Below are 71,690 nucleotides of genomic sequence, written 5' to 3'. Positions count from 1 at the left end.
TATTTATTAGGTTCTAATTTTAAGTATTTCTTTAAATTCTTCGAAGTATAGAGCGTGTTCTCTAATCGTAGCATTCTCCCTTAGTAGCGAGGGTAGTAGTATAAGTTCGTTCTCGTCTTCCGTTTCTCTAGGTATTTCTTATTCTTTAGAGCTTATATCGTCGATACTTCGTTATTCCTCTTTAAGTTATTATCCGAGTTTCGTAAGTATAAGGGCTGCGTCTATATCTTCTTTTTATAGTTAGCGCGTCGGTTAAAGCTATTTCTATAGGAAGGGTTCTAGTTTCCTCTTCCTTATTTCTTTTCTTAGCGTCGCGTATACTATCTATCGTCGATTCGTACTACTATAGCGATATAGTTTAAGAGGCCGTTAGGTCGATCTTCCTTATAGAGTTCGTCCTTAACTTCTTCCCTAAGTCTATCGTAGAATCGCGATATAAGGGGTTCGTCGTCCTATTTAAGTTTTAAGGTAACTTAACGGAATTTAGTAGTATAGTCCGATACTAAGGTCCTTTATCGGAGTTCTCGAAGTTTCTATTCGGCTTCTTATTCTTCGTCGGTTATTCCGAATACCTTAGTAATAGCTTCTTTAAATCCTTAGAAACTAGTAAAGACTTCGTCTATTTCGCTATTTCGTTATACTAGTTAGTTATTAAGATAGTCCCTTATAATAGGTCTAAACTAAGCGAGTACCGTTCTAGATAAATAATTTCCTACGTAGAGTACCTTTTTAACTAGGTTCGAAAGTTTTATCGGGTAGAACTAGTAGTAGGCCTTAAGTTAGGTAAGAAAGTCTTAAAGAGTGCTATAAGTACCGTCGAATAGTCCTAGCTGCTTTAGTTTAACTACTTCTCTAAGGTCCTTAACTTATCCGTTGCCTCCTCCGTTCCTAAGTAACTATACCTTATATCGAAGGGTAATAATCTCGCGCATTATATCCTAAGGCGATATAGTAGCTCTAGAGTTAGTTAATCTAGCTTACTATATAGGTATATTAATAGTTACGATATTGCTTAGAGTAACGCGGTATTACACTAAATAAGAGCTTTTAACGTATAACGACCGGTGTTATTCCTAAGGGATAAACCTATTAAGGGGTTTATATTAGCAGATATAATAGGGCGTGGTCTAAGCAATAATAAGTATATTACGTTAGTAATAAGTCGGAGGTCGTAGACCGTAGACTATAACTAGGTGATTAGAATTAGAGATAGAATCGTAATAAAGATCTATATTAAAAGCTAGAGAGCTATCTATCTAAAGGAGTAAAAGTAGGTAGCTATATATACCCGTAGAGACTATCTTTAGATTATAGGCCTAGCTATAATCCCTAATATTAGATTGTATAGAGCGTAGTAATCCTACTAATCCTAGATTACTTAGATCTCTGCGATCCCCTCGATCCTATATCTATTAGATAGTCGTGCCGACTATTTATCCGTTAGACCATATTACGTGCTTAACGCGGTCGACCGTTAGCGGCCTAGTAGCCGTAGTCGTAATAAATACTAGGTCGAACCGATTAAGCTTACTTACCTTACTTATAAAGAATCGGATTATAAGTGCCTCGAAGTCTAATAAGCACTAAAGGAAGTTAGGTTTATAACTAATATAATTAGCGTAACGTAACTAGCTTAAGGACTATCTAATTAATAAACTCTAGAGGTAATAAGACTAGAGAAAGACGAATTTATTATATAGGAAGTAGTACTCTCGATAAGATACTAAGAGATAACTCTAAAGGACCTTATAGCGATTCCTATAATATATATAAATACGGTCCTTATACCTTTCCGCTCGCTTAAGTATATATAAGACCTACCCTATATTTAAGTATAGCTTAGTAGCTAGAAAGCTAAAGTTCTAAGCGCTTTAATCGATACTAGGTCTAAAGGAAACCTTATTACTAAAAGATACGTAAATATATATAGGCTTAAAATCCTACTAATAAGAGTATTAATAACGGTATATACTAGGTCCCTTATAGATATAGTTAGGGAGGTAGAGACTAATCTTTATTTAGGCACGGCCTAGATACTAATCCGTCTTTATATTACGCTGGATAGAGTCTTAGTCCCCTTTATCCTAGGCATACTATTTATTAGAGCCGCGCGTATATTATTTAATTATTCCTTAAGGAACGAGGATATATAGGTTAAATATTAGATCGGTACTATCTAGGTAGTTACACTAGCGGTAGGAGCTATTAAATAGGAGCTTCTAGATAAGGTTAATATAGTAAAATCCTTTTAGGCTACGACCTTAATAGTTAATAAAAACGTATATAAAAGACTAAAGCTCGAGGAGGCTATATAGGAAATAGCTACCTAGCTCCTAAGAAATTTTTTTTAGGCTTTAGTAATAGAAGTTAAAGAAGATAACCTAAGAGCTACTTAATAATTATAAAGAGAAACCCTTACGGATACTTAAACGGCCGAGATTCTCTTACCGGGAGGTAAGATCCTTAGTTATAGAGGGGGTGCTAACTAAGTCCTTAACCTAGCCTACGCTAGCGTAAACAAGCCCTTAATAGTACTAATATAATAGTAATTAATTATAGATAAAGGAGATAAGGCGATTCTAGCTATTAGATCTAAGATAGTAGAAGAGATTATTAAAGTTATAGTTATAGAGGCTATAGGAGAATTTAAGAAAAATATTATTAAAGCTAGAAAGAAGTTCTAAAAGATCTAGAAGGTTAAAGTTAAGATAGGGAGGAGACGACCTATTAAATTATATAATCTAAGAGTTAATACTCTCTTTAAAAGAAAAGTAGATAAGATTAACCTTATTAATAATACTCTATTAAATAGCTCGACGCTAAAAGGGGACCTTAACTAAAAAAAGACTAAATAGAATACCGTTAAAGATAAGATATAGCTTAGACCCTACCTAGAATACTTAATAGGAAAATTTTTAAGTATATAGAAAGGAAAGCGGCTAATATAAGAAAGACTTAAAGCAATCTATAAATAATTTAAGGGCTTTTTTATAGAGGTAGAAATCCGGATCTTTAATAGTATTCTATTTAATAGGGAAGTAGCGTTATCCTAGGACTTTATAGAAAGAGGTAGAGTCGACCTAGCTATAGCCCTACTATAGGTTATTAAGATAATAAAATATAAGGTATAGTAAGTAGCCTTAATCCCGATCTTAAAAGCAATAGAGTAGAAAGTTATTAATATCCTTAAAATTAAACTAAAAATAGGAGTCCTTAAAAAAAGGCATAGGCCCTATAAGAACCCTTTTTTCCTAGTAGTAAAGAAAGATAGAGGACTACGCTTAATTAATTCCGCTATACGTATAAATACTATTATAATAAGAGATATAAACCTACCGCCGAATATAGATAAGTTTAGCGACTACTTCTTAATATATAAGATCCTTTCCCTTCTAGACCTTTTTTTAGGCTATAATTAGATCCCTCTTAATATTAAAAGCCGTAACTTAACGATATTCGCGATACCTATTAGCCTTTTACGTATATATATACTCCCTTAAAGGGCTACGAACTTAGTTAGCTAATTTATAAGGATAATATAAAGAATCCTATAAGACCTTATACTAAATATCTATAGGAATTTCCTCGATAATATAGGTATTAAGGGGCCCGATACGACGTATAATAATAAAGAGGTAGCGCTAAGAGTAAGGAGATTTATCTTCGAATACCTTATTAACCTCGATAAAGTCTTAGTTAACGTTAAACTCTCTAGTTATATAATTATAGGGGCTAAATTAAAATTCTACTAGTAAGTAACCGAAGTTATTAGTTATATCTATAGAATAAATAGAAGGTGCCCCGCGGAAGCTAAAGTTATTAAAATTAAGGAATAGATAAGATGCCTTAATATAATATATATTAGAGCTTTCCTTAGTATTATAGGATACTATCGAATCTAAATTAGATAGTTTACTATCTTAGTAAAACCCCTTATAGACCTACTAAAAAAAGAAGTCTATTAGGAATAAGGAGACGAATAAATAAAAGCGATAGCTACCCTTAAGGAAGCTATTACTAATCTAGTCTTTTTAGTATCTCTTAACGTCGGCCTAGGAAGAGGAGATATTATTCTAATATATAATGCTAGCTTGCTTAGCTAGGGGGCAGTCTTAATATAAATCATCGATAGAAAGAGGCGCCCTATAAGGTTCGAAAGTAAAATATAGTTACTAGTAGAAACTAAATATAATACGATAAAGAGGGAGTATAGGGCTATATTAAGTGCGCTTAAGAGACTAAGAATATACCTATACGGCGTATATTTTATCTTAGAAACTAATATATAGGTCTTAGTTAATTAATTAAAAGGTGCCCTTAAAGACGTCCTTAGAGCTATAGTAACTTACTAGATAAGCTATATTTTCCTCTTTAACTTTACTATACGATATATTAAAGGTAAGAAGAATAGCGTAGCCGACGGACTCTTAAGAAAGCCTAAAGGACCTTCTAATATATTAGATAGGGAAATAGAAAGCGATATTAAAGAATTTATAGACTTTTACTTAAACGTAGTATAAGGGACTAAGCTATAAGGGGACTACTTAAAGGAATCGAGGATAATTATAGACTTCCTTTAAACGTTAAAACGGCCGGAGGGCCTTTCTAAATAAGACTATAGGAAGCTATATCTAAAGAGTCTAAATTTCTACGTTAAAGATTAAAAGCTTTAGCGACTCCCTAGGAAGAAAGAAAGGGGGCCTATACTAGTTATAGACGACTTAAAAGAACGGAAAAGGATTATCGTAAAGTACTACGCGTAAATAGGATATAAAGGACGATAAGTTATATATATATTTATAAAGGATAGGTATTAGTAGGCTAGCCTTTAGAACGATATTTACGGCGTAATCTCTTCCTATAAAGAATACTAATACTTTACGACTAAGAGACCCTAGGAAGTTATAACCGCGACCGCGCCTAGCTACCCTATAAGTAAGATTTACTTCGATAGCTAGTATATACTATCTAATTATAGGTATTTATACCTTATAAAAGTATAAGACGACCTTATTAAATAGGTAGAAGTAACCCTAGTTAAAGAAATTACTATAGGAGCTATAACTAAATTTATACTCTTTATTATTTATAGGTATAGTATAATACTATACGCTATAATCGATAGAGGGCCTAAAATAAAAAAAGACTTTAAGTATATCCTAGAGGATATAAGCGTTAAAGTTATTTAAACTTCGGTATATAATCTAAAAGTAAACGTAGTAGTAGAATAAGGGCACTAAAGGTTAATAATAGCGCTTATAAAAATAGCGGAGAAAAAGGGTAAGTAGATTAGATACCTTAACTAAGTAATCCTTATAGACCGAATAGTAGTTAGAGAGTCTTATAGAATATTAGCTTTCTACCTACTATATAGATAGGAACTAGTACTACCTCTTAAGGTAGAATACCTAACTTAGCGACTAATCGACTAAGATAAAGTAAAGATAAAAGAAGAATTATTTAAAGTATAAGTACGAGTTTTAGAAAGGAAAGAGAAAGATATAGAAGAAGCTAAGAAAAGAGTAATAAGATATCGGAATCGATTAGTAAAGAGGACGGATAAAGCTAATAAGTATATAATAAGGAAAGAAAGCCTATAACTTAAAGACCTCGTCTTACTATTCGATATAAGACGATTAAATAATCTAGGGAGGTAAGCTAAGTATTAGATAAGGTAGAACGGTCCCTTTTAAGTAGTATTACGCTCGGAGTAGTCTAGGGCGTATAGGATTAAGACTTTAGATAGAATTATACTCGATAAGATAATCTTAGGAGAGTATCTAAAGAAGTTTAAAAAAGGATAAGGAAGGTTAGTAGTGCTCTACTAAGGATAACTAGTTGCTCTAGGATAAGATTACTCTCGATAAGAGGAGGAAGGAAGAAATAATAGATAAAGTAAATAATTTACTACTCCTACTAAGTAGAGAAGCCTTAGATTAAATAGTACTATAGTCGCGACGACTCCTTAATAAACCTTAGAAGGATTAAAGCTAGGAAGAGGAAGAAGAGCGACTATAGATACCTAAGAAAGGCCTAAGGTATACGATCGAGGTTTAGCTACTATAACATAGTAAAGTAAAAAAGGATCTTTATATAGGAGCCTTAAAAACGCTAATTTAACGAGAAAAGGAGGAGGTAAAAAGGAGCTAGGGAGGAAAAGGCAGTAAAGATAAAAATCTATAACTATCGTAAGAAGTATACTAGAACCTAACTAGTAACTAAGGCACCGTCTAACTATCTAATCGAAGGATAACTATAGTAGCTAAGATATTTATAAGCGCCCTACCTACTACCTTATCGTTTTAAATTTTCTACTTAAGGCTCCCTAAGTAGATAAAGATAGTATTTCCTACCCTTCCCTAATAATAACCTACCCTCTACTACCTTAAAGAAGATAAATAGAGATATAATTAAATAATAAAGTAAGAAAACGAATATTCTTACTACTTACCTCCTTTAAAAATAAGAGTTTTTACTTTATAGATAAGGACGTCTATTCTTTATTATAAAAGGGGAGACCCGCCGTAGCGAAAATAAATGCGCCTATAAGATAAATTTTAATATATTTTCGACTTACTAGATTAAATATATATAACCTTAAGAGAAAAACTTTTACCGCTAAAGATAGCGACTAGATAAGGCTACCTACTCTTAGTAAACCTATTATAGACTACTATAAAGCGAACTTAAAGACTATCTAATTATTACTTAAGAAAGAGCTCGTTAAACCTATATAATCTCTTTCTAGGTAAAACGAGCGTAAGGTTAATTTCCTCCCTTTCCTCTAAATCCTTAGTAGGACTAAAGAGATTAAGGATATTATAAAGAAGATAAGGAGCGGTCTTATTACTAATATACTCGTCGTAAAATTTATTAGTCTTAAGGTCGGTATAGAAATTATAACCGTATATATAGTTAGCGAATCTATTAAGGTCGTAAGTAGCCCTATAGTATCTAGGGAAGTACCGCTATTTATAAACGGGCGCTTTAGTCGAATCCTAAACGTAGTTAGCGTAAGAACCGCTAGTAGTGCCTAAAAGAGAGATATACTTATAAAAAGGAAATATAACGTACTTATAAGCAGAAGTTATAGTTATCTAATAAGTTTAAATATACCTTTAATAAAAGTAAGGATTATAAGTTCTATATAAAGTAATTAAGACTACTTAAGAGTATTCTTACCGCCTTAAACTAAGCTAAGAAAAGAAGTATCTACGCGGATAAGCGATTTCTATAGGGATATAGGTTACTAGCCGACGTTTATAATAAAGGGTATAAAAGACGATTTAATTATACCGACCTAGCGTGCTCTCGAGAAAGTAGGAGAGAGGGGAGCGACCGCGCGCTTTAATCCTAACGATATTAAGAGCTTTTAACGGAACCTATAACTAAAAGGCGATTTCTATATAAATTAGAAACCCTTAGTAACCGATATTATTTCTACTATAAACCTAGGTCTTAAAGTAACTATAGATCTATAGAAGAAAATAGTTAGAACGAGCTAAGCGAGATTAGATAAGTTAGATAGTCGTTACTTAAAAGTACTCTATATAAAGAGGAAAGACCTTAGTATAATAATTTTAAGTAAGAAGAGTAGTAGTAATAAGGGAAGGTCGTAAAAGAGTAGTTAAAAAGAGGTTAACGATATCTAGTAGCTCTTTAGTTTTAAGTTTAGTAGTCTTATAAGATATAATAAAGAAGAAGAGGCAGCTATAAAAGGAGAAGATAAGAGGTAGCGGTCTAAAGAAATAAAGAAGATAAAGGAGAGAAGAGGAAGAAGAGGAATAGAAAGAGTAAAGAGGAGAAGAAAAAGGCAGGGATTAAATAGCTCCTTAATCGATAACCGGTAAAAGAAGCTATTTAAGCGTAACCCTTAAATACGCTTAAGACTTTACTACTATAAAGGCCGGCTAAAGTAACTAATAACTACGCGCTTTAACGACTATTTATTCCTCTCGTTATACCCTCCTTCTTCCTTCCTTCTTCTTCCTTCTATATATATATATATATATATATATACTCTATACGCTTCCCTACTTATAATAATCCCCTCTATTAATATAACTCTTATATATATATATAATACCCTCTTAGCCTCTTAGCGTTATAACTTAAAACTACTTACCTTAACTATTTAATCTTAGCTTCTCTCTTTCTTTCGCTTACTCTACCCTTTCCTAAGATATAGCGGCGAACCTAAATAGCATCCTAGGCCTAGCTATAGACCTCCCTAAGAATGCCGCTATCTTCTTTAGCGTATTACTATTTAAGAGTAGGAGCTTTATTTTACTTACTTACTACGGCGAAGTTAAAGTAAAAGGCGGCGAAGGGCGCTTCTACGCTAAAGATAAAGAAAGGTTTATAGACTAAGACTAATAAGACGTTTATAAGTAAAAGTAACCTCCTTAGTATATCTATAGAGATCGTTAGCACCTAATACTAACGGGCCCTATTAGGCGGCGGGATATTACCCTTAAAGACGCTCGGATAATATATAAGGGCGTTAAAAAGATAAACGGATTTACTAGGAATAAGGCCCGCTAGGAAGAGTATATTATCGATATATATAACTTTCTCTATAAAGCTATCGATAAACGATAGGCTATAAGCTTTAGCCTTAGCGCGATAATTAAAATCTTAATAAGAGGTATTAAGAACGTAGTATGCCCCTTACCTTACCCGCTATCGGTTTATACCGACTACTAAGGGGAACCTATCGAAGATATAGAAGATAGATATAAGAAGTACTATAAATACCTAAATAATAAGGAGTATCTAATTAAGTTTACTACTCCTACCTTCGACCTTAGTTACTTTACGTATAAACGAAGGTATATAACTAGAGTTATTAACTTTTCGGTAGGTATAAATAAAGGGGGACTCTACTAAGGGGCGTTCTTCTAAGACTATAGAGAAGGAAACTTAGTCGTTTTTAATACTTAGAAAGAGGGATAATATACTAGACTCTATATATTCCTATAAGTATAGTAGTAGTTTCTTTATATCCTCTAAGTTCCTTATAACTTTACTTATACGCTAGTCCCTTATACCGCCTAGTAAGAAGGGTAGGAATATAGCTACTTAGCCTTAATAATAATCTAATACTAGGTTAGAGGTATAGTCGGGCTATACCTTAAGATAATTAAATAGCGATGCCTAAAAGTTAAAGTAATTTTAGAGTAAAGGTATAGGGTAATATAAGAAGCCCTATAGATAGACGAGATCTTATACTAAGACTAGTATTTCTTTAAGCTAGATAAGAGGATAAGTATAAAAGGCTATATTAATAGGCTAATATATAGAATCTAAGCTATTACGGCGAACGAGCTTAATTATATATAAGCGATATTATAGGGCGGTAGAGTTTCCTAGTAGTTTAATAGCGGGGTTAGATAACTATAAAGGATACTATTTAATTAAGGTCTAACGACTTTTAGCGGAGTCTTTCTTACGAGGATTCTTAGGAGCGAGCGGATTTACCGATATAACTATATTATCTTAGGAGACTAGGAAGAATAAGACTTCTAGGAAGTCCTAAAGGTAGTTAACCTCTTAGATAGGCCTACTAGATAGAGACTACCGCTTTAAAGAGATATAGAACTAGCTTATATAGCAAGGAAAGCGAGAAAGGAGCTATTTACGCTAGCTGCCCTTATAAAGTAACCTAACCTAATTGCTTAAGCTATATATAGTTTCTTTACGAAACTTCTCCTTAAAAAGACCCTTAACTATTTAATTACGCCGACGGGAATCGAGAATAGGCCTAGTCCTTTATTATCTTAAGCGTTAACCGAATTAAGCTCCTTATCTAAACTAAGTAGCCTTTCCCTAAGTAACCTCGAGATAGGATCCCTACCTTAGAGCCTATAAAGAAGAGAGCTAAGCGCCCCTACTAGTCCTTTTATCTACGTAGAAACAACGCTTTTATTCTCCCCCTTTAATATATAGCTAATTAGGCCTACTCCTCGCCTACTACTAACGGCTCCTTTAAACGTATAAAGGAGCAAAAGACTTATAACTATACCCCCGCCAATAACTTAATAAGGAGCTAGTAAGGAAGAAAGGTAGATAGCCCGGCTACTAACTTACCCTAGGACCCTAAAATTACTAGGCGCTCGGTTAATTACCCTAAGGCTAAAGACTCTAGTAACGCCTATAGCACGCCCCGTTACTCCTTAGAAATAAAGTATAGTAATAGCCTCTCTAGCTATAGTCCCTATAAGGTTTATACTAGGTTTTAAACCCTCCTAGGTTAAAGGAGTTAAAAACCTAGGAATATATTAAAACTACCGCTAGGATATTAACGACTATAATTCTATATATTTATATGGGACTGCTAGTAACGCGATAACGATTAGCCTATAAGACTTTATAGCTTATTTAATCTAGCCGTACCTAAAGCTATAGACTAGTAAAGACACTAACTACCTCGTTTCCTTAATGCCCCTAGGAATAATAAGCGCGAATACTTAGGAGCGTATACGGGGGGTAGTAGATAATTATCTAAAGAAGGAAGTATACGAGTAAAGATAGGAAAGAGCTAAACGAGTAGCTTATAGGTAAAGGGAGGAATAAAGGACGCGAAGGGAAAGGATTATAGTAAAGGAGAAAAGTTCCGTTAACGGTTTATTTACTTACTTATATACTTAGGGAAGAGAGCCTTGCCTATTATTATCGCGCCCTTTCCGTTAGTATCTTAGGTCGGAAAGTCGCTAGGAAGGAGTTTAACGGGTAAGATTATACCCTTATAGATATTAGCCCGTTAAAGGGATAAGACCCCTAGCCCCCCCCCCCCCCCTCTATCTTTCTTCCTAGTATACTTAAAGGCGTTATAAAGACCTCGATTATTTAATTAAGTATCTTCCTTAATTATAGTTAATTCGAATTTTTATTTTTCCCCTTTAAAGTAGATACCGCTAGTTACGCGACTCTAGTAGAAATAAAGAGGCATAGAGTAAAGAAATCTCTAAGACTTATATTTATAACCCTAAAGCCCTTAGAGCTATATATAGGCTAAATAATTAGATAATTACGTAGTTAATTACTCTATTAATCCTTAGCTACGTGCTACGCGTGCTTTAGGTATATACCCTCGTCCCCATTAAACTATCTAAGGAATTATCCGTAAAGGATAAATCGCTTAAATAAAGGAAGATTTCGGTAGCTTATTTCCTTCCCTGCCCTCTTAGGCGTAGACTATATAATCTTATTAAATAGAGATAAAGGATAGCTCTATCTACTGCTTCTTAATACCTAGGGCTAGGATTCTAGTTATACCTAGCTAGCTAGGAGACCGTAAAAGAGATATCCGGTCTAGTAGAAATAGCTAAAAAAAGCAAGGAGCCTACCTTCTATTAATATTAGTATTTCTCTTACTCCCTAGCTTAAAAGGACGGATTAGGTAAAAGCTCTTCGTTTAATATAGGTATAGAGGGAAGCTTCTTATTAAGGGAATTAAGGAGGAATTTATAAGCGACCTTATTAATATAGGCGTCTTAGGTAAGCTAGATAGTCTATTAGGACCTATTCTAAAGGATTTATATCCCTAGGAACTACTTTAGCTCCCTTAGCCTAGTTATCTTATACCTTTATTATAGGCCTTATATAGCCTCCTTAGTAGTAGCTTCTTTATTATTTAGGTAAGCTTAGATAATATTATCGACGTAGAAAAAGACTATAATTTTACCCTTCTATATTATATATAGTTCCTAAGGGACTTTCGTAAAGCCTAAGGCTTTAAAGGAACCTATTAAATGCTATTACTAAAGAAGGGGTAATCTTTATAGTCCGTATAAAGCTTTCTTAAGCTATAGAACCTTTCCTAGCTATTAGAAGCTTAGTAGAAGACGTATATAGATAGCTTCTTCTTCCTTAAGTAGGTAGTTAATAAAGGCGTTAACTATATCTATTTAATCGAGCTCGAGATCGAACTCTACTACTATAGCTATAAGGGTCTAAAAAGACATCCCTACTAAGGTAGTTACCTTAGTAAGTAGATCCCCTTTTTCCTATTAATTCCTATAGATAACTAGCTAGGCTTTATACTTTTAAAGGAAGCTATATTTATTAGTCTTATAGATAAAGACCTACTTATAGCTAAGGACCTATTTTCCTCTTACCTTTTCCTTAAGGACCTCTTTAAAAGACCCTATTTCTTTATATAAGGCTAGGTGGTCTTTCTAGGCCTAGAAAAACTAGTCTCTAAAAGGGTGTTTTTCTAGCTGCTTTTAGTTTACTAGTAGGTCTAAGAGGTCTCTTTTATATACCTTCCTTGCTAATAGCTATAGCTTAAAGAGCCGGCCTACTATAAACGCTCTATAGGAACCGTCTTTTATTAGTATTAGGTAGAAGTCGGAAAAACGATCGAAATAAGGGAGAAATTAGTCTTCTTTAATATCGGGCCTTATACCTTCTTTTGCTTCTCGAAGTAAGGATAAAAAGGCAGCTAGGTAATCCTTTAAGAGAAGTGCCTTTCCTACCCCCTTAAGGGTTAAGATAGGAAGACTAACTAAAAAAGCTGCTTTTAGATCTTCTTCTTACGTAAGAGGAGGCGTAGGTAGGTAAGCGTATTCTAGCTCTACCGCTTTCCTATAGTCTCCTTCTTTATCTAGATTATCTAATCTAGTAGCTTCCTCTTCTTTAAAGTTAGCGTTATCCTCGACTACTTTAACGTTAGTTTCTTTTTCTATTTCCTTATCTAGGACCTCTTCTTAAGACTATTAGGAAGGGGGGATTTAAATCTTTTAAATTAGCTAACGTTATAAGAGTAAGAGGGGCTATTAATCCCTCTTTCCGTCGAAGAAGCTAGATTTATCGAAAATTATATTCTTAGTCGAAATAACCTTTCGTAAAAGAAGAATCTAGATCTAGAAGATATTCGTAGAATTATAACTAACGAGGTAACTAATAAAGGCTCTAAGATTAAGCTTTCTTTTCTTCTTCCTTTTTAGCTATATATTAGTAGTTATTACGTATGCCTTATAGCTATAGGTATAAAGGTAGGCTAGCGAGGCCCTCTTCTTTATAAAGAGCTTAAGGGGGGATTTCTAGTCTATTCCTTAGGTAGTCCCTCTAAGGTCCTTAGGGTCCTAAGGGGTTCGGTTCTAAAGGTAATAAGCGGTCTTAATAACTTCCCTTTAAAGGTTATAGGGAAGCCTCGTAGTAAGTCTTATTATATAGGCCCTTTCTATTATAGCACCCCTTAATCTTTCTGCCCCTCCGTTCTAGGCCTAGGTATTCGGTGCTAACGGGAGGGGTAAAATGCCCCTTTTTTAAAGCTAATTTAAGATATCCTTCGTAAATAGCTCTCTATTAGACCGTATCTTCTTTACCTCGTAGCTAAAGTAGGATTTTATTTAGTTAACGAAGTCCTAGAAGGCAAACTAGTTATATTTACTTAAGTAGGTCTATAAGAAATAGGGGAAAACCATCCCTAAAAAAGCGTCTATAAAAAACATTACCCTAATAAAGCTTTCTTAATCCTTAGAGACGTCGGTCTAATCGACCTAAATTTCCTTATACGGCTAGTCCGGCTATAAAGGCGTTCGTCTAGAAATTTATCTCCTAGTCTTCCCTTAGCCGTAGTATTCGTATTTAACGGTCTTTAGTCCCCTTATTCGTACGCCCTACTATTAGCCTAGCTTATATAAGGCTAGGGGGCCCGGGTAACTAAGTCGTGCGTGCTAAAAAAGACCGTCTCCTTAGGCTACCGGGAGAGGGTCCTTTATAGTAGACCTATTCCTCCTAGTAGGGAAAGCTAACTTCTTAAGAGATTCCTTCTTAAGGATAGGTCGGAATTCGAGAATAAATTAACCGAATTTTTCCTCGATAAGCTTAATAGTCTAATTCTTCTAGACTAGCCTCGTAGGCTTAGACCTCGTATCCTAGAAGATTCCTTCCTCTTAAAGAAGGCGGAAGGAAATTAAGCTTATTAAAAATCGAGGGTAAAAAGCTACCCTTTTTCGTCGAAGAATTCGTATAGATCCGTTAGGTAATTTTATCGTAAAATTCACCCTTCTATATCCCTCTATCCGTACGGTTAATTCCCCGGTAATAAGGTATTCCCTCTATGCCTTTTTAAAAGACTAGAATCGTAAGAGTATATTATATATATCGAGGGAAGTACCGGAGTCGAGGATAGCTAACTTTCGTAAGGGATAATTAGAGGGCTTTAACGGTTAGTCTTAGCCTTATTAATCTATAAGGAAGACGAAGGCCGGATTTACTATCCTAACGATTTTTCCTTAAATTTATAGTAGCGGCTTTATTAGTTACTATTTCTTAGTAACCTAAATCTCGTCTATCTTCTTCTATAACGAAGGGTCCTCCTTAAGAGACTATTATACTATTTCTTATAGCCTTTTTAAAGGGTTAACTCCTTTAGGTTAGTTTTCCTCGAAGACCTACTAGTAGTCTTCTAGCCGATAGGGCTTTTTATATACTTAGTAGGTAGGTCGATTCCTCCTTATATATTATTTCTTCGAGGAATCCTCGTCCTAGTCTAGAAGGTCTACTTAAAAACCCCCCCTTTTTACCCCTTATTACTAATTTTAACGAAGAGGTTCGATTTCGACTAGTTCCTTAATTTTTCGACTAACGGACTAAAAGGTCTATTAAGGGACTAGTCGGGCCGGTCTATCTAACGGGACCGGGCCCGGAGCAGAAGGCGGAGCCGGGGCCGGGGCTAGGGCAGCCGTTAAAGACGGTATTAATACTCTTAAGGGAGGAGGAGCTAAAGGAGCAACAGCCGTAGTAGCAGCAGCAGCAGCGGGGGCCGTAGTAATAGGGGCTGCAGCAGTATAAGGGCAGTAGGTCGAGCCGTCTAGGTCGAGTGCTAGCTACGAAGGAATAAGACTACTTACTATTATACTCTAGTAGCCTCTTTATTTAGTTCCCGGCTAGCTTCTCGAAAGATAGTCGAGTAACCGTTACTAATAGGCTTTATTAGTAGAGATATATCCTATAGCTACTAGCCGGAAAGAGCTTTTATAAGGAAGTATTAGTTAGCTTCCTTAAGGATTTCTTTTTATTTAGCTAGCTATAAAGAAGCTAGTAAGTTCTTAGTAGAAAAGGCTCCTAAGTAGGCCGTATAGGTCTTCTTAATACGGTTAGTTATATAGCCCCTCGAGGGAGCTATTAAGGTCTTAAGCTTTAAAAGCTACTACCTAGGAGTCTCTTCCTCTTAAAGAGAGATTAGTTTTACGGTACTAACGGATTCCGTTATCGCTATACGTATAGTAGTTAGTAGCTTTATCTCGTAGAGGTATTCCTTTCGGTAACTCTTATAGTCGCCTAAGGTAGTAGAAAAAGCTCTTTACTATACGGAGGTTAGCTCGGAGAAGAGGGAAGCTCCCTCTATAAATTCCGTTACCCTAGGATAAAGAGGGGGCTCGAGAGGGTCCTACTTATTAAAGAAGACTAAATTATAAATAGTTCTATCTATACGAGCCCGTAGCTCCTTTACCTACTTATCTTAATCTTAGGGCTCTATAAGAATCGTCCTATAGACCGTAGGGGCGGTAAAGGAGTCGTTTTTCGATATCGTTATAAGAGAGAGGGTAGAAAAGTTAGGTAAAAATCGGCTTTTCTAGTAAGAGGGGTAAAAAGGAACTATAAGGGATATAAGAAAGGTACCTTTTATAGTAGCCGGAAGGTATAGGAATTCTATTCCTCCCAGGCTTATAACTCTCGTAAAGAGAGATATAAGAAGTATATAAAAATATATAAAGGTAAAATTAAAAGTAAGGGGTTAAATAGGTAGGGTAGAGAGATTTAATTCTTATAGGGGTAGTAATTATAGTAGGGGAATAATTATTTTTATTGCCTTAATTCTCGTTCTTTCTTCTATCTAACGCCCTTCTTTATACCTATCTAGCGTCTTAATTAATAAAGAAAATCCTACTTAAAGAAGCTACTAATATTCTTTTAACTACTAAGCGTTTTACCGGTTTTCCCCCTCCTTTCTAGCCGTTGCCGGTATATCTATCTTATCTCTCGCTACCTCTATAGGAAGCTATTACTACTTCTACTTCCCCTTATACCCCTACCCTCCTTTCTATACCTCTTTTTAGCTCCTTCTTCTTTCTTTTAAACTAGGTGTTTTTAGCTTCCTTAGTCCCTCTTACTAAGGGATATCTCCGAGAACTATAAAATTAGGCTATACTTCGCGATAAAAATCCCTATAGATTCCTTTAAAAATATAAAAATAAGGTAAGGGTATATATAATAGCGCTTAATCCTAAGCTAATCCTATTACTAGATAAAGATAAAGATAAAGGGATTTTATAAGAAGAATAAGCCGAAATCCTACTAGCTTATTATTAGTTTAAAGATATATTCTTAGCTAGTAAATCTAACTTATTATTAGCTAAAAAGGGAATAAATTACTTTATTAATTTAATCCTTAATATAAAACCCCTTTATAGACTAATTTACCTTTTATTATAAAGGAAACTCTAAGTATTACGTAACTAAATCTAGAATATAATAAAAAGGAAAATAATCTAAGAGTTAAAGAGCTTAGCTAGGGCGCTTATCCTTTTTATTTTAAAGAAGGATAGTACCTTATAGCTATATATAAACTACTAAGGACTTAACTAAGTTATATAAAAGAATTAGTACCTTTTACCCTTTATTTTAGAGATTATTAACTATTATTAAGGAGCTAAGTATTTTTCTAAGATTAATATATAGAATATATATTAATATATTTAAATTTAAGAAGGAGATAAATAAAAGACCGCTTTTAAACGTATTATAGATATTTTAAATACCTAGTAATAATACCCTTTAAACTTACTAATATACTAGCTATATTTTAAAGTTATATCTATTAAGCGCTTAAAGGGCTTATAAATATAATCTATATAGTTTACCTTAATAATATCTTTATATACTCTAAGATAAGAAAAGAATATACTAAATTCTTAGAATAAGTAATAAAAAGGCTAAGGGCTATAAAGCTTTATATAAAACTATTAAAATATATCTTCTATTAATAGTTAGTTAAGTTTCTTAGGTTTATTTTATCTTTTAATAAGGTATCGATAGACCTTTAATAGGTAAAAGTAATAGCTTAATAGCCTAAACCTATAACCTATTATAATATTTAGGTTTTCCTTAAGTTTTATAATTTTTACTAATAATTTATATATAAGTACTTAGGAGTTATAGCGCCCTTATATAATAGCCGGTATTATTCTTAAGGGATAAACCTATTAAGGGGTTTATATTAGTAGATATAATAGGGTATAGTCTAAGTAATAATAAGTATATTATATTAGTAATAAGTTAGAGGTCGTAGACTATAAACTATAACTAAGTAATTAAAATTAAAGATAGAATTATAATAAAGATCTATATTAAAAGCTAGAAAGCTATTTATTTAAAGGAGTAAAAGTAGGTAGCTATATATACCTATAGAGACTATCCTTAGATTATAGTCCTAGCTATAATCCCCTTTATAGCTTACTATAGCTTACTTATAAGCTATACTTCTAAGTAGTAATCTATTTATATAAGGCTTACTTAGCTTATATATACTCTAGGTAAGCTAAGCCTAAGTAACTTCTTATCTTAATTATTATTTTAAGCCGCCTTATTATATAAACTTAGCCGGCTCTCTTATAGCCCGCTAACTATAGTCGTAATATAATATCTCCCTTCCTTTTAGTCTTATTTATAAGACCTACTACTACCTTAGCCGCTATATATAAATATACCCTTATCGCGCGTATATATATTCCCTATTTATCCTTTCTATCCCTTAGGATATACTACTAATAATATATTTAGTCGCGTATTAAAGGATCGTTCTTATAAGACTCTTAAGCGTATTTATTTAGCTAAGTCTATTAATCGTTTTAGTTTTAATATTATACTATATTCTTTTTATTTATTACGTAGCTTCCGCTATAAAATACTAGAGAAATCTTCTAAGTATACTAAATATATATAGCGGGGTCGTTCCTACGATATATTAAGTATAGCGATTAGCTCTTATAAGTAACTTTATTATCTTACCTATTATTTATAGCTAATATATTTCCTAGTATCTTAAATAAATCTAGAGTCCGATCGATTAAATAAAGAAGAAGAAATTACTAAGGAGCGAATATTAAAAGCTTAAGCTAACCTAAATAAAGCCTTAGCTTATTTAGCGCGGCTTTACTATTAAAAGCGCTAGCTAAAGATAAAGGGTACTAAGATAGTCCGTTAAGGCCTTTATTTTTTAGATAACCTTAATAAAGCTAAGCGCTAAGAATCTAAAGTAGTAGTCGATATTTAGTTTATAGGTAGATTTAATATAATTAATTAAAATACTATTAGTTTATTAAGCGATTTTACGATACCTAAGGTAGATTTTACTAGTAGAACTATTAAAGTAAAGAACTATAGTAGGTTAAGTACTTAAGTAGTTCCTAAGTATTTTCTTTTAGTCTATATCCCTTTTACTTAATAAGGTATTCCTATTACTAACCTTATTTTCTTATATTTAGTATTTATTTAGCTTTATATTCCTAATTATTATTAACTTTAATTTTATCCTATAGTTTAGCGTTTTATAGTACTAGTTCTAATAATAAGATATAAAATATTAGGTATATCTATATTATTATTAGTAGCGAAAGTTTATAGTTAACTTTTAAAATAGCTTTCTTAACCTTAAATAATTTAAGTTTCTTAAAATCTAATTTATTACTTAGTCGTTTTATTTTAATATTTTATTATATAAGGTAGACTATATCTCCCTCTTAAAAGATTAGTCCCTATAATCTTTTCCGATTATAATAAGTAGATATTTATTCTTTAATAAATTAAAGTTCTTATTATATTTCTTTATATAATTTTTATAGCTAATCTACTTATAGTATCGCTCGTTCCGCTTATAGTCCTTATTAGGTAACCTTAAATACTTCTAGGTTATATCTATAATTAGTATATACTAGTAAGAGCTTCGTTATTTCTATAACTAAGCTATTATAAGCTAGTTATACTATTAATAGCTATTTAACTTAATCTTTTTATTTATAGCTAATATAGTATCGTAAATATTATTTAAGCATTTAGTTAAGTCGTTTTATTTATCTATCTATTTATAGGTTGTAAGCTATACTAAGCTTATATTTCGTCCTTAATTATACTATAAGAGCTTACTAGAACTTAGCTATAAATATACTTTCTCTATTAAAGATAATCTTATTTAGTAGTCTATAATTACTAATAATTATTTATAGGAATATATATACTAGCTCTTTTATATTACTTACTTCTTTATATAGTAAAAAGTATCTATACTTTATTAATCTATTAATAATAACGAATATACTATTATACTTAACGTTAGTTATAGGTTCTTTTAATAGTAGTAGCTTTATAATATAATTAAAAGCTATTAAATCCTATAGTTTCTTTAGTACTAGTAGCGGTTATAATTCTTTATATAGTTTATATCGTTTAGCTTTACTTTATATATAAAGTTTATATTCTTTAATAACTTATTATACTACTTCTTTAAGTTATAGGAAGTTATATTATTATTTAATCTATTTTATTATTTTTTAGATTCCTTAGTATCTATATATTAAATATTTATATATATCTTATATAACTTTATCTTATAATTCTAATAGTATCTAGATTTTATTTTTATATATTAAAACTTCTAAATATTCTATATTATATCCGTTTAATACTTTATATTCTTTTATATATTTTAGGATCTTTTAATATATTAAGTTATTAGGTTATACTTTAAATATTATATTTAGCTATTATTATTAATAGTTCCTATTTTTATTAATTTCTAAGAGCTATCCTTTTATTATAGGTACTCTTATATTATAGTTACTTTAATAATTAAGGGTATTAGCTCGACTATTTTCTATTCCTTTTCTATAGATTATTTTATAGTTAAATTCTAATAAATATTCGGCCTAGTAGATTTATTATCCGTTTAACTATTATATAGTTATAAAGTATAAGATGTTTTTATAATCTATATAAACCTTAACTTTATACTTACTATTAAGAAAGTAGTATTAAAATTCCTTAAAAGCTTAAATAATTATAATAAATTCTTTATTATAGATAAGGTAATTAAGTTCTATACTATATAGCTTCTTTAAATAGAATATAATCGGTTATAGTCTTCCTTTATTATCTTTTTATCTAATTTATACTCTTAAAGTAAAGTCTAATATATTAGTTTTAAGTTTAATTTATTATTTTAAATTAAAGGTAGTTAAGACTAGTTCTTATATAATTATAGTTTTAATATATTCGAAAGCTTTATTAGCTTTATCGTTATATATAAACTCTTTTTCCTTTTTTATTAAGTTATATAGTAGTACTATAATCTTTTTAAAATCTTTAATAAATTATTAATAGTAATTTATAAATCCTAGGAAACTTTATATATTCTTAACGTTCTTTAACGTTAGCTATTCTTTAACTAAGTTAATCTTATCTTATTATACTTATATCTCTCTTAATAAGATTATATATCTAAGGAAGTCTACTTCTTATATATAAAACTTACTTTTCTTTAGTTTAACTAATAACTTTATATTTTAAAGTATATAAAGTACCTTATAAACGTATTCCTTATATTCTTCTAAGGTATCTAAAAAGGTTAAGATATTATCTAAGTATACTACTATAAAGATATCTAAGTATTTATATAGGATATTATTAATTATCTATTAAAAGGTAGCTAGTATATTTATAAGTCTAAATAGTATTACTAGATATTTAAATAGTCTAAATTTTATTTTAAAGGCTATTACCTATTTATATCCCTTTTTTATATATATTACGTTATAGGCGCCTTTAAGATTAAGGGCTATAAACTATTTTTTACTATATAGTCGATCTTATAGTTTTAATATAAGTAGTAATAGTATTTAGTTTTTTATTATAATATCGTTTAAGTATCTATAGTTAATAACTAGTTATAGCTTACTATTTTTCTTTAAAATAAATATAACTAAGTAGCTTATTTTAGATATTAACGTTTATATATATCCCTTTTATAGATTCTTATTAAGGTAGTTATATAGTATTTATAGTTACTTTTCGTTTAGGTTATAGATCTTATAGAACGTTAGCGTTATTCTATCTTTAAAATAAATTTCGTAGTCTTATTAGCTATATTTAAGTAACCCTATCTTAAGATCTTCCTTAAAGAGTTTATTATATTTTTAGTATTTCTAAGAGATATTCTTTATTTTATTTTATAAGCTTTATTCTTTCTCTTAATAGTTAGTTTCTTTTAACTTAAGCTCTTTATTAATTTATTTAAGGTCTTTCCTTAAAGTAATAATAACTCTTTAAATCTTTATATTATATCCTTTATTTTATTTATATTAAATACTAAGTTATATAGCTATATTAGTTAGTATATAGGTCTTATTAATTAATTATATTATATTTATTAGTTCGGTTACTATTTTCGTTTATATCGCTAAAGCTTATAATAATTTACTTAAATAGGTATCCTTTTTATCTTATTTAATAGCTAAATTATTATAAAATTTTACTTTCTTTTAAATCTATTAGTTCTAGAAACTTATATCTTTATTTTAATATAGCTAGCTAGTTTTCTAGTTAATTAATAGGTTACTCTCTTATAACTATAAAAGTCTTAATATAAGGTTATATCCTTTAATATCTATAATATTAAAGTTAACTTATTTATTATAGCCTTAAATATTAATATTAAGGTAATTAATCTTTATATTAATAATTCTATTATTATAGTTAAAGGCCTCTCCTTTAATATTTATAAGTTTATATAGATCTTTCTTATATCTTTATATAAGTTAGTAATAATTAATAACTCTAAGTAAAATATAATTACTTATTATACTATAGTCTAAAAGTATATATATATAATATCCCGCGATTTAGATATTTAATACTATTTAGTTACTATAGCTTACCGTTACTATATATAGGGTCCTTAGATCTTATCATATCGTACTAGTCTATAGCCCTTTTATAGATAGTATACCTTATTTTTTACTTAGTCTTTATTTATTTTATTTAAGTATTCTTCTTTAATTTATTATTAATATTTTTTCTTTATATTTTTATTATATAGTATTATATTAAGGCTTAAAAGATTAATTTCTTATAGCTAATTAAAGATTTCTTATTTCTTAATACTATATTATTTATATTATATTACTTTATAGTTAATTATATACTATACTTTATAATTCTATTTATTTTTATACTAAAGGTTAAGTTTTTATTTAGCGTCTTTTTATTTTTTATATAGTATTTCTATATCGATTTTTCCTTAGTTAAATATAGCTTATAACTTTTATATATATTACTAATAATATTTTAGTATACTATTATACTATTTATATTATACTTATACCTTTTTATATTTATAAACTTTATAGTTTAAGTATATATATTTATTATAATCTTCTTTATTATATTTAACTTATTATATAAGCCTTTAAAAGATTAATAGTTTAAATACCTTAAAGTAAGTAGCGCTATACTATTCTTTTATTTTAGCGTATTTATAGATTTTATATATCTTTAAAAGATATCTTATTAATAAACTATAATTATTACGGTAGTTAAGTAGCGTACTATAATTAGGTTCTAATAATATAACTTAGTTATTTAGGTAGTATTAATCGATTTTCTAGTAGTTTAGTTTTATACTTAAGTAGGGTTTTAAAAGTACTTATCCTTTAAACCTAACTAAGAAAGTATTATATTATACCTTTATTTAAAAGAATATTATATAATCTAGGTAAATATATAATATTTATAAAATATACTTATAGTATATATAAGTAAGTAGTATTTATAGATTATCTTTAAATTCTCCTTATAGTTACTATTTTTATTATAGAGCTATAAAGGTATTAACTATAGCGATAGCTATAATATAAACTCCTTTATATAGTACTAGTTAATACTAAATTAATATAGCTTATTAGTTTTCTATAAGAATTTAAGGTATTTATTAAGTTTTAATTTTAAGTATTTCTTTAAATTCTTTAAAGTATAAAGTATATTCTTTAATTATAGTATTTTCCCTTAGTAGTAAAGGTAGTAATATAAGCTTATTCTTATCTTTTATTTCTCTAAGTATTTCTTATTATTATAAAGTAGGTAAAGGCGTACGCGTAAGTACTATTTATAGGATAATATTAATAAGCTATATAGAGCTCTCTTATACGCGGCTAGCCTATATATATATATATAGGATCCGGCCCTTTATATATAACTATATAGCTTAGGCCGTAGCCTAAGCCTATAACCTATAATAGTTAAAGACTTTTATATAATGCCCTCCCTTAAGCGCGGTATAGCGTTACTTAATTAATAGCTTTTATACTATTAAGCCCGTACTACTAGCTCTACCCTACCCTTTCCTATTAATTATGCTAGCCCTACTAGCCCTATTATCCCCGCGCCCGTTAGCCTAAGTAGCCGGAACCGGGCTCTATACTTATCGGCCGGCTAGCTATTTAAATAAGGGCGCAACCTATTATATACGCCCCTAGGTAGCCGGCAGCCGGCCTAGACCTACGTAAGCCTTAGGTTGCCTATTCCCTTAGCCTTAAGCAGCCTCCTCTACTTAAGGGTATATAAAGCGGTATCCCCCCCTTCCTCCTTCCTTTTCTTCTCCTCCTTCTTTAACTATAGTAATAGTAATAATAGGTAAGTTCCGCTCTACCTAAGGCGTTAGTTCGTTCCTAGATATATAGGCCGCTTTATTAATATATACTTATAGTAGTAGCCGTAGTAGTAATAATAGCCTTAATAATAATAACTTTAACTAGTAAGTTCTCCGCCCTATAAAGCGGGAGGCCGTAATCTATAATACTAACTTCTACGATAGATATATCTACCTCCCCCTCCCCCGCTTCCTCTTTCTCGGAGCGTATAGAGTCGTTTGTTAACGCCGTACTAAGCACGGCCGACGACGGCTCTACCGCTACCGCTGCTCCTGCCCGCGCCCCCGCGACCGCGCCTACCGCCGCCGCCTCTGCCTCTGCTACGCTAGCCGCCCTTATATCGCCCTTCTAGGTAACGACGTCGTCCCCGCCGCCGGCCGTAACGCCCGGCCCCTCTACCCCCGCCTCCGCCTCTACTACCCCTATAAGTCCGCTACCTAGTAAGCGTAGTAGCTATTTTCCGCTAACTTTTTAAAGTATAAACGCTAAGTATAGGCCGGAGCCGCCCGCGCGGCCCCTTATATATAGTGCGCGTTATAGGTGCTCCCCTACGCCGACTAAGTCGGGCGCCGCTATAGCGGTAGTTATTACTAGTGCGTACGTATATAACGACTAGTATTATTCCTAAGGGATAAACTTATTAAGGGGTTTATATTAGTAGATATAATAGGGCGTGGTCTAAGTAATAATAAATATATTACGTTAGTAATAAGTCGGAGGTCGTAGACCGTAGACTATAACTAGGTAATTAAAACTAGAGATAGAATCGTAATAAAGATCTATATTAAAAGCTAGAGAGCTATCTATTTAAAGGAGTAAAAGTAGGTAGCTATATATACTTATAGAGACTATCCTTAGATTATAGTCTTAGCTATAATCCCCTTTATAGCTTACTATAGCTTACTTATAAGCTATACTCCTAAGTAGTAATCTATTTATATAAGGCTTACTTAGCTTATATACGCTCTAGGTAAGCTAAGCTTAAGTAACTTCTTATCTTAACTATTATTCCGAGCCGCCTTATTATATAAATATAGCCGGCTCTCTTACGGCCCGCTAACTATAGTCGTAATATAATATCTCCCTTCCTTTTAGTCTTATCCGTAAGACCTACTACTACCTTAGCCGCTATATATAAATATACCCTTATTATATATATATATATTCCTTATTCGTCCTTTCTATCCCTTAAGATATATTACTAATAGTATATTTAGTCGCGTATTAAAAGATCGTTCTTATAAGACCCTTAAGCGTATTTATTTAGCTAAGTCTATTAATTATCTTAGTTTCGACGTTATACTATATTCTTTTTATTCGTCGCGCGGCTTCTACTATAAAATACTAGAGAAATCTTCTAAGTATACTAAATATATATAGTAGGGTCGTTCCTACGATATATTAAGCGTAGTAATTAGCTCCTATAAGTAACTTCGTTATCCTACTTATTACTTATAGCTAATATGTTTCTTAGTATCCTAAATAAATCTAGAGTCCGATCGATTAAATAAAGAAGAAGAAATTACTAAGGAGCGAATATTAAAAGCTTAAGCCGACCTAAATAAAGCCTTAGCTCGTTTAGCGTAGCTTTACTATTAAAAGCGCTAGCTAAAAATAAAGGGTACTAAGATAGTCTATTAAGGCTTTTATTCCTTAGATAACCTTAATAAGGCTAAGCGCTAAGAATCTAAAGTAGTAGTCGATATTTAGTTTATAGGTAGATTTAATATAATTAATTAAAATACTATTAGTTCGTTAAGCGACTTTATAATACTTAGGGTAGATTTTACTAATAGAACTATTAAAGTAAAAAACTATAGTAGGTTAAGTACTTAAGTAGTTCCTAGGTATTTTCTTTTAGTCTATATCCCTTTTACTTAATAAGGTATTCTTATTACTAACCTTATTTTCTTATATCTAGTATTTATTTAGCTTTATATTCTTAATTATCGTTAACTTCGATTTTATCCTATAGTTTAGCGTTTTATAGTACTAGTTTTAATAATAAGATATAAAATATTAGGTATATCTATATTATTATTAGTAGCGAAAGTTTATAGTTAACTTTTAAAATAGTTTTCTTAACCTTAAACGGTTTAAGTTTCTTAAAATCTAATTTATTACTTAGTTATTTTATTTTAATATTTCGTTATATAAGGTAGACTATATCTCCCTCTTAAAAGATTAGTCCTTATAATCTTTTCCGATTATAATAAGTAGATATTTATTCTTTAATAAATTAAAGTTCTTATTATATTTCTTTATATAATTTTTATAGCTAATCTACTTATAGTATCGCTCGTTCTACTTATAGTCTTTATCGAGTAACCTTAAATACTTCTAGGTTATATCCGTAATTAGTATATACTAGTAAGAGCTTAGTTATTTCTATAACTAAGCTATTATAAGCTAGTTACGCTATTAGTAGCTATTTAACTTAATCGTTTTATTTATAGCTAATATAGTATTATAAATATTATTTAAGCGTTTAGTTAAGTCGTTTTATTTATCTATCTATTTATAGGTAATAAGCTATACTAAGCTTATATTTCGTCCTTAATTATACTATAAGAGTTTACTAAAATTTAGCTATAAATATACTTCCTTTATTAAAGATAATCTCGTTTAGTAGTCTATAATTATTAATAATTATTCGTAGGAATATATATACTAGCTCTTTTATATTACTTACTTCTTTATATAGTAAAAAGTATCTATACTTTATTAATCTATTAGTAATAACGAATATACTATTATACTTAACGTTAGTTATAGGTTCTTTTAATAGTAGTAGCTTTATAATATAGTTAAAAGCTATTAAATCCTATAGTTTCTTTAGTATTAGTAGCGGTTATAATTCTTTATATAGTTTATATTATTTAGCTTTACTTTATATATAAAGTTTTTATTCTTTAATAACTTATTATACTACTTTTTTAAGCTATAAGAAGTTATATTATTATTTAATCCGTTTTATTATTCTTTAGACTCCTTAGTATCTATATATTAAATATTTATATATATCTTATATAACTTTATCTTATAATACTAATAGTATCTAGATTTTATTTTTATATATTAAAACTTCTAAATATTCTATATTATATCCTCTTAGTACTTTATATTCTTTTATTTATTTTAGGATCTTTTAGTATATTAAGTCGTTAGGTTATACTTTAAATATTATATTTAGCTATTATTACTAGTAGTTCCCGTTTTCGTTAATTTTTAGGAGTTATCCTTTCGCTATAAGTGCCCTTATATCGTAGTTACTTTATCGACTAAAGGTATTAGCTTAACTATTTTCTATTCCTTTTCTATAGATTATTTCGTAGTCGAATTCTAATAAGTATTTAGCCTATTAGATCTATTATCTATTTAACTATTATATTATTATAAAGTATAAGATATTTTTATAATCTATATAAACCTTAACTTTATACTTACTTTTAAGAAGGTAGTATTAAAATTCCTTAAAAGCTTAAATAATTATAAGGAATTCTTTATTATAGATAGGGTAATTAAGTTCTACGCTATATAGCTTCTTCGAATAAAATATAATTAGTTATATTCTTCTTTTATTATCTTTTTATCTGATTTATACTCTTAAAGTAAAGTTTAATATATTAGTTTTAAGTTCGATTTATTATTTTAGATCGAAGGTAGTTAAGACTAGTTCTTATATAATTATAGTTTTAATATATTTAAAAGCTTCGTTAGCTTTATCGTCCTATATAAATTCTTTTTCCTTTTTTATTAAGTCGTATAGTAGTACTATAATCTTTCTAAAATCTTTAATAAATCGTTAGTAGTAATTTATAAATCCTAGGAAACTTTATACGTCCTTAAAGTTCTTTAGCGTTAGCTATTCTTTAACTAAGTTAATCTTATCTTATTATATTTATATCTCTCTTAGTAAGATCGTATATCTAAGAAAGTCTACTTCTTATATATAGAACTTACTTTTCTTTAGTTTAACTAATAACTTTATATTTTAAAGTACGCGGAGTACCTTATAGATATATTCTTTATATTCTTCTAAGGTATCTAAGAAGATTAGGATATTATCTAAGTATACTACTATAAAGATATCTAAGTATTTATATAGGATATTATTAATTATCTATTAAAAGGTAGCTAGTATATTTATAAGTCTAAATAGTATTACTAGATATTTAAATAGTCTAAATTTTATTTTAAAGGCTATTATCTATTTATATCCCTTTTTTATATATATTACGTTATAGGCGCCTTTAAGATTAAGGGCTATAAACTATTTTTTACTATATAGTCGATCTTATAGTTCTAATATAAGTAATAATAGTATTTAGTCCTTTATTATAATATCGTTTAAGCGTTTATAGTCGATAATTAGTTATAGCTTACTATTTTTCTTTAAAATAAATATAACTAGGTAGCTTACTTTAGATATTAACGTTTATATATATCCCTTTTATAGATTCTCGTTAAGGTAGTTATATAGCGTTTATAGTTACTTTTCGTTTAAGTTATAGATCTTATAAAATATTAGCGTTATTCTATCCTTAAGATAAATTTTATAGTCCTATTAGCTATATTTAAGTAACCCTATCTTAAGTTCTTCTTTAAAGAGTTTATTATATTTTTAGTATTCCTAGGGGATATTCTTTATTCTATCTTATAGGCTTTATTCTTTCTTTTAAGAGCTAGTTTCTCTTAACTTAAGCTCTTTATTAATTTATTTAAGGTCTTTCCTTAAAGTAGTAATAACTCTTTAAATCTTTATATTATATCCTTTATTCTATTTATATTAAATACTAGGTTATATAGCTATATTAGCTAGTATATAGGTCTTATTAATCGATTTTATTATATTCGCTAGTTTAGTTATTATTTTTACTTATATTACTAAAGCCTATAATAATTTACTTAAACGGTTATCCTTATTATCATATTTAATAGCTAAATTATCGTAAAATTTTACTTTCTTTTAAATCTACTAGTCCTAGAAACTTATATCTTTATTTTAATATAGCTAGCTAGTTTTCTAGTTAATTAATAGGTTGCTCTCTTATAGCTATAAAAGTCTTAATATAAGGTTATATTCTTTAATATCTATAATATTAAAGTTAACTTATTCGTTATAGCCTTAGATATTAATATTAAGGTAATTAATCTCTATATTAATAATTCTATTATTATAGTTAAAGGCCTCTCCTTTAATATTTATAAGTTTATATAGATCTTTCTTATATCTCTATATAAGTCGGTAATAATTAACGACTCTAGGTAAAATATAATTACTTATCGCGCTATAGTCTAAAAGTATATATATAGAATATCCCGCGATTTAAATATCTAATACTATTTAGTTACTATAGCTTATTATTACTATATATAAGGTCCTTAGATCTTATTATATCGTGCTAGTCTATAGCCCTTTTATAGATAGTATACCTTATTTTTTACCTAGTCTTTATTTATTTTATTTAAGTATTCTTCTTTGATTTATTATTAATATCGTTTCTTTATATTTTCGTTATATAGTATCGTATTAAGGCTTAAGAGACTAATTTCTTATAGTTAATTATAGATTTCTTATTTCTTAACGCTATATCGTTTATATTATACTACTTTATAGTTAATTATATACTATACTTTATAATTCTATTTATTTTTATACTAAAGGTTAAGTTTTCGTTCTATATCTTTCTATTTTATATATAGTATTTCTATATTAATTCTTCCTTAGTTAAATATAGCTTATAGCCTTTATATATATTACTAATAATCTTTTAGTATACTATTATATCGTTTATACTATACTTATACTTTTTTATATTTATAAACTTTATAGTTTAGGTATATATATTTATTATAATCTTCTTTATTATATTTAATTTATTATATAAGTTTTTAAAAGATTAATAGTTCGGATACCTTAAAGTAAGTAGTATTATACTATTCCTTTATTTTAGTATATTTATAGATTTTATATATCTCTAAAAGATATCTTATTAATAAACTATAATTATCGCGGTATTTAAGTAGTATATTATAATTAGGTTCTAATAATATAACTTAGTCGTTTAGGTAGCGTTAATTGATTTTCTAGTAGTTTAGTTCTATACTTAGGTAGGGTTTCGAAAGTACTTATCCCTTAAACCTAACTAAGAAAGCGTTATATTATACCTTTATTTAAAAGTATATTATATTATCTAGGTAAATATATAATATTTATAAAATATACTTATAGTACTTATAAGTAAGTAGTATTTATAGATCGTCTTTAAATTCTCCTTATAGCTACTATTCTTATTATAGAGCTATAAAGGTATCGATTATAGCGATAGCTATAGTATAGTTTCCTTTATATAGTACCGGTTAATACCGAATTAATATAGCTTATTAGTTTTCTATAAAAATTTAAGGTATTTATTAGGTTTTAATTTTAAGTATTTCTTTAAATTCTTTAAAGTATAAAGTATATTCTTTAATCGTAGTATTTTCCCTTAGTAGTAAGGATAGTAATATAAGTTTATTCTTATCCTTTATTTCTCTAAGTATTTCTTATTTTTTAAAGCTTATATTATCGATACTTTATTATTCCTCTTTAAGTTATTATTAAAGTTTCGTAAGTATAAGGGCTATATTTATATCTTTTTTACTATATTATTTATAAACTACCTATTATTATTATCGATTTTTATTTTATATATCTTCCTAGAATTATTTACCGTTCTTCCTAATCTAGTCTTAAGAGACTCTTTTAAGATAAGGGTATTTTAGTTTTATAAATTTAACTTATTTTTATATTTTAAGATCCCTTTATTATATTATTATAAGGGTTTTCTTTAATAGCTTTAAGAACTATCTAGTACTATTCTTATCGCTTAAGTATACTATATATTTATCGTCGTAGTATATAGTTTAACTAAGGAGTTTATACTTTAGTTCCTATCTATTAATAGCATTTAAGTATTTCTTACTTTCTAGGGCTAGTACTTAGTAAGCTTTCTTCTCCTTATAAGGTTATCTATATTTCTTAGAGTAATATCTAAGTTTCCTATAGTTAAAACACTTTCCTTTACTTTTCTATATTATATCTAGATCTATCTTACTTAAGTTAGTTATATAGGTATAGGTAATAAGAGTTTTACGCTTCTTTTTATAGTTAGCGCGTTGGTTAAAGTTATTCCTATAAGAAGGGTTTTAGTTTCCTCTTCCTTATTTCTTTTCTTAGCGTCGCGTATACTATCTATTATCGATTTATACTACTATAGTAATATAGTTTAAGAGGTTATTAGGTTAATTTTCCTTATAGAGCTTATCCTTAACTTTTTCTTTAAGCCTATCGTAGAATCGTAATATAAAGGGTTCGTTATCTTAATTAAGCTTTAAAGTAACTTAACGGAACTTTATAGTATAATCTAATATTAAGATCCTTTATTAGAGTTCTTAAAGTTTTTATTTAGCTTCTTATTCCTTATTAGTTATTCTAAATACCTTTATAATAGCTTCTTTAAATCCTTAGAAACTAGTAAAGACTTTATCTATCTTATTATCTTATTATACTAGTTAGTTATTAAGAAAATCCCTTATAATAGGTCTAAACTAAGCGAGTACTATTCTAAATAAATAATTTCTTATATAGAGTACCTTTTTAACTAGGTCTAAGAGTTTTATAGGGTAAAACCGGTAATAGGCCTTAAGTTAAGTAAGAAAGTCTTAAAGCGTATTATAAGTACCGTTAAATAGCCCTAGCTATTTTAGTTTAACTACTTCTCTAAGGTCCTTAACTTATCCGTTGCCTCCTCTATTCCTAAGTAACTATACCTTATATCGAAGGGTAATAATCTCGCGTATTATATCTTAAGGCGATATAGTAGCTCTAGAGTTAGTTAATCTAGTTTACTATATAGGTATATTAATAGTTATAATATTACTTAAAGTAACGCGGTATTATACTAAATAAGAGCTTTTAATATATAATAACTAGTATTATTCCTAAGAGATAAACCTATCGAAGGGTTTATATTAATAGATATAATAGGGCATAGTCTAAGTAATAATAAGTATATTACGTTAGTAATAAGTTAAAGGTTATAGACCGTAGACTATAACTAGGTAATTAAAATTAGAGATAGAATCGTATTAAAGATCTATATTAAAAGCTAGAGAGCTATTTATTTAAAAGAGTAAAAGTAGGTAGCTATATATACTTATAGAGACTATCTTTAAATCACGGTCCTAGCTATAATCCCCTTTATAGCTTACTATAGCTTACTTATAAGCTATGCTCTTAAGTAGTAATCTATCTATATAAGGCTTACTTAGCTTATATACGCTTTAAGTAAGTTAAGCTTAAGTAACTTCTTATCCTAACTATTATTCCGAGCCGCCTTATTACGTAAACGTAGCCGGCTCTCCTACGGCCCGCTAACCGTAGTCGTAATAGTATGCCGGCCGCGCCTATAAGGCAGCGCCTCCTATCCTACTCGCTATAGCGTTAGCTTAGAAAACCGGCGCGTATAAGTAGGTATAGGGGGCTACTAAGAAGCGCCTTACCGCCGCCGCCGCCGCCTACTATAATCTCCGCGCCCTCGAGCGCTAAGGCCTTATCCCTAAGTAAGTTCCTCTCTTCTAGCTCTTTTACTTCCGCTACTAACTCTCCCGGTACTAGGGATACTACCTTTATTGCCTTATCGGCGGTCCCCTTAGCCGTGCCCGCCCCCCCCCCCGCCGCTACTATTAGCTAGGCCCCCCCTGCTCCTAGAGCCCCCGGAGCCGCCGCTACCGCCGACTAGCTCGCGGGCTTAAAGGGCCGCCTAAGCGCCCTAGAGAGCGCCGCCGCCGCTAATAAGGTAGAGGAGGACGACGAGGATAAAGATAAGGACGACGATAAGGATAAGGAGTAGGTCTAGGTAGTCTAAGGGCTCTGCCTTAAAATAAACGCTATTTTTATCTCTACTTATATTATTACGCTCGCGTTATCGTAACTACTTACTTTACTTTACTTACTTTATAGTCTTAGCTTAAGCTACTATTAGTAGTCTATTAGTTTATCGTTCTTATCTACCGTTTTAAATAAGGCTTTAAACTTATTAAGGGCTATAGTTCCTATAAACTTATATATAAGTTCTTATATAAGGTCGAGATACCCGTGCTACTTAACGAGGACCTCCTAGCGTTTCCCTTTACTAACCTTTTTCTAGCGCGTAGCCTATATCTCTTTAACCTTAAACTTATTCTCTCCCTCTACCTTAATTATAAGCGGTTAAGCGTCTACTACTTCTTATCTAGGTAGTAGGTTAAAGGAGGCTCTATAAAAGAAGTCTAAGTTAATCTTATTATAAACCCTTATTAAGAGACTATTAAGCTCTATAACCTATAGGCTAATAACCCTCTATATTATAAACTTTATATATAGCTAATTAAGCTTTTTCTTTAGCTATACCGACCTATAGTTATAGAGGCCTAGCTATACCTTATCTCTTACTATAAACCTATCTACTAGGGCCTTAGTCTTATTAGCGTACCGCTCTTAATCTTACGCCGCGGCGGCTATCGCGGATTAGTAATAATCTATAGTCTCTTATAGCTTTTATATAAATATAAAGGCGCGGCCCTCTAGTAACGAATTACTATACTACTCCGCTACTATATCTATAGTAAAGGGAACTAGTAAGGGTAGTTCGAAGCTATATATTATAAAGAAAGGGGCTATCTTAATAGAGGTATATAGTTTACTATTTAACGTAAGTTAGGCCGCGGGGAGCTACCGGCCTTAGTTTACTTAGTTATAGGCTATAATAGCCTATAAGTAAGCCTACGCCTCCTAGTTAACCCTCTTAGGCCCTCTATTAGTCTATAAGTAATATACTATACTAAGTAGCTATATAATCTAAAGTAGCTAGTATAGGTACTATTAAAAGCGGCTAGTTTAATTCGATCCCTTATTACTTATAATAAAAGCTAGCTAGCTATATAAGTAGGCCTAGTACTATAGGAAGCGCTCTATATAAGACTCTATATTTATAAACGGTATTAGCTTTAATACTATAGACTTACTAAGTCGGTCCTTAATTACCTATATATAGTAGTTACCGCCCTTTATAAGTAAGAGGTCTATTATAAAGTCTATCTATATATACGTATAGAACTAGTTAGGTACTAAAAGCTACTTAAGTAGCCCCTTAAGCTATACCCTTTAAATCTTAGTACGGCTATAGATATTATAGTTATAGAGGAAGCGGTAAATATAATACTATAAGAGGGGCTAGTAGAAATCCCTCGCGAGGCCTACTACTATACCCTACCTACTTAGGTAGCCTACGATACTAGAGTTATAGATAAGCTAGACTAGCTTCCCTCGGAGCTTATTTTATTTATTTAGCTCTAGCGGTCTATCCTTCTCCCTAGCTTCTATAGTATATAGCGCGCCCGGTACCTATAGTCTCCCCCGCGAATATAGATGCCCTTATAAGTTAATATAATAGTTAGCTACTTATACCTTTAGCTTTAGCTTTAGATTAAAGCGTTAAGCGCCGGACTTAATAGCGCGGCGTACGCTCTCGTAAGTACGGTCTAGAGATAATATCCTATCTTATAAGCGCTAAAAGACCTTATCTTAGAATACCTATACCGCACGCGCCCTTAGGCCGGTCTATCCCTCCTTACTAGGCTAAGGCGAAGGTATAGGGGAAGGCTTATCCGTTAGCGCCGCGCCTTCCTCTACTAAGGAAGCTCCTATATAAGTCCGTAGCGCTTCTTACGGGATAAGCTATAGATCCTAGGCCTTAATATCCGCTCCCGTTAGCCGGTCTTAATCCCTTTAAGAAAGCGTATCTAGGACTATAAAGTCCCGCTTTAGCCGGTACTTAATTAAGAAGTTAAAGTATAAGAGATACTCTACTTAGTAGGCTTACCGTTCTAAGAGGTACTAGTAGGTTATAAAGTACTTAAGATTCCTATAGTCTATAAGAACCTCGAAGCTCTTATAGCTCTAGAGCTTTACTTACTATTACTTAAGGTAGTTAATAATCGCTAGTATCTCTTTATCGTAAATAGCGTAATTCCGCTCTATTAAGGTTAGCTTATAGGAGTAGAACGCTATTAGTTACTTTTACCTATCTACCTCTTAAAAGAGCGTTCCTTTAAGTGCCTAGCCGCTATAGTCCGCTTCGATTAACGTAGACTAGTTAAAGTCCTACTAAAGTAGTATTAAGGCCTATAAGAATAGGTCCTTAAGCGTATAGAACGCTCCTTCCTATATAGGCCCTTAATAAAAAGCGGTCCGTTTCCTAGTAATCTCGTTTAAGGGACTTATAATATAAGAGAAGCCCTTAATAAATATCCTATAATAGTTCGCGAACTTAAGGAAGCTCTATATACCTATCTATATAGTTAGGGCCGCTTAGTCTTAGATCGCTTAGATCTTTATAAGATCCGCTTATATACCTATGCCTATATAGATAATAAAGCCTAGGTACTTAACCCTCTTAACCCTAAATTCGTACTTATTTAAGTTAAGGTAGAGCCTATAAAGTTAGAGGCGCTCTAGGACCCTTTATACTTTCTATATATAGTCCTTATAGGAGCCGCTTATATAGATAAGGATATTATCTATATATATAGAGGCGAACTTATTAAGGAAGTCTTAAAGTATATTATTAATATAATACTAGAAGGTAGTAAGCGCTCCTAAGAGGCTAAAGGGCATTATAAGCTACTTAAATAAGCTATAGCGTATATAGAACGCTATCTTTTACTTATTACCCTCTAAGATCTATACCTTATAAAACGCCTATTTTATATCTAGCTTTATAAACTACTTTACCTTTAAAAGGTTATAAAGCGTATCTAAGATTAAGGGTAAGGGGTAGTAGTCTAGCCTTATAATTACGTTTAGAGCCCTATAGTCGTAATAAAACTATATCCTGCCCCTTAGTTTATATATAAATAAGACCGGCGCTCTTACTTTAAAGCTACTTACTTAAATAAAACCCTTATTTAAGAGGTCCCTTAGCGTCTTCTTTAGTACTAGTAGCTCTATATATAATATACTATATAGCGGCTTAAATAGTATAGGTAGTTCTTACCCTTTCTTATTAGTATAAAGTACGATCCTATAGTCTACCCTTAGCTTATATAGGTTAAGCTTATCTACTTCCTAGGACTTAAATAGTAATAAGAGGTCGTAAAAGCGCTCTAGTATCTACTACTATAGCTTAAAGGGCGACTTTAGCTTCTTTATCTAGAGGGCCTTATCGATATCTACTAAGCTAACTACGTAGACCGCTATATTAGCCGCTGCCCGGCCTTACCCCCGCTTTACTTATTATATAGTTCTTATAAAGATAGAGGTAAGGACTTCTTATACTAAGTATAAAGCTTATACGCTTAGTCCTATGCCTACGGAACCGTTATTATAGCGGACCTATTATTATATAGGCCTAAACTATAGCTTCCTTTAATATAAAACCGAGTATAACTCTATATATAATAACTAAGGTTTCCTAAGGATTAAGGAAATTTAGTTAAGGGATTATATAAGCTACGATAAGCTTATAGTAACCGTCGACCTCTATAGCTAGCTATATAATACCCTTAATTACTATACCCTTTATCGCGCTTAAGGCGCCCTTTACTTACCTTAAGGCAATCTTTTCTACTAGTACTTATATCTCTTACGTAAGCGCCTCGTTAACTATAGCGTAGTACTAGTAGCCCTTATTTATAAGGGCGGTAATAGGTAAGAAGTTATTAATTATAACCTATATTAAAGTAGGCTCTTCTTTTATATAAGCGGATAATTCCTCCTTCTCCCTTACTAGTACTAGTAATTAGGGCTCCGGAGCCTATCTTTACTCTAGAGCTACTCTTTTTCCTCTAGGCCTAGGGGGGCGGAGTCCTCCTTATTATCTAAAGCGAGGAGCGGTTCTATCTTTACTACTTAAACTACTATAGGCCGCTTAGCTAAAAGGAAGGGGCATTTTAATATAAAGTATATAGATACTCCGTAACGTAAGTAGCAGCTATTAGCCTTCCTCTTCCTAATTTCCTCGCTTATTACCTACTTCGCCCGCTACTTAGAGTGCGGGGCGGTATAAGGGGTAGTCGACGGCGTCTTCTTACCGCGTTTAGCCCGGTCTATATAGGTAGCCGATATTAAGGTATCCCTATTTATATCGATAGCTAGTTATTTATCTTATAAAGGGGCGGTAATCCTATCGCTACTATATAGCGTGCGCTTATAGAGCTTCTAGAAATATAGCGTCTATTTATAGCCCTAAGCTACCTTTATTAACTAGCTTATATACTCGCTATAGTTAGTAAGTATAATTATAGGGATAAGTAGCTCTTATAAGGCCGGCGTAATTAAATTCTATAGCTATATAAGCTTCGCGCTATCTTCCTATACTATAGTCCCCGCTACTTATAAGAGCGTCTCTTTAAAATTAAGAAGGAATTCGCTAAAGGTTTATCTATCTCTTTACTTAAGGGTCTATAGCCTATCTTATACCTTCTCCTACTCTTATACGTTGCCGAATATATATATAAGGTATTAGAAGAAGTCTTATAGGTCGCGTTTACCCTTAGGGCCGCCCTTATCTTAAAATCTAGAGATCTACTATATCTAGGGCTCCGGTAGCGTATAGAGAAGCAAATACTACGCTATATCGCGATAGCTATTTAGGCCCTATTTCTCGTCGGTTATAAACTTTGTCTATAGCTAGCTAAGGAAGAAGTAAAAGGACTCTAGCTTACTATCCTAAGTCGGTTAAGGGAGCGGCTTCTACGTCGGTAGTATCGCCGCTATAACTAGCGTTACGGAGGTCGTAGGGGTTAAAGCTAGTCTCGTAGACGGCTCTCTTAGTATAGCGAGAACCTCGTCCTTCTCGCTAGCCGTCGCGCTTTTAATCGCTTTTAAGATAGCTACGATACTTCCTATCTATCTAGGGAGGGGCGGAGTACTTCCTCGAGGGAGAAGCGCCCTCTTTAGAGAGATATCTATTAGATTTATTAGTTAATAGCTTATACTATTACGGAGTAAGTAAAGGCGTATATATAGGTGCCGTCTATAGGATAATATTAATAAGCTATATAGAGCTCTCCTATACGTAGCTAGCCTATATATATATATATAGGATCCGGCCCTCTATACGTAACTATATAGCTTAGGCCGTAGCCTAAGCCTATAACCTATAATAGTTAAAGACTTTTATACTTATTCTTTAAAGCTTATATTATCGATACTTTATTCTTTTTCTTTAAGTTATTATCTAAGTTTTATAAGTATAAGGGCTATATTTTTATCTTCTTTATTATATTATTTATAGACTGCCTATTACTATTATCGATTTTTATTCTATATATCTTCTTAAAATTATTTACTATTTTTCTTAATTTAGTCTTAAAAGACTCTTTTAAGATAAAGGTATTTTATTTCTATAAATTTAACTTATTTCTATATTTTAAGATCCCTTTATTATATTATTATAAGGGTTTTCTTTAATAGCTTTAAGAACTATTTAATACTAGTCTTATTGCTTAGGTATATTAGATATTTATTATTATAGTATATAGTCTAACTAAGGAGTTTATACTTTAGTTCCTATCTATTAATAGCGTTTAGGTATCTCTTACCTTTTAAGGCTAGTACTTAGTATATTTTCTTCTCTTTATAAGGTTATCTATATTCTTTAAAGTAATATTTAAGTTTCCTATAGTTAAAATACTTTCCTTTACTTTTCTATATTATATTTAAATCTATCCTACCTAAGTTAATTATATAGGTATAGGTAATAGGAGTTTTACGCTTCTTTTTATAGTTAGCGCGTTAGTTAAAATTATTCTTATAAGAAGGGTTTTAGTTTCCTCTTCCTTATTTCTTTTCTTAGCGTCGCGTATACTATTTATTATTAACTTATACTATTATAGTAATATAGTCTAAGAGGTTATTAAGTCGATTTTCCTTATAAAGCTCGTTTTTAACTTCTTCTTTAAGCTTATTATAGAATTATAATATAAGAGGTTCGTTATCTTAATTAAGTTTTAAGGTAACTTAATAAAACTTTATAATATAATCTAATACTAAGATCCTTTATTAAAGTTCTTAAAGTTTCTATTTAAACTCTTATTCCTTATTAGTTATTTTAAATACCTTTATAATAGCTTCTTTAAATCCTTAGAAACTAATAAAGACTTTATTTATCTTATTATCTTATCGCGCTAGTTAGTTATCGAGAAAATCCCTTATAATAAGTCTAAACTAAGTAAGTACTATTCTAGATAAATAATTTCCTATATAAAGCACCTTTTTAACTAGGTCTAAGAGTTTAGTAAGGTAAAACTAATAATAGGCCTTAAGTTAAGTAAGAAAGTCTTAAAGCATACTATAAGTACTATTAAATAGTCCTAGCTATTTTAGTTTAACTACTTTTTTAAGGTCCCTAACTTATTTATTACCTCCTTTATTCCTAAGTAACTATACCTTATATTAAAGGGTAATAATCTCGCTTATTATATCCTAAGGTAATATAGTAGCTTTAGAGTTAGTTAATCTAGCTTACTATATAGGTATATTAATAGTTAGGATATTACTTAGAGTAACGCGGTATTATACTAAATAAGAGCTTTTAATATATAACGACTAGTATTATTCCTAAGGGATAAACCTATTAAGGGGTTTATATTAATAGATATAATAGGGCGTAGTCTAAGTAATAATAAGTATATTATATTAGTAATAAGTTAGAGGTTATAGACTATAGACTATAACTAAGTAATTAAGTAATTAAAATAAAAGATAAGATTATAATAGAGATTATAATAATTATATTAAAAGCTATCGAGCTATATATTTAAAGGAGTAAAAGTAGGTAGCTATATATACCTATAAAGACTATCCTTAGATTATATAAAGCGTAGTAATCTTATTAATCCTAGATTACTTAGATCTTTACGATCCCTTTAATCCTATATCTATTAGATAGTTATACTAACTATTTATCTATTAAACCGTATTATATACTTAACGCGGTTAACTATTAGCGGCTTAATAGCTATAGTTATAATAAATAGGCCTACCTTTATTACCTTAAGCGTTAACTAAATTAAGCTCCTTATCTAAACTAAGTAGCCTTTCCTTAAGTAACCTTAAAATAAGATCCTTACTTTAAAGTCTATAAAGAAAAGAGCTAAGCGCCCTTACTAGTCTTTTTATTTATATAAAAATAATACCTTTATTCTCCCCTTTAAATATATAGCTAATTAGACCTTCTCTTTACCCGCTATTAATAACTCCTTAAAATATATAAAGGAGTAAAAGACTTATAACTATACCCCTCCCGATAACTTAATAAGAAGCTAATAAGGAAGAAAGGTAGATAGCGCGACTACTAACTTACCCTAAGACTTTAAAATTACTAGGCGCTCGGTTAATTACCTTAAGGCTAAAGACTCTAGTAACGCTTATAGCGCGCTTTATTACTCCCTAGAAATAAAGTATAGTAATAGCCTTTCTAGCTATAGTCCTTATAAGGTTTATACTAGGCTTTAAACCTACTTAAGTTAAAGGAGTTAAAAACCTAGGAATATATTAAAACTATTACTAAGATATTAATAACTATAACTTTATATATTTATATAGAACTACTAGCGATATAATAATAATTAGTCTATAAAACTTAATAGCTTATTTAATCTAGTTATACTTAAAGCTATAGGCTAGTAAAGACGCTAACTACTTTATTTCCTTAATACCCTTAGGAATAATAAGCGCGAATACCTAGGAGCGTATATAAGGGGTAGTAGATAATTATTTAAAGAAAGAAGTATATAAGTAAAGATAAGAGAGAGCTAAATAAGTAGCTTAAAGGTAAAGGGAGGAATAAATAATATAATAAAAAGGGATTATAGTAAAAGGGAAAAAGTTCTATTAATAGTTTATTTACTTATTTACTTACTTACTTACTTACTTAAGATAAGAGCCCTTACTTATTATTATCGCGCCCTTTTTATTAGTATCTTAGGTTAGAAAGCTACTAAAAAGGAGTTTAATAGGTAAGACTATACTCTTATAAATATTAGCCTATTAAAAGGATAAGACTTTTAGCGCTTTTTATTTACCCCCCCCCTAAGTATACTTAAAGGCTTTAAAAAAGCCTAGATTATTTAATTAAGTATCCTCCTTAATTATAATTAATTTAAATATTTATTTTTCCTATTTTAAAAGTAAAGGCCGCTAGTTACACGACTATAATAAAAATAAAGAAGTATAAAGTAAAGAAATCTCTAAGACTTATATTAATAACCTAAGACCCTTAAAGCTATATATAAGACTAATAATTAGATAATTATATAGTTAATTACTTTACTAATCCTTAACTATATACTATATATACTTTAAGTATATACCCTTATCCTTATTAAACTATTTACTTAAATAAGCTATATCTTATATAGAACGCTATCTTTTACTCCTCCCTATATATTATTCGTACCTTATAAAACGCTTAAATAATATTAAGCTTTATAAACTACTTTACTTTTACTAAGTTATAGAAGGTCTCTCTTATAAGTAGAAAGGGGTACTAGTATAAGTATATAATCGCGTTTAATACTTAGTAGTTTATATAGAAGTAAAGTCCCTTCCTTAGCTTCTATATAAATAAGACTAAAGCTACTACCTTAAAAAAGCTAGCCTTAATAAATCCCTTATTAAGGAGGTTTATAAGGGTCTTTTTTAATATTAATAGTTCCTTTTATAATATACTATATAGTAGCTTAAATATTAAGGGAAGCTCTTTACTATTATCCCTTATATAAAGTAATATTAAGTAGTTTACGCTTAGCTTATAAGGGCTTAACTTATTAGCCTTACTCTTTTATCTTAAGGTATATAAGCAAAAGCGGAATTTTAGGAAATCAAGGAATTACGTAAGACTACGTAATAGAGGGGAAGAAGGAGTATAAGGTAGGAATTTCAACGGAATTTATTAGTAGTATATTGGTGTGTGGAAGAGGTGTTAAAGTTAATGATTCTATCCCTATCTACCAGCGGACATGCTGTCTTATATAGACAATTATAGCTGAACGGAAAAACTTTTCGGGACTAGATTTAGGCTGCCGCATAGCCCTAAGACTAGGAAATTCTATAATGCCTCGAGTATAGCTGGAAGTGTCTTGGTTCCACTGATATTCGTATTTAAAGGAGGTTGGTCGTGCCGGTGTTCTTAAGAGGTCTTAGCTAGCATTCTAAGCTAGCTCTGTTCTTTCGATTCCCGATTATACAATAACCGGCAACCCGTTTAATGCATAATGACATGCAAAATAACGAGCGATTCTTGCTCTATAGGATGGGATTTTGTCTATAATTAATATACTACTTATTAGCTTATATAATCGGGAGAGTATATTATAGCTGCTTTATTTATAGTAGGAACACCGTTCCTTATATTTTAAAAAAGTAGTAGTAGGTTATAAAACTATAGTAAGATAGCCTACTATAGCTCCTCTTTTAATATAGGGCGCTTTAGTTATAGCGCTTTCTTAATATCTACTAAGCTAACTATATAGATTAACGCTATAACTATAGCTAGCCCCTTTTACTTATAGATTTACTATAATATACCTATAAATACTAAGGCTAAGACTTCTTAAGCGTCTTATAAATTAAGTAAGGCGTTTAGTACTTCTTTCTCCTTACTATTATACTAGACCTAAGACTATATAGGGCTAAATAATAGCCTCCCCTTATAAAATACTAAATATAACTTTATATATATTAACTATAGCTTCCTAAGAATTAAGGGAAACTTAAGCTAAAGGACTATATATACTACTAGTAGCTATAAGAGGCTATTAACCTTTATAGCTACCTAAGCGACGCCTTAAATAGCCGCGCTATTTATCGCGGCTAAGGCGCCCTTTATATACTTAAGGCGAATCTTCTTTACTAGTAAGTATAGCTTAAGGGCTTTTACTTTATTAATTATAGCGTAATACTAATAACCCTTATCTATAAAGGTAGAAAGGAAGTAAGTTTAGTTAATAATAACTAATATTAAAGTAGGTTCTTTTTTAATACGCTTTACTAAGTCCTTCTTAGCTAGTATTAGCTTACTAGGCTCTAAGGCCCGCCTTTATACTAAAACTAAGCTTTTTCCTCCGCCTTATATATAGCGGAGGTTCCCTTATCTCCTTTATTATTAGATTTTAATAAGGCGCGGGTAACTTATATCTTTACCGGCCTCTTTACTTAAAGGTAAGGGTATAACCTAACTATATATATACTTACGCCGTAATATATATAGCGGCCCTCTTTATATTATTTATTAATTTCCTTATAAGTTACCTACTTAGCTGTCTTACTAAGCTATATTATTAATAGAGCGGCTAGGGTCTTACTATTACCGCGCCCCTTAAAGTATATAGCCGCTATTTAGATATTGCTATCTATATCGACCGCCGACTTAAGAGCGGGCCTAAGTATAGATAGGTTAAGTAAGGAGGAACTATCTAGCTTATTAGTCTTACTTAAAGCTAAGCGCTTATATAGCTTTTAAAAGTATAGCGTTTACTTATATCTTTAGGCTACCTTTATAAAGTAGGCTATATAGCCCTCGTAGGTAGAGGGTATTATAATAAGGATAAGTAGCTCCTAGAGTACTAAGGAGATTAAGTTCTATAGCTAGGTAAGCTTAGCGCCGTCCTCTTAAGCGGTATTACCCGCCGCCTAGGTTAAGGTCTCTTTAAATTCCGGTAAGAACTCCCTAAAGAACTACCCCTCTTACTAGGTAAGGGTCTATAGCCTATCCTATACTTTCTCTTACTCTTATATATTACTAAAGGTATAAACTAAGTAGTTAAAGAATACTTAAGGGTCTTTTATCTTATTAAGACCGCCCTACTCTTAGAAGCCCGCTACTCGCTATATCTAGGGCTCTAGTAATATATAGAGGAGCGAGAATTAAGCTATCTTTTTATAGTAATTAAGGCCTTATTTCTCGTTAATATAGTATTTCGCTATTAAGCGGTTAAGAAAGAAGTAAAAGGTCTCTAGCTTACCGTCTTAGGTAGGCTATAGTAATAGCTTCTATTTACTAAGGGCCGCCTCGCGCTTTAATATCTTAGTAATAGGGGGCGTATTTATCGGAGCTAGCGTTAAGAGGGTATTAAGGATTTAGTATAAGGTCGCTTATTAGTCTAGGTCTTATAATATTTAGTAAAATAGCTTTATAAATCGGGCTTATTTATCCTATTACTACTAGGCCTCTTCCTATAAGTATTACTAATATAGCTCTTCCGCTTATTACTATAGCTATTAATACTAAGCTTTTTCTTATAGTAGCTACTACTACTACTACTACCCTAGCTAGTACTACTAAGGTTCTAATATTAGGTTTAATATATAGATAGCTTATACTATTATAGGGTAGGTAAAGGGTTATACTATAAGTGCCTTTTATTATATTATAATAATAAGCTATATAGGATCTACTTATACGCCGCGCCTATTACTACTAAATACGCGTTTATATATATAGCTTACCTTACCCTATAACGCTATTAGCTAAGGTCTAGGCTAATACCTAGACCTATACTAAGGGTAAATACCTTTATACGCCCTTATTTATATAGCCGGCCAGCTAATAGGTATAGAGCTAGGCTCCGGCTACCTAAATTAATAGGCGCGGGGATAATAGGGCTAGTAGGGCTAGCACGATTAATAGGAAAGGGTAAGGGGGAGCTAGTAGTATAGGGAGCCTAAGGCCTAATTATATAGAAGCCGTTAATAGGGCAGCGCCGCGCCGCGCTAGAGGGAAGGCATTATATAAGAGTCTTTATATAAGAGCGCTACTAGGAGGTACGGGCTAATAAAGCACTCGGGTATATAGTACTAATATATCGGCAGGGTATCGGCAGGGAATCGTGCCTACCCCGCTCGTAAGTTATAGACTACTCGCTACTCCGACTAAAGAGGAGAAATCCCTCTTCTTATAAGCTTTAGTCTTACGACGAGGAGAATATAATATATATAGCGCAGTACCTCTAGCTATCTCTACTACCTAACTAATCGTACCGTGATACGTGTTCCCTTATACTTTAACTATTATAGGTTATAGGCTTAGGCTATAGCCTAAGCCGTATAGTTACGTACGGAGGGCCGGATCCTATATATATATATACGGGCTAGCTATATATAAAAGAGCTCTATATAGCTTATTAATATTATCCTATAGACGGTACCTATATATACGCCTCTGCCTACTCCGTAATAATAGCTAGCCTAAAAAGGGTATTAAGATATTCCTTAAGATATTCCTATACTTAAGTTAGGCCTATATTATATCCTTAGGCTAGGGGAGTTATATTAGTTAGGTAGGCTTCCTTATATATAACTATTAGGTCTACTAGGCATGACTCTAGTCTCTTATGCCTACTCCTTAACACCTACGATATCTTTAACGGCACGGCGATATATATAAGCTAGGCACGCGCATACCACGAGCATATCAACGAGCTATACGCCTCACGCTAGTCTCTAACACTAACGATAAGGATGAGCTTACCGGAGACCCATAGGCTGCTAATACAGACGATGCGGCAGACGATGCAGCAGACGATGCGGAGGCAGAGGCGGCAGCCAAGGAAACATAAGACGAAATTATCGTCGCGATGCCCTCATAACGGCTATGGCAAGAGCTCTCGCAAGAGGATTCATAGGATAGGGCTGACAGGGAAGTCTAAGAGGAAGGCGAGGCATAGCGAGAATTACATGATGCGGGCCTCCTTTAAAGACGTAGGGCGTCGCATGCAGACAGGCAGCCGGGCAGCCGGGCAGGGCTCAATTCGACGAAATAACGCATCTTTAAGCCTCGAGCCCGAATGTATAGAAATGATATAAGCAGCCTTTATGCTCGCAGGTGCGAATAGCTTCATGGTCGGCTGCCTAGGCAGACTGGTCGGCTCTGTAGTCAAGGCCGTGATATGCCGACGTCATTTAAGCTTTCGCAGTATAATATTTTACTTAAAACCAACTTCTTCGACTCGCTTGATTGACTTGACCGTTTTCACTATATGATGCGGATGATGTAAGAAATATTCGTGGAGGGTGAATGTACTCTAGAAATGGAGCAGCGCTCTAGACGACCCAAACTTGCCAGTGATATCACCCGACCGACATACTCTGATCCTCTCCATTGGCTTTGGGCTCGTTAGTTTCTCGTCCACCCATGAGTCCACATGGGACGGCCATGCCAATGCAAGATATATTGATATTTGCCAGCTTTCGTTCGCGAACTCAGAACGTCCTTCCTCTCATCGAAACCCTGATACCACGACGAATTTCCAGGCGATTCTCTTTCCCGGCACTTCAAGTGGAAGAGTGGTCACTCTCTTGAATACCACTGGGTGTGATTACCCGTTGTGCTTCAGCTGTAGTAGGTGGCTGGAGGCATCCCACTCTTTGAGCCCCGTGGAAAGCCTCTGCCTTTTTGCCGTTCAGCGTAGACACATTGGCGAAGCTTGATGGAGGACACTGAACCCTCATACCAGGCCATGAACTCCCGATAAGCTCCTTAATTTAATGTCCATCCCGGCTACAAGGGTCCGCATGCATCAAGCGGAATGTTGAAATTTTCAGTCGCGTTGTCCATGATCCTGTTTGTGCGTGGATCACGGACTCGGTGGAACTGAGCACCCACGCCCAGGCCACGCCTAGCGAAGGAAATCCACAGGTCGCACTTGTTTCTTCCGCCAGTGAGCGCCTTATCGGCGTCGATGATGGCATCCCGGGCGCTAAGCATCAGAGGATTGCAGCCCTGGAGGGCCATGGCGGTCATGACGAGCTTCATGGCAAGATACCGTCCATCAGTGGGGACGCCGTTGGAGTCCAAGTCGGGAACGTGCTTGTTAGTAATGCCATACCTCCCTATGAGCCTCAGCATCATCTCGTATAGAACATTCCCCCACATGTTGCCCACTTGGTGGGGATGTTGTGACGTGATGATGCTCGCGTATGTCAAGGGATTGATCCTAAAATCGGTCGAGTACGGGTAGTCGCGAAGGCCGCTGATGGGGTTATTGCCAACCCAAGCGCAGAACGCCTCGGTAGTTGAGTAGTCGTGGCTGCCTTTTGCAAGCACGGCCAGGGCCATAAAGTCTGACCAGCCCTCGCCCATGCCTGCGGCCTGGAAGGTGCTCAGACAGCCAGCATTGGAGGAACCGCCAGTCAGGCGATGAGACACTGTTTTTGAAGCTAAGTGTCAGATACAGACGTCTAGACTAGAGACTAGAGACTAGAGACACAAGCGATTCAGACGAGGAGGTAGTTCTTACAGCCATGGGTGTACTCGTGTATTATAATAGCAGCAGAAAATGCCCCATCGCGGGGAGGGTAGGCATATGAATACATCCCCAATACCATGAGACTTTTCTGGCCATCTGGCCTTGTAGCGAAGTAGGAATTGGACCTGAGGTCGGTATTTTGCACGATGATTTCGATAGGGTCATTGCCCCGACCACCCTTGTCGCTGTTATTGCGCTGGAAGTTGCCCGCCTTCTCGTTGAAGCCGAGCACATAGAGTAAGTCGTGGTACTTGTTCGCCGTGTAAAAGGCCTGAGCTATTGCGGCATCTCGGTTGCGGCGAAAGTCTTCCATGTTGGCTGAGAAGGGATAATGAAAGTTTCTATCATGCCTGTCCGGGAGCCACTGGTACTGATTTCCCGGGCCGTGCCCTGCTGCGGCTACGTTATTTCCAAAAGTGCTTGACCACATATGTACCCCGTCTGCGATCCAGGTAAAGGGGGAGACAGTATTGTCCCAGGGATCAGTGAGCACCTCGCGGCGGCCGTTGGCCGGGTCCTTGATCCCCCACGGGTAGACTTCGAAGCTAGCAAGATCAGAGACGTAGTCGACAACCCCATAGATCTGCTGAGGGTTATTGGCGTCAATGTAGATGAGCAACCAGTTCTCCCTTATATGCGCCTCGATTCTCCAGGTGAGAACTGGCATGCCATCTTTCAAAAGGAAATACGCAAGGTCGGCTTCGGGCTCGCTTAAGGATCCGCTTGTCCCCTTGAAAATGACGTGCTCACTTCCTTGCGTGGCCTGGGCTTCGGGACTATGCACGAGAATGCCGAGTCCTAGAATCTTGCTGGCGCCCTCGAGCGCATCGACGGGGTGAGTGATGGCATTTTTGCTAAGCTGGTAATCCTTGGGGACCTCGCCCGTGTAGAAACTGTTGCTATAGCAGAGAATATTGCCGTCCCTATCGATCTACAAATCGAAATTTCATTAGTTCAAGTATAGAGATGAGTGGCGCCTTGAACTACTCACATTGATGTTAAAGTCGGCGTTATCGACATCAAGCCCGTGTATCGTCTGCTTGAAGTTGACGTGGCCAATCCCATTGGAGTCCATATAGTGATCCTCAACCAGGCGGAACTTGACAGATGGCACGGTTGTTTCTACAAGACTCCTGGCGGTTGCAACATAGTCTCTCTGATCCCCTCGCTTCTCGATATGCCGAATGGTCTCGGAGCCCCGCGTGGTAGTGGCATTAGTGTAGATTGAGAGTTGGGGCATCTTGAACTTGGAGAGATCAACTCCGCGCGTGGGGGAAAAAGTTCCGTTGGGCTGCTGCTCCACATGGCGCGCCTGCCCGCTAGCAATCAAGCCAGCCACGGTGAAGAGGAAAAGAGATTTCATTTTCAGCAAGGAGAAATCAGAAGGCAAGGTCAAGCTCTGGTAGTAGCATATAACTACTATTCACAAAACAGAAAGGAGGCTGGCTCAGATGCCGAGTGAACATGATGACCTAAATAACGCCACGGAAAGACTTCAACCCATGGGAGCAATGAGCCTTAGGAGACGATGCTTATTATCCCCACCAGACACTATATAAGAAGATTTAACGATCCAGCACTTGGCAACATCAGTGAATAGCCCGATGCTACGCCTAAAAGAGCACTAGCAGGCTGGCAGCTGGCAGGAGAATGGCGGCTCGCACTTAAGCCGATACTATCACCACTCGCGTTTCTCTTTAACGACCACGGAGCCTCGGGCAAGTACTAAAGAAAAACTCCAGTTAAATTTATGCGGCAGCTCTTCCGAAAACTTCAACGTATCCGACTCTATCAGTTGCTCGGGGTAAATTCTGCTTAAGCATGAAACAAGAATCCATATCACGTTGAACTATAGTTGAGACACCGCAGAATAAGTATATATAATAATGTTCATTATGAACTAGGATATGGATACCAGATTCCCCATCAGCTAACCGGCTAACTTAGGCCCACTTCTGAAGTTGGCCACCTTTGTCCCCGCCTAGGCCTGCGCCAGCGGGTAACCCCAAACGTTAAATAATCCAGCAGGCAAGTGAATATTCTGCGATCTCTCCTCCTATTCTTTGCCTCATTAGACAACTCGACCGTTTTCGATCGCCAAGATGCGACAAATACGTTGAGTCTTAGCGGCACTTGATAAGTGTGACCCACTTCAGTATGTCGAGTCGTACGTTCAGGGGCTTCTTGGACACGTGCTTCATCTGCGGCTACTATTGGCGTTTCAACACCAGCCAAGATACCCAAGATCGTGTGAAACCCCTCTTATACGTACAGTAATTTTAAACAGGCCCGGTTACATGGCAGCCCGCACCCAACGAGAGATGAGCAGCGGTCGCCAGGACGAGGTCAAGCGGGCAATGCAATAAACGCGCCGCAAGGCCATGACTCGGGACTCACGACGATGTAGTGGCCATTGCTTTATGTGGTTCTCTCTTTCTAAGTTTTGATTGTCCTCGGGTGATTTGTTCTAAGATGAAGGAGAAGGAGGGAAAAGATGCTACTTCATTTCCACAGATAGAGGTATTAACTGGATTCATAGCAGACATTAAAATACATATAGGTAACTCGTTGTCATGTGCAAAAACCGTCAATTATAACAGTCACTTGCAGCACCATCTGCTGGAGTGTACACTCTACTTTTGCCTAGCAAAATGGCGTGACACTTATTGCTATTTGTGTGGACCTCTAAGGAGGGTCGGCTGATGTGACCTTACGGAGTATATATATACTTAATGCGCCCAGACCATTGGGATTCCTACGAAATATGCCGAAAAGACATTAAGAACCATATATAATTTCTTGTGCCCTATATGTAGACTGCTCACTACAGCGCCTTTACCTGCTTCTATAGGCAGGTTTTGGGATCAGTGCCCAGATGTGGCGAGTCAAGATTGACATTACTTAACTGGCGGGCGTAGGCTGTTATCACCCCTTTCTGTGAACCCAGCTCATATCATGAGCATCTTCAGCTAAAGACCAGACCTTCCGGAGTCCTTGATTATGTGAATTCCACTGAATGGATATGAAAAACACTGTGCGCCTAGTAGAAGAAAAGGCCCGTAGCGCATCACGATTCGAGCACGGCCCCAAACGAGATGCGAACGGACAACAGATGATTCTTTAGCAAGCGACCTGTCAATCCCATTTTCCTTTGCTAAAGGCCTCTTCACCCTGTTCTAGGCCCTTTCACTCCTGCATTCTTGGGATGGCAACTCGACTCATAAATGCGTTACTTTGATGTACACGGGACAGTCGCATCTTCCAAAGTCAAGGATCCAAATTCTCCGTGTATTTGCCACCAGGAAAATTTACCCATATAGCGTAGTAGTTCCAAAGGAAGAGGGCGCTTGCATGGGATTCTGACGCTCCGGATCCCATGGGTCATATTACTCGTTACCTCCTCTTGCCCCGAATTATGGTAGTTCGTCGTGTCCCCAAGCAGCTCGCAGCTTCTGCATCCCTCAATGTACGAATCGACGGGTCTTGGGAGGCTGAAACGCTTCAAGAGATTCAATGCTAATGAGGCATATATCCTGCTCCTGCCGACGCCTGCCTTGAGGCATGCTACGCGAGGACTATAATCCGCCGTTCCCAGTCGCGAAACGGGTTCTTGTCGATTGCAGCAGTGTGAATACGCCCGATGCCTCGTCTAAAAGACACTCCTTCCTCGTCATGCTCCAGCAGTATAACGTTATAAAAACAATTGAAATTATTACCGTGGATGTGATACTTCTTGTGGAAATATCTGGCACGATCGGTGGTTCTGTCTACGTCACACTGGCGACCGACAGACAGGAGCAGAAACTCGCAGACACGCCCTGTTACCTGTTTCTTGACCTCTTCCGCCCATTCTCGGTCCGCAGAAGGGAGCATGCCGCAAGGTTCGCCTGCATCGTCGAGGATTATGAAACACGGAACCGACTGCCCACAGTCTGTTACCCAGCCAAAGATGAAGCGCTCCCGTGGGTCAACAGTTAGCTTCACGCACAGCCCCCAGCATATCAGGTGCATAGGACCGAACCCGCGGCTGTGAGCCTGAAGCAAGCCTTGACTGAGCGCAGCGCCTGGGCTTGGCTTGTACCTCCTCAAAGGAACCAGGGCTCCGTCCTGAAGTTTCCACCATTCGATTATTGTCAAGGCAACCTGTTCGTCCGGCAGATGAAACATACTGGCTTCGTAATTAACTTTGCCGACTCAGGCCATCCATGACCAGGTGGGCAGAAGAGACATTCTGGAATCCCCGGTCTGGGCCTGCCGCCGACGCAGCCGGCTCGTTGGATACCAGAGAAGAGTCGCATCAAAGAAGCCTATCGGAAGCCCAATAAAGAAACCAACGGGGCCCAATAGCGAGGTCAAGCTTTGCATAATTCCCTTGGAGGCATTGTGGACGTCCTCCTCAAACGTTAGGTTTCTCGACGTGTATCCGCTCACCAAGAGTGCATACTCTTGCCAGATATTTTTCGAGGAGACCTGTCGCAGGAAGTGGTCGCTGCCGAGGTAGTCCAGCTGTCCGCCTCGGACGATGGGCTTGGCTGCGTGCTTGTCGAATCTGCCGCGCCCCTCGGCGCGCACGTCTTCGCATCTCGAGTCGTGTCCACATCGGAAATACATCTGCTGCTCTGAGAACACGAGACACCGCCCAGAGAGGATGCCTTCTTGAAAAATCCAGCCACAAGTGGACCAGAGACTGCTTCGTAGCGCCTTGTCGTAGTTGGCAAGAGCCGCGACCAAGTCAAGGCCGTCGACTCTCGCCGAGTCCTGCCTGATGCTTCTGGGCAGCCCGTTGATGCCCGAGATGCCGTAGTCATGTGAAGGGTCGCTCCCTGAGGCCACAACGATGATGAGGAAGGATCGGCCGTAGACTTGATCCATGGCCTTTATCAAGCGCTCGGCTGTTTCGCCATCGTCGTGAACGATACACAGGGCATCAACCCACAGGAAGCGCTGGCCTAGCAAGAGTACCACGTTCATAGCGTCAGCGATGACCCTAGGGAGTCGGATCTGCGACGTGCGGAGGGAGCCAGGTTGATGCCACCGATGGCAGTTTGTCTTGAACAGGCGCGTGGTCTCGAACCGGGGCCAAACATAGCTCAGGGCAATGTACTTGGAGTCCCAGGGAGCCTCTACGAGGCAATCCTGCTTCACGTCAACCAAGGTGAGGCCATCTCCAACGCCTGCCCGTTCCGCCACGACCCCCTTGCCACAGTGGTGAGACTCGGCACACTCTTTGATCCACGACAGGGCTAGTGACATGTCGGCCGCCTCATGATTCACGCGGCGGCCATGGAAGCGAGGGGACTTGCCCAGTCCAACGGCGCACTCTGAGATGAGCCGAACGCATGCCTCGGCCGCGATAATGCCCCCACTCTGGACCATAAAGGCCTGCAGCTCGTATGGCCGGTGCTGCCTACTCTGGGCCATGGGAATGGCCGCGGCGAGCGTACTGACCAAAACAAAGGACTCCGCGTCCTGTGCCGCCAGCTTGACAGCGCCGAGCCCTGCGCTTGATTCGAATCCCCGAGGCAGAAGGCGGCACAGGCCACAGCAGGAGCAATCAAGGATGTCCCTGAACCATCCGAGGTTATGTCGTCTGCCTAGCGGCACAAACGACAGCAGGCTTGCCAGCTCGAGCGCTTCACAGGCCACGCAGATGCCACCGGGGGCCGGTGCATGAGAGATTGGCTTTTCCGGGCAAGGTGGACCGAGGACGATAAAGTATCCCACCTCCGATTCTACGTAGGTAGCATTAGAGAGGCCTTTCGTTTGTCTCGTCGGCAGGTAGAGTGCAGTCCTTGTCTCGGTTGCGAATTCGTCGACACCAATATTTTGGATCTCGGACGTATCGCCTGGTGAGTGTAATATCCCCGTCCATAACAAAGTTTCGGAGGCGACATTGTCATTGCGAAGCCGGGCATAAACTTGCGGCGGCATAGAAGCAGTTACTTGTGGTTCTTGGTATTCTTCTTGCAGTTCAAACTCAATAGACTCGAGTCTTGTATCAAATTAGGAGCAGTCTGGCACCAGGGTGATCGGTTCAATGTTGAACTGCGGGTGTTTCAAAGGTGATCATCTTCCACTTATACGAAGCAGCCTGTCAAGAAGAAATAGCGAAATCAACACATCGTGCGGTCCCTGCGGTCTCCGCCTCGATGGCCCCCATGAGGGCGGCAGGCAGCAGCCCGGAGCGGGAAGATCAACGGGCAAGGAGCCGCGCTTATTGGGCAACGTCGGCCACTCTGCGCTTGTTAATTACAAGCCGCCTCTTAAGCATCAAGGGCGCCTTTTTAAGGCCTCCCATGTACTATAAGTTAGTATGTCGTCGGTCAACATACATACATGTGCAGACCAGGCACTCGCCCACTGGGGCTCAAAAGTAACAATCTCAACTATTTTGACTCTACGTGGATACCTTGATCAAACTCTTCATTATGCCCGTGACAATCGACGTTATTAACCATCCGGCCGAGAGCTGGCAGCGCTCAAAGGTTGCAACATCGGAAGAGCTTCTGAAAGAAGTCAGCCCCAAGCAGTATCGGCGGAGCAAGATAATCCTCCAGAGCTCCTTCAGCCGCCACGCACTCCGTGAGAACCACGCCTCGGCCTCTGCAAACGGATTTGTGTGGTCCGCCTATATGGCCTACAGCGATCATCACCACCTGGTGATCCGGCCCGAAGACGTGTGGTTCGCCATCATCACACAGCTGAGCTTCTATATCAACGCCAATGCCGAGGCCCTGCGCAGCTTCTTTGTCTCGCACGAGGGCCGCAAGGAACTTGAAGTGGTCGATACCGGCACCTTGGAACAGGCCGACTTCGGCGCCCTCGCCCAGGCAATGACGCAGCTCATCTCCAAGAACGTCAACGACCCCGAGCTGCGGACTTGAGTCTTACCTTCCTTTTCGACGACGACTGATGAGGACCAAGTTATCGCCTCGGTGCTGTTCATGGGGGCCATGCAGAAGTATTTTTCGTACAAGATGACCATTATCTGCGGTCTCCCTTCCGTCACGCTGCTCGGAGAGGCCTCGGACTGGCAGGACATTCTTGCCAGGCTCGATAAGCTGGACCAGCTCGGCGACGAGCCCACGCAGTTTGCCGAGATGCTGAGGCCGATCCTACGTCGCATGGTGCTCTGCTTCAGCCAGCCGTCAAGCACCGACGTCACCGACTTCTGGAACACCATGATCACAAGAATACACCAAGGCAGCGGCATGCACTATATTTCGGGTTGGCTTTCCGTCTTTTGCTTCTGGAAAGAGGCCGGAGCGGCTCGGCGTCGCTCCCATGATAACGTTGTGCTCGACGGGCTGTCATACCCTTACGCTGACATACAAGAAGTACCCGCTGGGTTCGCCTCCGTGCCGGTCAATGTCAATGACCACGGCGAAGTCTACGACAGCACCTTGATAGCGGGTTCCGTCGGCATCCTAGCTCGCCCATCTGCCCCCGGGGTCGCGTCGGAGGGGGGGTCGGGAGAGGCTTCGGGCGAGAGCCGCTCATATTCGGAGGGTCCTTCAGCCCTCAGGGCCATTCAACCGTACTCGGGATGGTGGATGTGCGAAAACGAACCTGCCGAGGCGGCCGAGTCCCGCGAGCGGGAGATGGAGGTGTTACAAGAGCAGTCGCCATCCTGCAAAATTACGAGCTTCTCTTTTCTATATGCGGGTGCATAGAAGAGCTGGAGGCTTTTTAGCTTATGCCCTGATCCTTCTCCGGCTAGCGAGTTAAGGAAAACTGATTTCTTTCATGAAGGGAGCAGACGGGTTTCGGAAGGAGTAGAACATGTTTCTTATAGAATAGGTCCCCGGATGAGCGTCTTGCTTTCGGAGGGAGTTTCATTGCCAGAGCCTCGTGAAGTAGTCGCAGACTCCCGATACACGGAAAAGTTCTTGTCCGCTAACTCTCTCGTGTCGAAGCTCCAGCCTCCTGCCCAGCATCCACGGCATGGCCATAAACATTCAGGTAGTTCCCAAGCAGCGGATGCCCGCCATTCCCCCTCGGCCTCGAAACCTTTGTGACTTTGTCTCCTTGCCATCCCCTCCTAGCTAGCGAATGCCAAGCTCGCCAATGCCGCTCGAGGTGTGCTTCACGAGACTTTGACTGTAAGGCCGTAAAGACTTTTAAGACGATAATCACTAGCCAAAGCCGCGACTAAGCTGAGTCTTGGGGTCAGCGTACGAGTCCGCAAGCCCCCTGTTTCCCTTGGAGTTGTACCCATTCTATAGAGACGCATGAAAAGTATAAACCAGGTATCGGACCGCAAGCTCTCCATTGTTATACAACGAGTTTAGGCCTGCAAGGAATATCCATACCTATGGGTGATACTCCCATGGCCCCCTTGCTAGAAAGAAACAGGCATTCCTGGTTTCCCTTTCGTGTGGCCCCTCTTTCCCTGCTTTCACTATGCTTTCAAACCCCTGTAATCGACGCGGCAGAGATGGACAATGGCGTGGGGCGAAACAAGCCGCCCGGGTCGGGAAAAGGCGGCTTGCAGAGTGGGCCATGATCGATAAGGGGCCGGCAGAGATGGAAGAAGTCGCCGCTCCACTTGACAAAGGACAGGACATGTCAACCAAGGCAGAATGGACCAATCGCGTTGATAGAACAGTCAAATCGACTCATGCCATCCAAATCATGCGGTCTGTCTGTTAGTCACAATGTATCGGCCTGTGACAATTGTCGTGTCAGATATAAAGCTTGCCGCCGGAAACTGTCCTGAATCTGGCACTCGGAAGAAGAAAAAATTGAAACACTTGCGAGCTTATTAACATGTCCTAAATGGCTCTCCGTCTACACCTGTTTAGGCCGTAGCCGTGGCCAGGCCCTGAGTAATAGAAACATGGCTTGAGCCCCATTCGGAAGGACTTTGACAACCTGGTGGCTGGAGCCTGAAGCCTAAACGCTACGATCTTGTTTCTTCGGCAGCGGGGTTCCGGACTCTCCTCGCGACGGCGACTGATAATATATGTGCACTTCATCCTTTTCACTCACCTCCTCGCAAGCAAAATGAGCGGTGAGTAGGATGACATCGCCATGGCCTCATCAGACCCCAAAGCTGAAGCTCACTTCAACGTCGTCGTTGACGATTACGATGCCAAATCCATGTCGGACTTCTCAACGACCACGGAGTCGCCAGGGGCCGGGCAGCATTCGTCCGCCGCTAGGTTCAAGGCCATCCAAGACTCAATATGGCTCTCGCAACAGTCGGCCAGCTCAGTCAAGGCCCAGGAGCGCGCAAGGAGCGGCATGACGACGGAAAAACGAATGACCTTTTTCGATTGCCTCCGTTGTTATCCCAAGGCCGTGGGCTGGTCGCTGCTACTAATCGCGACAGTCATCATGGAGGCATACGACAAGTTGCTCATCACGGGCCTCTTTGCCTTGCCAACCTTTACCCGGAAATATGGAGACCCTTTACAGTCGTCCGGCACAGCTATCGAATCCGAAATCTCACCGACATGGCAAATGGCCCTCCAAAATGCATCCATTCTTGCCGAAATAGTGGGATTGTTCGCATTCGGATTCGTTGCCTCCATTACCGGTTACCGGCCCATCATGTTTATATGCCTTGCTTGGATCTGTCTTGCGGTATTCCCTGCCGTGTTCGCCGACAATCTCGAAACTCTGCTGGCGTCTCAGGTCTTGTTGGGTAGGCACCATTCTTGAACGTCTTGGTGTATTCTTGGCCTAATCTCTCATCAACCTCCAGGGATCCCATGGGGTGTCATACAGACTCTGGCGGCAACGTATGCCGCCGAAGTTGTACCCTCGCTTCTACGCGCCTTCGTCTTGAGCAATACAAACACCTGCTGGCTCATCGGGCAGCTCATCGGCACCGGGATCCTCCGCGTTTCCAGCCGTGAGACGACAGAGTGGTCGTTTCGCTTTCCATTCGCGTTGCAGTGGGCTTGGGCCTTGCCGCTGCTCGTCGGCGTCTACTTTGCTCCCGAAAGTCCATGTAAGCTCCCAAGTCTCGTGCAGCGTATATACCGTACTGAGACGAATCGTTAGGGTGGTTCATACGCCACGATAAGCCAGAATATGCCCGTCATGCCCTCAGGCGCCTTTCCGACCAAGACGAACTCGACATTGACAACGCCATAGCCCTCATGGCGCACACAAACACCGTCGAGAAAGCACTACAGTACGACGGAACTACATATTTCGACTTGTTCAAAGGCACGAACCGCCGCAGGACTGAGATAGCATGCATGGCATGGGTGTGCCAAGCCCTCTCCGGCGCCACGCTGACCAGTTACGGGCCGTACTTCTTCGAGCAGGCTGGATTCAATTTTTCGACTTCCTTTACGTTTTCGACCATCATGTACGGCGTCGCAGTTCTCGGGGCTATACTATCCTGGGCTTTTATTCCATACGCAGGCCGACGAACGCTTTACCTCGCCGGCTTGTCCTCAGCAGTTGTGCTCCTAACCACTGGAGGCATCATTTCTGTGGTCTTGACCGGGAATGAGGGTCCCAGCTGGGCCCTGGGTGGCCTGATCGTGGCGACGACCTTGTCTTACAACCTCACCATCGGTCCGGTGTGCTATGTCCTCGTGGCCGAGGTCCCTGCAACGCGACTTCGGCTCAAAACGGTGGCGCTTGCCAGAATCGCGTACAACCTAGTCACCATCATCAACAATATCCTAGCCCCCAAAATGCTCAATCCGACTGCGTGGAACCTCGGCGGTAAAGCCTGTTTCGTGTACGCAACCACCGCTCTGCTTTGCCTCGTATGGTGCTACTTTCGATTGCCCGAGACCAAGAAGCTTTCCTACCTCGAACTAGACATCCTCTTTGAGCTCAAGGCTCCGGCACCAAAGTTTAAACAGCTTCAAAAGAAGCTTGATGATTCTCCTTACGTCTCCGCAACTGAGGAGGAGCGACGGACGAATCCTTGGCATGGATGGCTAGCATATTCCTAATGTCGAGCACAAGTAACGTGAGGCTAAGCGAGCTGGTGCGTAATTGACTTGGGTAATCTTTGTTGTTCACCAGTTACACTTTAAGAGCAACATCTACTTCGTGGGCTGTTCGTGAAGCCGGACTTAGTAAACGTTCCTGATGAGCTCGATTGCTCCTTGCACACTGCCAAGGTTCCGACCAGGTTGGCTTTTGGTGGTGGCTTGCATGTCGGTCTTTCAGGCCTCGTTTCCCAATGTCTCGACCGCCGTGACCTTGATGCCTGCGTTCCCAGCTATGCGCGATCGTGGATGGCTCGACCAGCTTCATCCTCATGCCTCCCAGGGCAGTACCCGGTGAGAAAGATGGCAAGGTCAAGTGATGTCGTGCATGAAACCCCATTATCCGTTTCATCATGGCGGTCATCTATGAGCTCCTGGTCTGGGACACGGAACTGGAAAGCTCTCAATCGAAACAGCCTCTAAGACGTAAATTTTGACCGCGGATACGCCCCATCACTCCTCTCGCCGAAAAGCCTGTCGAGACTTGGTAGCAAACAGGGCAGACATGGACCAGCGTCGTTGAAAAAGTGGCCACGTCAGAGGAAGCGTGCAGCTCCGCATACGGAAGAGGCCACCAGCGCCGTAGCCTTTTTTGGCGAGGTCTGTAAGCGAATCACGCTTAGTCAATGGTGCTCGCAAGTGTGGTGTGTTGGAAATCCATACTTCAAGAGCTGTGCTTAAATGCTTCCGTCCAGATGGGACGTTTTGTACAGTACGCCGACACCGCAGGCCCCAGCTACTGTGGGCTTTCACATGTTCATACATTTTATATATCGCGCTGCTTTCGCAACGGGCTCGTCTCTTGGCTGGTTTAAAAGGCAGATCGCGTTCGAATGTCCTGACGGCATGGTTAGCATCAACTCGAGCAAGCGCCGTCAGCGGTTGGGGTCGTTACCGAAATCTTCCTCTCAATCTCCCGCACCGAGCGATCCAGCTCCCCGGCAATCGTCATCTTCTTGTCGTTGGAGAGCAGATTGTATCTCTCGCAGAGATCGCCGTCAATGACGCCCTTGACGGGCGCGTAATAACTGCGGTACATCAAGTGGTCTCGCCCCACCAACGGTGCGTCGTCACTTCGGAGATGTTGTTCAAGACTCTGAAAGAAATCGGCGTCTTCGCGACTCACGAGCGGGATAAGGACGCCAATGGTCCCCATGAGTCCGCTCCACAGCAAAACGTCCTGCCCTCCCACAATGAGGCTTGTCTTGGTGACGCTGGTGGGGATATCTTGGGTGTAGAAGTGGCACATGAGGTCGAGGCGGCGAGAGGTTCCGTGGAGATAGCTCCTGGCGTTGGTCAAGTGAATGCCGGAATCCTCCTCGTCTGCTTCTTCGCTCGCCTTGGGGGGACATCGTACAACCCATACATTGCCGAATTTGTCGCCGCCGGCAACCGATTCGTAGTCCACCATGGCCGTGCAAGTCGTCCACCTAGCGGCGGTGTCATCCACAAAGGGGATGAGCTTGTTTGTTGCCGGCTTGTAGACCACATACGTGATGCCATATTGGACATCGCCGACGACGATCCGGTTGCCCTGGGTGTTCAGCGACACGATTTGCTGGGGACCGGCTTCGGCCTGGGCCTTTCGCAGCAGCTGCCGCATGCCGAGATCATACGCCCGCAATACCTTGCCGATTCCAGCCAAGACCTTCCCTTGAAAAGGTATCAGAGCCAAGGGTGGCTCTTCGACCGCCGTTTTGTGCACAAATTCGATCTGGCGGCCGCCTTCGTTGAGACGGTAGACATGAATGAACGCCTCGGAGAAGCTTCGAGGATTCACCACGACATCTTTGCCGGTACCGACCACGAGAAAGCTTTCGCCGTCTTGGCTGGAAAACGGAACGATGGTAGCGCTGACAGCAGACTCGTTCTCGTCCAAATGAAGAGTTTGCAGCACCTCCGGCTCTTCGGACACCGGGTCGATGACGCTGATGCATGATGCCCAATGACGGTTGCCCCTTGGGTGACCGAAGATCTCTGGCGGGAGCACCTTTGCGTCGCCATTAACCGCAGCGGGGTCGGCCAGCAGCTGAGATCGGAGTTTCGGGGGCAGTGTGTTGTTATCGGATTCAATGCTATAAAAGACGGGCTGGTCTGGATGCTTGATAAGCTTCCTCGGGGTGTAGCTCAACGGGACCGATCTCTGGGTGAGAGTGACTCCCAAACGGTCTATCGAAATGATGCTTTTGATCAGGTCAGCGAATGATCGGACTCGTGTAGGTCATGCAGCAAAATGAGAGCGGAGACAGCGTTTGCTCGTCAGTAGGAACAATTGGAATAAAGCGTAATAATGCCTCATAGCCCATGGGGCATCGGGTCCATTGTGTCATCATGCAAAACAGTTGAGAGGTGAGGGTAAAGTTTGCCGCGCACTAACCTCAAGTCTTGTCCATGAATCGTGACAAGGCCCTCTTCGCATTGCTCGCTCGTGAAGTTCCAGCCCCATTGAAGCTCTGGGTAGTTCAATGGTGCCATCATGTAGGTTTTGGTGATCGGATCCGGGTACCCAAGCCAAGGTCGAGAGCTGAGAGCGAGAACGCATGTCTTGCCCTCCACTGTGAGCTGAAACAGCTTGACTTGCTTTGGTCCCAGGAATCTTTGGCGGGTGTCTGTCAGCTCGCCGGATACCTCGTCGACCACCGTGCGTAGATAGACGCCCGAGTGCAGCCCAATGTGCAGATAAAGCGTTGAGCCGCCGGACGAGGAGTCATCCATGGCGATGATGGCCAAGGATGTGGGAGCTGCCGTCAAGGCCTGAACCGACTTGTTGTCAAGCGTGGCGCCGTGATCCAAACTAAGGATGCGCACGGTGCAGTCATCACAGCCGACGGCCAGGAACGAGCTGCGGAGTCTTCCCTCGGGCACTTCACCCAGGCTCAGGCACGTGACCGTTCCAGACATAGCCTTCTTGTCCTCGAACTCGTTCAAGTTGCCCTCATCGTCCGCCTCGAAGTAAATGATCTCGCCAGAGCTTAACGCGATGGCGACTTGCTGGGCATTCGTAGCGGCAGCGACGATTGAGCGATGCAGGGGCGCCTCCCAGTCGTCAGGCGGCTTGCCATTGCGAATGACCCGTATACCCTTGGGGTGAACTTGAAGCAGGCCGCCGTCGCCCAGCAGCTGCGCAGCTAGGGTGGGCACATCGGTGAGAAACCCAGAGTCGCTCACTTCTTCCACCGTTTCTCCAATACTGAGAATGAGGGATCCGTTGCCAAAGGAAAGAACAATGTAAGCGTCGTACTTGTCGTTGCGGTTCAACTTGAGTGTCCAGACCGCCACCGGCGCGCCAGGGAGCTCGGATCCGACGATGTGGGTGACGTCCAGCCCGTGCTTGAGCACGCGAAACGTACTGCGTGCCCCAGTCCCACAGACGGTGTAGACTTGAGGCGCGTCTTCCCCGGTTAAGTTGGCGACCTTGCAGTCGATGAGCGGGTTCATAGAGGGGATCCTTTGAACCATGGTGAGATTGACCGCTGGCCGAGGGTGGAAGTAAACGGGCTCGTATGATGCCTGGGGATCCGCGGGGAAATTGTCGCTGCTAAACTCCAGTTCGTCATCGTCGTCGGCAAGCTTCTCAAACTGGTAGAAGCCAGCGTCGCCATATTGGCTCGCGACATAGAGATATCCGCTCTTCAAGATGCAAAAGCTCGATGCCACGGGGAGAGTGTCGAAGTATTTGATGATTATCTGTTTGACGTCCGCAGTAGGTTTCCCTCGGTGGTCGTTGATTATCTCCATGGAGACTTTGAAGAGATCGCCATCCTCGGTCTGCAGGAGGAAGAAGAAGGCGCCGCTGCTTCCTTTGAGCTTGTGCATGATGCCCGCGACGATGAACCGTTTCCGATTAGGATCCTCTGTGGCGCCTCTCCGCCGGGGAATCGGAACGCGCAAAGGGTTTTGATTGCTGTGCATGAACGTGATGCTCTCTTGCCCGCAGACGAGCACCCCGCTGGGGCCATCGCTGCCGCCGGGAACTTGGAAGAGCATCGATGCGGTTGGGTCCACGGTCTCCGACCACTTGCGAACGACGTGATTCAACCCGAGATCCAGCTCGTAATATACCAGCTGAGTCTGCACTTCCTCCATGGCCTGTCCCGTGGCGTCTTGGTCGACCTCGGAGCAGTCAACCTCTAGGGCGGCAAAAACGGGGTTCAAGTACGCCACATCCAGAGCCACCATGGCTATGACCATTACGCCCGGCTTGTGGGCTTCGAGAGGGGACGATATCGTGAGTTCGGCTGCCAAGTTGCCCTCGCCAGAAGCTCCCGCGATGCGGTTCAGAACGTAGACGAGCTTGTTCTTCTCGACCGAGGCCACCAAGAACGCCCTTCCCCTTGGGTCGCAGACGAGATACTCTCCAGGAATGACTCTTCGTATACCGGACTTGCCATATGTCTCCATGTGCACACGACAGAAGCGGTTCTGCTCAGTCAAATATTCAACGATGGTGGCGCGCCCCGAGTCGGACGCAACGACGAGGAAATCTAGCACTCCGATTTAGCCACTGCAGTCAGAATTGGCAGTCATGACCATCGGGACGCGCGTGGCATCAAGCGACGATTGACGCGGACAACCTGTGCGATCGTAGGTTCAGGTACAAACTCACCCTTGCTGCTCCCAGTGACGCGACAGGCTGCCAGCGACCGGACGATGCCGAAAACATCGTGGGTCAGGACAGTGTGAACTTTTCCCACAGTCGGATCCGGCCGTAGCAGGGTCAGCTGGGAGCCGGCGGCCGTGACTATCAGCTGCTCTTTGGTATTCCCAAACTGGCCCAGAACTGCTTGGACGACATGGCTTGGGGGCTGGATCGTCAGCGAGTAAAGGAACATGTTTGAAGTGGTCGCCATGATCCCTGCTGGGCGCAGACAAGCCTGCGCGGCTTCAAGGGTTTGGGTGTGCCGGCAAGTCCAGATGGTTGGCGAAAAATCTCGTGAGTTTTGTTGTGGTGCAGCAGGGAGGAGCTCTATTTTGGTCGGCCTGCTGTGGTAGCTAAAAAGTTTTGGCGCGGTGTCGGCGAGATGGAATAACTATTGATGCGGCCTGGCTGAGATAATCTGCCCACCTCGCCTCGAGTCTGCAGCACATTCTCCAAACTTCCAAGGGGCTCTGCGACGACGTCTCCCCGCTCAAGAATGGAGCAAACACTGCGCAAAGCAGCCTCGAGCTTGTGCGGCCGTTGCTCTGCAGTTTTGCGCAGACAGACTGCCGCAAAGAACCCTGCGAAGCCATGGACCGAGACAACTCTGAAGACGGCTGATTCCTCGAGATCACTTTGCACGAAACAGCATACATGGGCCTCGGCACCGCTCTCGAGAGCCAGGGCTTTCACAACAAGTGCGAAATCGAAGTCCGAGGCTGCGGCTCCCGAGAAGCTGCTTCAGCCGTCGTCCTTGAGACTTGGCTCAGATGACTTGTTTCATCCCTTTTCCTCGTCTCCGGTTCCCGACTTCAGACGCCGGGCAGCGTTTATGAGACAATATGCCTATTGTCCACACCCAGATCATAAGCCGACAAGGCTGCCGACCACGGCACCGAGGCAGGACACCGTTTCTGAAGCGGGTGGAGAGATGGCACCGGCGCATGTGAATTTCGAGTGTCCAGACTGTGGAATCCCTGTCTATTGCAGCAAGGAGCACTGGATGGACCACTACGATAAGCATCTAGAGGTCTGCGATACTCTACGCCAAATCAACGAAGACGACCATGATCTCCGGTCTGGCCGAGTCTTTCACGAGGCGAACCTGCCAGACCTACAGCTTGACGAGGCGGCTGTCAACATGACAAACTGGGACACCTTTATGTACACAAGAGAGTTCGAGGCCATCAACTCTGACCGCTCAATGAGACAAATTACACGCCTTCTCACCTATCCAATAACCATTGGGAGCGTGCTGCACGAGCTGAGTCCATACAGCATCAAGTCCGGGGAGAGGCTCACCGTCGAGGGGCTGAAGAGCTTAAGTGGTGAGTGTATACGAGGTGGCTACGGCGGGATATTGGCTCACACTTCATAGCCCTGAGGTACAACCTGCACCCCCCAAAGGCCGGACACGGAGTCGGCATCAACCAGTTGCGTCCGGAGCCACCGCCTGTGCGGCTCTTTATCCTGGGCGCGCGCGCCGAGTCGTCGCTACCGCGAGCGGCATGGGTGCAACTCGCCCACCTGTTCCCGCAGGCGAGGCTGCATCTGGTATTCATTGGGCCCGAGAGCATGGCCAACCGAGACGACGAGTTTCCCTTGCCCGAGCGCACCGCGTCGAACCCGTTTGGGGCCGTGGTGGAAGATCGCGTATGGTATCAGATGAAGATCAGCACCATTGTCGATTATTATCACACCATCCACAGGACGGGGTACTTTGCACCGCACGATCCGTACTTTGACTGCTTCGTCTTGTTCCACCCCGGTCTCGGGCACCCGGCGAGTAGCCATGAGTGGGAAGAGACGTTGCCGCTGCTGCTGGAGACCAAGGTGCCCATCATCAGCACCGGATACACTCAATTTGACCTGGAACGGGATGTGGAGTGGGTGCAGAAACGGTCAAAGGGCGAGTTTGATGTGCTGTTGGAGCCTGGGGAGAATAAGTTCCGAAGCCTCAGGTGGGATTTGAACGACATGGATCCTCAGGACATTAGCTGCGGCAACTGGGGGGTATGGGCTTTCCGCGGCAAGAGGTATGTGCTAAACGCGGACCCTTTATGACGATGCAATGCTGACGGGCTTGTTCAGGTACGAGACGACGACGAAAGACACGTAAAGTGCGCTGTCATGCACAAGAAACAGTTCGTGAAGGGCTTGTGTAGGATACATGTCAGTGCCTATGTGCATGGTGAGGCATGCTCACAAGGGGGCAAGCCAATTGACCTGTACTCTTGTGTGATGCAAGTCTGATTCTTGGTGACCTTTGGCCCCGAGTGTCAATATTGTAGGAATAAAAAAGACATGCTGGGAGAGGGGAATCTGACAAGTAGGTACTCTGCGACGATGCTTGTGCGAGTCCACAGTGCACGGTCCAGAAAATGTACCCGCCCCACCGCGCATGTACTGTACAGCACGAGAGCGGCCTGCAGCTGCCACCTGCGGCCCAACGGGCGGCCGACTGCACTCCTCACCTCACGGACCCAACCTTAGCTCAACGACAGACAGCCACAGCTGCCTTCTCCCTACCCCAGTCCTACCAGACCTCGCCGTGCCATGGTCTCGCCCTGCACCGTCTGCCCAGCAAGTCGGCCATGACGGTCGACGCGTCGTCGGCTGTACCCTCCCGAGCCGGCACGCCGCGTCTCAAGCCTTCGGCCTCGGCCCCTCTCGACCCTCGCCCTTTGCCTGCGAATCGTCGGACCAGTCGGCCGCCGACGACGGATCCGCTCTCTGATCGAGCGACCCAAGCCCTCATCCGGCGGACGCTCTGCCCCCAGCAGTCGCGCGACAAGGGACGCGATGCCCCGCCGCCCATCCACGACCTGCTCCCGCCCCTGACGAGCCGAAACGACGTCGATCTCGAGCTATATGCCTTTCTCGCCATCATCCTGCGCGACTTTGTGCAAAGCTGGTATGGCAACATCACGGCCGACGAGTCCTTTGTTGCCGAGATAGTGCACATCGTTGCTCACTGCTCGCGCGCCCTGGAGCAAAGGCTCCGCAAGCTGGACTTGGAGAGCTTGGTCTTCGACGAGTTACCCGAGGTGCTTGATCAGCACGTAGCAGGTGGGTGGAATCGGCATGGCTCCCTGTAGAATCCTGCCATGAAGTATCTGCTCAGACTCGAAAAGCGTACCGCGCAGCTCATCGGCCCGCCGCGCAGCCCCCCCTGGCCATCGATCCTCACCAAGCATACCACTCTCTCTGGCCGCTCCCGCTCCTTTCGCCGGTGCCCGATCCTGGAGATGCGGTAACGGCAGCCGAGCAACGAGAAAACGAGGCCGCCTACCGCCAGCTGCTGGTCCAGGCTGTGCTGGCCGTGCTGCTCCCGACCGAGGATCTCGAGAATCCATGTCTAACGGCCCTCGTTGGGCAGATATTTTCCGAGCTCATCATCGCCGGCGTCCTTGTCAACAAAGCAGCTCAACCGTGGCTCGTCTTCGAGGGTATATGCATGCTGGCACGGTCTCTCGAGGGAAAGAAGACGACCGCAGCTTCCGACGCCCAACCTCCCAACTCGGGAGCCTCTGTGACCAACGGGCGCATGCGGTCATTCCAAAGATTCATCTGGTCGACCGTGCTGTTAGCATTCACCGTGCTGTCCTCGATTTGGCTTCTGGTCGAATCGCTGGCCATGTCGTCATCTCTGCCGCCACGGGCTACACGTGGGACTGACAGGGAGCGAAAGCCCGGTCAGAGCCCAGGACCACCCCACCCGGCCAAAGTCCCTGTTTTGGATTTTGCTGCATGGCGCTGCGCGGGCAACCTGATAGAGATGAGTTCCAGGATGCCCTGGCTCGGCGGCTTCCTGTCACTACTGCAATTTGGCGCGGTTCATGGTCCGGGCCGCGTCGCTGGCTTGGACCGCACACTTGACAGGTGGGTGAGCGACAGAAGTCCTTTCGTTGGTCTCGTGTTTCTCCTTGAGAGCTATCCTTTCTTGCCCCTCGTCACCGCGCATAGCGGACCAGTCACCAGACATGCGCAGCTCAAGCGAACTTCGCAATGGAGTCCCGGCCTATCTCGGGGCCAGGATGCCGTTTCCGCTTCTTCTCATCACCCGACTTCTCTGAGCAGAGCCTATCGGGCTTTGGTCCATAAGCGCTGCCGATTCTGCAGCCCCTCGTGGCCAATTGACGTGTCATGCAACAGCTTGCCCGCCCCTGGCTGCAGCACCTTGTTGTCCGGGGCCAGTCATCCCACCAGCCTGGCCATTTTACGCGCCGACGTCGACCAGGGGCCTGTAGGTGCTTGAAAGCGGGTCGCGTCCTGCTTCTCCATCCTCTCTCCCGCTCTCTGCCGCGCCACCCGAAGCTCCAAATGGGATGCTGCAATTATGAAGCGGCAGCGTCCGGGCTTGGATCGACTGTCACGCGTGTCGTGGTCACGGACGCCCCATCTTGGACTGCGCGCCCCTATCCAGCTCCGTTGCCTCCCCAAGCTCGTGGTCCGGGCAATGTCATGCCACACACCTCGTCTACTCAGCGTCTCATCCTGCCCTGATAAGACGATCTACCTGCACGGGACAGGTCACGGCCTCGGCCCTGTCTCCCCGCACCTGTTGAGTGGCCGCAGGGGTCCTCGCCAAGCGGTTTGGACTCGGGCATCGTTGGCTCGCGCCACGCTGAATTGAAGATCCCTTGCGTGTGCCGTCCGTCCATGAATCCCCCCTTTCCCCTCCCAGAGACATTGCTGGCCGCTGTCGTCGCTTGCTAACCACTGATAGGCTGCTTTCCCACCGCATCAAAGCCCTCCTCTCGCCTGCCCGTCTGTCAGCCGCCCTCCGCACCATCCGCGGCGTCGTCTTCCCCAACAACGCCCCCGGCTCGTCTTCCCTGTGCCCCCCATGCTCCGAGGCCGAGCTACGCGCTCTCCGACGCAGAGCCGCTAGCGCGATTTGGGGCATGTTGCCGAGCGGGGTGGCCCGCGTGTATTTCGGTGCTGGCAGCCCGTGGCAGCGGCGCCCCGGGACTGCCAAGGAGGAGGAGGACAGGGTGCTGGACGATATCGAGGACCTATTGATGGTGCTCGGGGACGAGTACTGCAATAAGCATCTCGTGTACGGGCTGCTCGAGCTCCTGCTTGTCAGGCTCATCCCCGAGCTGAGCGAAAAGGGGGTCTTGGAGCTCTGGGACGAGAGGCTCGGCTGATGGACAGTCCGGGCGTTGCGAGGAGTCGGAGAGAAAGATACCCACCCCGTGTCTCATGCTTGCAAATTTAACGACGTTGATGTTTTTCCACGCCAATCTCCTCCCCCTGCTCCATCTCTCATGTCAAGCAACACAGCACTTGGTCACTTTCTCATAAAACGTAGCGGAGGAGCACCACGGGCTGCGCGAGAGTTCGTTTCCACACACATAGATGCTAGCCACCTCGTATTTCCGTCGGCCTGTCTACAAAGTACATGGCCATGGTCGAGATATGGACCTGCCTGCCCAGGTCCACGGGTCACGCTTCGTCCGCCGTGGCTCACCCACCTCCCCACGCCCCTTCCACTTTCCACCCATTCACACCATTAGCACAACCCATCATCAGCTCGTGACACGAACCACAGCAAGAGACAAAAAATAAGTAGAACAAGGAGTACCATAGGTCATGGTCCCGGACTCACAAATGTGTCCGTGGCCAGGTAGGCGCCATATGGATTTGAAGGACCAAGGGGCTTGCATACATCATTGTTCTATGCTGGACAGCCGTCTCCCAAAAGCATCAAGTCCGTACGTTCCCCCGCTTGGAAAGGGGGGCCAGCGTCTGCCTCCACCCTTGCTGCCGAGAAGAATGGCAAGGCCAAAGAAGAGGAAGAAAAGTGGTTTGTGCTTGTAGGGTATAAATATGTACTGGGCCAATGAATGACGTTTTCAAAGGCCCCACGTTTCGGGATCTCGAAGCCGCGAAGGAAGGAAGGGATCATCGCAAGGGGTATTAACAACTGGAAAGCAAAGAGAAAAAAGGAGAAGTAAAAGAAAAAGGAGGAAGAAAAAGAGAAGCGTGTGTCCACAATAAAACGTGCTCACGACAATGCCGTCGCCGCTAAATCTGTTGCCAGAGTATACAGAGTCGCCTCCATTCTTTTCGATTTTTCTCGTGCTCACATGCCATCTCGCCAGACGAAGCTCCGAAGCAGTCTGTGTCCTTCATCAACATGCCAGAAAGGGTAAGGGAAGAACGCCGATGAGGGGAAAATAACTGTCGTGCCCAACAGGAACAGGCGAGACGAGACGACACAAGAAATAGGGCGGTTGTTGCCGCTCCTCTCCAGGCCTCTCGTCACCTCACTTCCGTGGCCGCGTCCACAGACAGTGGCATTTCGTGATCTCCCTCTGGAATTCTCGACAGCCCGCCGATGGAGGGACGCGAGCTTTGATGCTGCTGTAGCTGTAGCTGTAGCTTGTTCGTCAGCTGGACAACGGCGAGAAATTCGCTCTGGTCAAACTGCCCGATGGGGCTCATCCGCCGAATGTAGCTGAGTAGTATGTTGGCAGCTTGCCGGGCCTCCTCCAGTGTAGGGGAATCGGGAGAAGACGAGTCAAACATGGTGCCAGCAACGGTACTACCGGTGACGGGGGTACCAGACGACCGGCCCGTCAAGCTGGAGTTGCTGCTAGTGCGGTGCAGAGAGGGCGGGGACGTGAGGGACGTATTAACGGCAAACGCTGCGGCTCGGAGGTCGCTAGCAGGAGATTGGACAGACGAGGAGGGGGAGGAAACGGGTGGATGATGTCGTGGTGTCGTGGGCTCGGCCAGCGCTTCCGTTGCCACCGTCTCGTGATGGACAAAGCTGACGTCGATGGATGGAAAGGTCTTGCTGCGCTTGCCGCGTTGGTAGTGCAGACCCGGCGCGTCCCCTACTTTATTCGCCGGCACGGTTTGGTGTTCCAAGGGGAAAGCTCCGGCGCTGCTGGGATCAGGGGAGAAGTTGTACGAGGCGGCTGGGCTGATGGTGTCGCAGGCCGAGAGAGTCGAGGCGCCATTGCCCCGAGGAGCTTCGTCGCTGGCCATCGACGTGTCCCGCTGAGAACCCTGGGCCCGATACGTCAGCTCGAAGTCGAGCGTCTCCCTATGTAGGTCTTCGTCACTCCTGCTCCAGGACAAGGGCGATAGCAACGGTGGTGTGGGCGACGTGGGCGAAATTGCGGCGCTCCTCGGCATCGGCGTCATCGCTGTCGTCACTTTCTGGAGGGCCGCAAGGGCCGTGGACATTCTCGCGCTGTCAGGAATGTTGGTCTCAGACGCCCGCCGCATCAGCCGGCCCGAGCCGATGCCGTGCTTCTGCTTGAACTTGAGGAGCCAGCTGCCGGTCAGTGTGCTCAGGAGACCTTCCTGGTTGCCGCTCGCGCGGGCAAACAACTTGGCCTGCTCCATGATCTCGTCGTCCTCGATGTCGAAGCCCCTCTGCTGCTGTCGTCGGACATAGTTGCTGAGCGTCCTGTCAAAGTCGGGATGCTTGCCTTTGGCGCGTTTAAAGGCGAAGTCTGCGTCTTGCTCGCGCTTCAGATACTGGTCTCTGTGCCTAAGCACCTTGGAAACAGTGCTACGTCCCCCCGAGGGCACTTGTTAGACCCGTGAACGGTACAAGTCAGAACCGCCGTCGGTTGGCTGGGCTCACCTTCTTTCTACACCAAATTTGGCTCCAATATCTGCCTGTCTTGTGCCCGGGTTCTCATCGTGATACTGGCACATGGCCCGTTTCTGCTCCGCACTAAGCGTCTTCCTCGGTATCTTGTCAGGCTGGCCCGGCTGCTTGACGACATCGGGAACCTGCGAGGTGCTTGTTCCCTTGCCCGGAGTCGCGGCGGACGGGGGTGGCGCAGGGTTCGAGGGCGGTCCGCTGGATGCCGGCGTCATAGGCAGCGGGGGCGCCGAGTAGCTACCGGCCGACGAGGTAGGGGTCGGGTTCGTCAGCTGGCTCGGCCAGGCCGTGTTCAGCATGGGCAGCTGGTGATGGCACATGGCCGGCGGAGCGGGCTGTATCAGTTGGAGGTGGTGGCGCTGAGGATCGGGGTGGTGGTGAAGCTGCTGCTGAGGCTGACTCGAGTGCGGTTGTACGGACGGCGGAGGCATCCCGTTGGTAGATTCAGGCAGATGATGGGACATGAACTGCGTGAACCCGGCACACTCGTTCATGGGGCTATCGTCATAGGGACTGTGGTTGTAGGGGCTGATGCTGACCCAAGAGTCGCCGCCGTACCCGTAACACTGCGCCATGGCCGAGTCCTGCTCCATGGCGGCTGCTGAGCCGTCGATGTCGGCGTGCAGCATTTTACATGTACTCGTCCAGTTGGCTGTCCACTGGGGTGGGATGTGGTGGCTAGAGTCTGTGTTGTCGTGAGAGCCTTTCGTTAGTCTGCATTCGGGGGGCTCGCATCCTCATCCGTCTCGGTTCGCCCCATTGCCGCCAGAGACTGAAAGAGTGACGGAAGACAAGAGTGACATGGAGAAGGCTTTCTGCGGCGCGAAGACTGGGGACGACCAACCTCAAACAGACAAGGCCGAAGAAATACATTGTCCGAGCCGGTTGTGTGGGCAGGATTGGGCCGACGAGGCAGGGCTTCAGGGGCCGCTCGCCCCGGGTGCCGAAGCCCACGCAGGGCCGTCTCAAGCCCGAATGCCCGGATCCCGGCGGCGCCGTGTGTGGATTTAGTGCTCGGTTTCTGTCGATTCGACGCTGGCAGGAGAAAGGCCGAGAAGGAGAGAGAGGGAGGAGGGGGCCCTGGTGTGCCGAGAATAGATCTGTCCACAACCCGTTGTCGATGAAGAAAGGGATGAGTGTGAGACAGGCAGAGAGCGTGCAATTCGGAGCCTAGTGGCTGCTTGGAGATCCGAGACGGTCTGCTGTAGCTGGAACGCGGATGGCGGAGAAAGGTCAGCGCCACCAAGGGAGACCGTGTGAAAGTATTAGCCGCGGTGGTGCCAACAGAGTTGGGGCCAGCTCTCCAAGCGTTAAAGAGGCAAAGGCAAAGAGAGAGGTGCGGAAATGAAGGGCCGTCGCAATCAAGACAGAAGAATGGTCAAGCTAGGGTGCAGAGTTGAGTCGAGATG

At 40.0% G+C, this 71,690-nt stretch overlaps 8 protein-coding genes across 8 annotated transcripts; 4 read left to right on the top strand and 4 right to left on the bottom strand.

Annotated features, from left to right (window-relative positions):
• Nucleotides 1-46,297: 46,297 nt before the first annotated feature.
• On the bottom strand, nucleotides 46,298-48,408 carry HRG_02183 (fungalysin metallopeptidase (M36) domain-containing protein; the record flags this gene model as incomplete). Its single annotated transcript, XM_044860654.1, has 5 exons — nucleotides 46,298-46,944; nucleotides 47,037-47,415; nucleotides 47,482-47,674; nucleotides 47,735-47,976; nucleotides 48,037-48,408. 5 exons carry the CDS (start codon nucleotides 48,406-48,408, stop codon nucleotides 46,298-46,300), a joined length of 1,833 nt encoding a protein of 610 aa, XP_044724287.1.
• Nucleotides 48,409-51,239: 2,831 nt separating this feature from the next.
• Nucleotides 51,240-52,466, bottom strand: HRG_02182 (heterokaryon incompatibility protein (HET) domain-containing protein; the record flags this gene model as incomplete). The annotated part of the gene is made up of 2 exons (XM_044860653.1): nucleotides 51,240-52,032; nucleotides 52,120-52,466. 2 exons carry the CDS (start codon nucleotides 52,464-52,466, stop codon nucleotides 51,240-51,242), a joined length of 1,140 nt encoding a protein of 379 aa, XP_044724286.1.
• Nucleotides 52,467-53,473: 1,007 nt separating this feature from the next.
• HRG_02181 (uncharacterized protein) lies at nucleotides 53,474-54,718 on the top strand (the record flags this gene model as incomplete). The annotated part of the gene is made up of 3 exons (XM_044860652.1): nucleotides 53,474-53,916; nucleotides 54,097-54,513; nucleotides 54,571-54,718. 3 exons carry the CDS (start codon nucleotides 53,474-53,476, stop codon nucleotides 54,716-54,718), a joined length of 1,008 nt encoding a protein of 335 aa, XP_044724285.1.
• Nucleotides 54,719-56,078: 1,360 nt separating this feature from the next.
• Nucleotides 56,079-57,970, top strand: HRG_02180 (sugar transporter domain-containing protein; the record flags this gene model as incomplete). Its single annotated transcript, XM_044860651.1, has 3 exons — nucleotides 56,079-56,694; nucleotides 56,755-57,003; nucleotides 57,057-57,970. The coding sequence occupies 3 exons, from the start codon at nucleotides 56,079-56,081 to the stop codon at nucleotides 57,968-57,970; spliced, it is 1,779 nt and encodes a 592-aa protein (XP_044724284.1).
• Nucleotides 57,971-58,820: 850 nt separating this feature from the next.
• HRG_02179 (mono-functional DNA-alkylating methyl methanesulfonate n-term domain-containing protein) lies at nucleotides 58,821-62,841 on the bottom strand (the record flags this gene model as incomplete). The annotated part of the gene is made up of 7 exons (XM_044860650.1): nucleotides 58,821-58,847; nucleotides 58,905-59,585; nucleotides 59,637-60,192; nucleotides 60,387-61,199; nucleotides 61,251-61,339; nucleotides 61,382-62,493; nucleotides 62,616-62,841. 7 exons carry the CDS (start codon nucleotides 62,839-62,841, stop codon nucleotides 58,821-58,823), a joined length of 3,504 nt encoding a protein of 1,167 aa, XP_044724283.1.
• Nucleotides 62,842-63,144: 303 nt separating this feature from the next.
• Nucleotides 63,145-64,767, top strand: HRG_02178 (zinc-finger of mitochondrial splicing suppressor; the record flags this gene model as incomplete). Its single annotated transcript, XM_044860649.1, has 4 exons — nucleotides 63,145-63,179; nucleotides 63,333-63,976; nucleotides 64,027-64,684; nucleotides 64,740-64,767. 4 exons carry the CDS (start codon nucleotides 63,145-63,147, stop codon nucleotides 64,765-64,767), a joined length of 1,365 nt encoding a protein of 454 aa, XP_044724282.1.
• A 475-nt stretch (nucleotides 64,768-65,242) lies between these two features.
• HRG_02177 (PXA domain-containing protein) lies at nucleotides 65,243-67,801 on the top strand (the record flags this gene model as incomplete). The annotated part of the gene is made up of 4 exons (XM_044860648.1): nucleotides 65,243-65,717; nucleotides 65,795-66,097; nucleotides 66,239-66,530; nucleotides 67,378-67,801. The coding sequence occupies 4 exons, from the start codon at nucleotides 65,243-65,245 to the stop codon at nucleotides 67,799-67,801; spliced, it is 1,494 nt and encodes a 497-aa protein (XP_044724281.1).
• Nucleotides 67,802-68,918: 1,117 nt separating this feature from the next.
• HRG_02176 (tc5 transposase DNA-binding domain-containing protein) lies at nucleotides 68,919-70,874 on the bottom strand (the record flags this gene model as incomplete). Its single annotated transcript, XM_044860647.1, has 4 exons — nucleotides 68,919-70,182; nucleotides 70,258-70,479; nucleotides 70,531-70,640; nucleotides 70,698-70,874. The coding sequence occupies 4 exons, from the start codon at nucleotides 70,872-70,874 to the stop codon at nucleotides 68,919-68,921; spliced, it is 1,773 nt and encodes a 590-aa protein (XP_044724280.1).
• Nucleotides 70,875-71,690: the final 816 nt, after the last annotated feature.

The sequence above is a fragment of the Hirsutella rhossiliensis genome, assembly GCF_020360975.1.
Source record: "Hirsutella rhossiliensis strain HR02 chromosome Unknown scaffold00002, whole genome shotgun sequence".
NCBI lineage: Eukaryota > Fungi > Ascomycota > Sordariomycetes > Hypocreales > Ophiocordycipitaceae > Hirsutella > Hirsutella rhossiliensis.
Note: the sequence above shows the minus strand (reverse complement) of the source record. Positions and strands in the feature narration are given on the sequence as shown.